Below are 72,089 nucleotides of genomic sequence, written 5' to 3'. Positions count from 1 at the left end.
ATAATCACTCGTGCCGAACTATAATGCCCAGTGGGTATATTCGGCTGTAATTTCTTTATTGTATAGTGTAGGATTATTCTTCGTTTCTATATTTTTTATTGTATAGTGTATGTTTTTTAGAGGCGATAGTATAGAGTAGGATATTTCTTGAATATGCTATATCGTTGAAATGGGGGCCAACACGCCCAAACATTTCCTGGACGCCATACAAATGAACAAACATGTGCAGTCAAAGCGGGCCTTAATTGGGCTGGGCAAAATAATATTAAGTGGATCCCAAATGGGCCCACCGTAACAATGGCTCTTAGCAGGCCGTCAACAGGCCTAAAGCTCGATAGGGCCGTATAAATGGAAATGGCTTGCGGGCCTTTAGCAGGCCGAAATAAATGTCAATTTTGTCTCCACCCTTTTACTTTACGGGCCAGTAAGAGGCCGAAAGTGTTATGGGCCAAAGGAGGACAATTTGCAAACTAGGCTTTTAACAGGCCGAAAGTCGCGTTGGGCTGAAATGATGCACGTAAAGTTGAAGGCCCAACTGTTGTGTGGGCCCTTAACAGGCCAAGAGACAAAATGGGCTAAGAGTTGTTCCATTTACGGAATGGGCCGAGGACAGGCCTAAAGTCACAGCGAGCTAGAATTGGCCCAACTCCAGAATGGGCCGAGAAAAGACCGAAAGATGTTCCGGGCCGTTAACGGGCTGGAACTGATGATGGGCTGCTAACAGGCCGAAAGAAGCTCGGGCCGCAATTGGGCCCAAAAACGTAGCGGGCCGTTAACGGGCTTAAACTGACGATGGGCTGGAAATTGCCGAATCTAGAATGGGCCTTTGATGGGCCGATTCTATGTAACTTGTATGGGCCGTACTTGTAAATGGGCCTTACTCAAGTAGGCCGCTAATGGGCCGGCCCGCTTATTTTGACAAGCCCGTCCTTTTCACCGGAATGGGGCTCTGTTGGGCCATGCCACGTGTCGACGTATCATAGGCGCCTCCTGTCCAATGAGTGGATGACATCTGTCCGAACGTTGAGCCGACACGTGTTTCCTCCGGCCAATGAGAATTTTACACATCGAAAATTCCCATTGGTCCGGGCTGTTAACGGGTTATTGGATCCAAAACCGGACCAGATAGCTTAACGGCGTCCCTTTACGGTGGATGCCACGTGTCGGTCACCCTTGACGAAAGCACTATATGACACGCGATTTATCGTCATGGAAGTGGACACTTCCGTGGTGATAATTTTCGTAATGTCATGGAACACTTCTACGACAGCACAGGTATGACTATCTTGATTCTGTCATAAATTTGTCATGGATGTACATGCATGACAGAAAACGTGACCTACTGTGACAAACACGTATCATCACGAAAGTGTATTTTTTTGTAGTGATGGTGAGGTAGCAACCAAGTCCAATGGATATTCATGTAAATCTTGAAGAGGAGCGGGTTCACCTTAAGTCCGGTAGGTCCACTTGGGGCTTGAGGTGCTATGAAGGTGTACATGGAGATGGCTGTGGGATGCTCCGCATCAGATTCGTTCCAAGATTAACGTGCGGTTCCCAAGACTATTAAGGAGCTGTACACCTTGGTGGACAAGTGTGCTTGGATGGAGGAAGGAAGGAAACTACCCGGGGAAGAGGATTGCGTCAATATCGACTCAGAGGATGACGACAAATCCACCAGTCGGAAGAAGAGCAAGAAGTGCAGCAACAGGCGCAAGGATAAGGCAGCAATGACTGCCGAAGGATCATGCACACCTAGTACCGGCAAGAAGGCTAAAGCGGAAAGTCCTGGCAAGGAGGCTGCCGTGTGCGCTGACTGTCGGGAGACTGCGGCTGCCGAGAAGGCCGAGAAAGGCGATGGACCATACTGCAAAATTTATCATACCAAGGGACATGATCTTTAAGAGTGTCATCAGGTTGAGCAGCTTGTTAAGAAGCAGAGGGCAGAATATGAGAAGCGTGATAAGGAAAAAGTCAGAATACCGATGGTAGTAAGGGCCAAGGTGGTGAAGGAAATCGCCCCGGCAAACCCTTCTGGAACCAAGGAAAACCCACCAGGGGTCGAGAGAAGGAAACTTGCGATGATGAGAGTGATGGAGGGGATGAAGAGGAAACTAGCGAGCAGGAGTTCCAGAAGGCCACTGATGCCCTGTGCATTGACGGGGGTGCATCCCTGCACTCCTCTCACCGCCAACTCTAACGGTGGGCACATGAGGTCAATGTCGTGGAACCAATGGCAGAGGCTCGGAAGCCGCTCAAATGGTCACTCACGCCCATCATCTTTGACATGGAGGACCATACCGACCACACCACTGCGGTATGATGTTTGCCATTGTTGGTCTCTCCAACAATTCGCAACCTCAAGGTCACAAAGATGTTGGTGGACGGCGTGGCCAGGTTGAATCTGATTTCCCCAAAGGTCATCAGCACACTTCAGATAGCAGAAGAAGAGCTAAAGGTCACCGGTGTCGGATGTGGGGTTCGGGCAAACCCTTAAGGTTCAAACTCTGGGATGTGCGCGAAATCTTTCCCTCCTACCGATCTACGCCCTAGCTCGCTAAGATCTCGCGGACGAACTCGACGAACTCGCAACACAGAAAGACACGAGATTTATACTGGTTCGGGCCACCGTTGTGGTGTAATACCATACTCCAGTGTGGTGGTGGTGGATTGCCTCTGGGGCTGATGATGAACAGTACAAAGGAAGAACAACCTCCTGAGGTTGAGGTGTTCTTGTGCTTGTGTAGTTGAGGATGATCTGAATCGGTTCGAGATCAGTTGCCCCCACTGTGGTGGCTAGTCCTATTTATAGAGGCCCTGGTCCTCTTCCCAAATATCGAGCGGGAAGGGAGCGAACAAAGGCTGGCCAATTTGAAGGGGGACAGCTAGTACAAGCTATCCTGACAAAAGCGGTCTTCGCCTGCGAAAAGCTCTGGTGGTGACGCCGTCTTGGGCTCCACGATGACCTCCGTCTTGCCGTCCTTCTGGTCTTGGTCTCGTTGCACCGATATAGCAACCTTTGCCTGATGCCTCAGTACTCTTCGCGTGCGCTGGCCTCCTTAGCACCAAAGAGGAAATAAGGACGCTGCGCACGCTGGCGCCTGCCTGGCGCCCTCCTGGTGCCGTTCATCATAGCTCACGTCACAAGAGCCTCGTGAGGTTTGCCCCGCCTTGATATCTCCGCTCCTCGTGAGCCTGCCTGGCTAGGCCACTCCAGAGGAGGTCTTGTGTCGTCCGCCTCGCAAGGCTTGGACCCTCGCGACGGTCTTGGATGCCTTGTTGATGAAGATGGGCCGTACGGCCTGCTGTCTTAGCCACGCTGTGGGCCGGAGGCAGGCAAGTCTGAGGACCCCCGTTCCCAGAACGCCGACAACCGGCACATTTCAAGGAGTTAATCCCGGCAGGAGTCATCCTAAGGGAAACATCACGTTGCCAGTGACATTTGGAGGGAAGCTGAACTATCGGACCGAGAAGATTGTGTTCGATGTGGTCGACCTCCCCCTGCCGTACAATGGGATCCTTGGACGCCCAGCCCTGGCTAAATTCACGGCGGCATCCCACTATCCCTACAACACCTTGAAGATGCCCGGGCCGGTAGGAGTCATTTCCATCCCGCCAGATGAGAAGGACACAATCATTTGTGTGGACAAGATGTACCGGGACGCAGTCGCGGCAGAGGCAGCGGCAGCAACAGTTCTTGCCAAGGAGGTCGGAGGAAAGAAGAAGGATAGCAGGGACGCTGGCAAGGAATCCGGGAAGCGTACCTCTACAGAGTGCGCTGCGTGTTGATGACTTGCCGGAGAGTTCTAGCAGCAAAAGATCCAAGGTTGCTGCACCACAAGTAAAGAATGTCCCGGTAGGGCTGGTTGGCGTTGACGGTACCTTCACTATCAGCGCCGCCCTTGATGACAAATAGGAAAGCGCGCCCGTTGCCTTCCTGCGGGAGAATATCAATGTGTTTGCCTGGCAACCATCTGATATCCCTGGTGCTCCCAGGGAGGTAATCGAGCACCACCTAGCTGTCTGCCCACACGCCCGACTTGTCAAGCAGAAAGTCCGGAAGCAGGCCTTGGAGAGGCAGTAGTTTAGTGCAAAGGAGATTAAGAAGCTTGAGGCAGCTGGTTTGGTCAGAGGAGTGCTGCATCCAACATGGTTAGCAAATCCAGTGGTTGTTCGCAAGGCTAACGGGAAATGGAGGCTTTGCATAGATTTCACAGATCTCAACAAGGCTTGCCCGAAGGACCCATTTCCCTTGACGCGCATCGATCTGATTGTGGATTCCACTTCAGGTTGTGATTCGCTCTCCTTTCTAGATGCATACTCTGGGTATCATCAAATCTTCATGTCCAAGGAAGACGAAGAGAAGACCTCCTTCATCACCCCATGTGGTACGTACTATTTTATCTGCATGGCATTCGAATTAAAGAGTGATGGGTCTACTTTTGGAAGGGCAGTCCAGATTGGTTTTGAGCCAAAGTTGCATAGAAACATGAGGCTTATATGGATAATATTGTGGTCAAAACCAAGGACAGAGCAACCCTCATCCAGGACTTGGAGGAGCCGTTTGCCAATTTGCGCAAGATCAACTAGAAGCTCAACCCGGAGAAGTGTGTGTTTGGCGTTCCCTCCGGTAAGCTACTTGGGTTCTTTGTATCCCATCGAGGGATCGAGGCCAACCCACAGAAGATCAAAGATATCGAGCAGATCCAGGCGCTAAGGACAGTCAAGGATGTGAGGCGTCTGACAGGGTGCGTTGCCACTGTAAGCAGATTCATTTCAAAGTCTGCTGAGCGCGCCCTACCGTTCTTCAAAATCCTGAAGAAGGCAGGACCCATGAAGTGGACCCCGGAAGCAGATGCAGCTTTGCAAGAGTTGAAGGCCTACTTATCCTCTGTGCCAACCTTGGTTGCCCCTAAACCCCAAGAGTCATTGCTGCTATATTTGGTGGCAACCAATCAAGTGGTTAGTGTGGCCTTGGTGGCACAGCGGGAAGTGGAAGAAGCGGAAAGTGAGCAAGGACCAGCAAACCTAGATAAGGATCAGGACAGAAATAAGCACGGCAGCGAGGGCGACCCCAAGGACGCAGCAAAGAAGAAAGTGGTGCAGCGCCCAGTGTACTTCGTAAGTTCCCTGCTGCAAGGAGCTAGATCAAGGTACTCTCGTGTGCAATAATTGATCTTTGGTCTCATCATAGCCTCAAGGAAACTGCACCACTACTTCCAAGCCCATGAAGGAGAACTGAGCCTACCGGGCAAAAAATAAAGGGACCATCCCCCGCCAATCTCTTTTCTCCAAAGGCCACTACGACCATCCTGGCTGAAGCAATGTTCAAGTCCGGAGATGGGAGCACCTGAGTTTCAAAGAGTGGTGAGGTTTTCTCATGCACAAGTTTCAGCTCATAGAACACTTATGGAAAAGAGTTAAAACTTATCTGTTTGGCTTGCCTGAGATCGTAGCGTTGGTCCATCTTCCTAACTCCCTGTAGAGGCCAAGCCCACGGCAGGAACTTGCAGCCTTATGCAGATGGGAATGATGCAAGATGCGATCCTATCTATATGCATATGCAATGTTCATGAAATGCAACTCTGTCGGGGGCCCCGTAATGCCCTTTCTTGTCCCTTTCCTCCTAGGCACGGCGGCAGAAGGCGAAGGGGGCAAAAGGAGCGCCTGGGCGGACAACCAGCCTGGCCCTGTCGGGCTCCAGGAGAGGTAGCCTGGCGGGGATGGGAAGACGCCGACGAACGCGTTGATGGAGCGCATGGCGAAGGCGACCCGTCAACCGCCACCACCAGGGCCAGCAGGACTCAGCAAGGCTAACGGAGCCGCAACCCATGAGGAAGGTTGCCGGGGCCCAGCTGGAAGGCTGCCGAAAGAAGCTGGGAAGCACCATCCCCACCTGTGCATCCAACTCCCCGGTGTCGGTGCAACAAACCCTGGGCAAGATCGAAGCACCAGCCAAGTTAGAGTTCAAAGGACCAAGAGATTCGAAGGACCAACATGCAAATCAGAAGGATCAAGATCAAGCCAAACAAGTAGAACATCACCAAGAGAAAAGCCTCCCTTGCTGGGCAGGCGAGCCCGGCAAGGGGCAAGGTCACCCCCAGAAGCAGGCGACCAAAGCGCCCCGGCAGGGCCTGCCGGGGCTCACGGAGGCAAAACCACCTCACCAACCACTCCATCATGACCCACATCGTCGATCAGTGTGGTGTCAAGCTGCAAAGTTACTGAGTGGCAGTCATTCACCACATGGCTGCCTCTCCTTACAGGGAAAACCACAGACGAGACCCGTCCTGCGACCTGTCAAGCAAACAGGTGCGGAGCTGGCAAGATAGTCGGGCAACCAGCGATGTGACACTAAGTTGTGCATTTAATGCGCCCTATCAGCCTGCAGAGTTAGGTATGATAGCACTGTTTGCTATCATATCAGTGCATAGTGACTACTTTGCCATTATGGTGACCCCTTGATCTATAAAAGGAGGCCTGTGGCAACTGTAGAAAGGGTTAGAAGGTTGGATAACTCACACCCCCATACGCGCGTAGTCGCTACTGCCCCAAGGCAAACCCTGCCGGGCAAGTGAACTATGCTCACCACCACCTTTTCCACCATCAATCCATCAAAGCAGGAGTAGGGTTTCACTACTGTAGGATGCTGCTAACGCGACACTATGATCAGGGACCTTTCAACGAAACTATGTGTGATGCCATAATCGCAAATAGTGGTGTAAAAAACCGTCAAAAACGTGTAAAACATTTGCGATGGAGGATGCATCAAACACGGTTTAGATTTTAGTTGCGTGTGCGATGCAAGGCATACGGTTCAGCTCAATTAACTGTTTGTGATGAGGAGGAACAAAAGAAACGAGCAGCCAGATGAAGGTGTGTGCGATGTACAGCATGCGGTTCATTCGGATGAACTGTTTGTGATTAGGAAACACGAAAGAAACGGTCAGCTAGATCAAGGTGTGTGCGATATACGGCATGCGGTTCACTCGGATGACCTGTTTGCGTTGAGACATGAGAACAGAAACGGTTCAACTGAAGAAGATGTGTGTGATACGTGACAAACAAGTCTGTAATCAGAAATGTGTGCGAAGACCAATAACAACATAGGCGATTACTGCTAACAAGCTATGTGTGTTGTGAGCAAACGATAGCTGGTATACAATTGTGATTGATTGATGAAAACATCACCGACGGGTTCCATTGTTTGGTCCGTGTGCGTTGTGATTTTCTTTGTCCACACAACATCTATGCTGTGTCTATAGAGCATCAACATATATACTTAAAAAGACAGCATTGCATAACCAAATTAAGCATACAATTACACAAGTGACTACACACATAACATTTCCACACACCAAAGTAAGCATTTACATGCATACTAAAGTAGGAGAAACGAGGATCTAATCATCTACTTATTGTTGTGACGACGCTTGCCATTGCTCTGCTTTCGGTTGGATGCCTGGCCATTTTGGGGAAGGAGGCACTTCCTCATGTCAACGATCCTCCTGTACATGTCGTAGCTCGTATACGCCTCCTTGGCCACGTACACGACGTGAGCTTTGTCGAGTTTCTCCATCCAGTCCGAGTGCCAGGCACGCTTGCCCTTGTTGCACGAATCCTTCATGTCTCTGTAGTAGGGGTCGATGATGGCCTCGGCGAGGTGAACTAGTGAGTCCTTCTGATGCTCCTTGCTGCCCCAGATCTTGTATTGGCCCTGGCTGTCGACAAGATTCTGGCAGGCGATGCCCGAATTCTCGAGCGCCTTTACATCGTTGGTGATGTCCACCGTAGCGAACATGTAGTAGGGGTTGTTGACAAACCTGGCGAAACGCTCGCAAGGCCTTGTGGCCAGGCAGTAGTGGTACCGAGGACGTGGTGGCGCACGCACATCTGGGTGACGGTGACCTTGGGACGAGACCTGACACGAGCGTGGGTGTACTCGAGGTCGAACCCGACCACCTTGTACTTCTCCTCGGCAAGCAACAGCTCCATGATGTGGACGGAGTGCTTCACCCAGACCGGGTCGTTGGTGTACACCACCGAGAGGTATGAACCTTCTATGGGTGTCCAACACGGCACGCATGGTGAACTGCTGCTCATCGTCGGCAACCGCTCAAAGCGCCATTGGAGCTGCGCAGGATACCCTCTAAGAATTTCTCGTGGTGGGTGTACTTCTTGCAATGTTGGGGCGTGATCGAAAGGTTGAAGAGACAGAAGGGTTAAATGTCCGCTGTAATAAATGGGGGCCGGCCGGCCAGTAATCAATACGTCTTGTCACGGCGTTCATAGCGGAGGATTCCAATGCACGCTTGACAACACCGCACCGCACGCGTGGGCTCGAAGAGGCACCAAATGTATCATCGGTGAGCCTATTCCCGCTCTACCGTGTTGTTTACCATGCAAGCTTCCCGCCCGGCTAGTTTGGCCAAGCGTCAACTAGAAGAGGGACAAATCCTAGGCATTTATTGGCAAAAAGCTTTGTAAAAATAAAGTGTGTGGAATGACTTCGGTCATAAGTTTCCTCGTGGGTGATGAGGTCAAAGTTACGCAGAAGGGTGATGATGGACACTCGAGTGCGATAATTAATTCTGCGCTCTACAGTGCACACGGTGGAAGAAACCAATTGTGTGCAATAATGTCGAAGGTCGCAGTTGAGTTAGCTATACAGTTCGTGTGCTGTGAGATCGACAAGGTAAACAGATTCGAGAATGGTTAATAAAATCTAAGACCATTGCATATTAAGGTCAAAATAGTACTAGCAATATACGAGTCTGATACGATGCCATTTCAATGATTGTACCACAAAAGCTCGAAATGTTACAAGGTTACAATTCCAGAGTTATATGGCTCAAATTCGAAGATTACAAGGTTCAAACTAATATTAGAAATGAAATTCAGCTCATCAGCTGCAAAAGCTCGCACTGATCCGCTGAACATGGATATCAAAGAGGTTCAAACTAATATCACCGCTTCTAAGTCTGGTTTCGAAACCTCACAATTTTTGCAAAGGAGTCAGCCACTGAGAAGTCATGTATGGGGTTGACACGGTGACTACTATCATCTGAAGTTCCAAAATGAAATTCAGCGTTTTTGGAGCCTACTCCATTCTGGCGCAAGCGCCGATCAACAAACCATTAATTTTTGCGAAATAAATGTAGGGCAAACCTCATTTCCTTCAGCACCCTTGCTCTTAGAACAAAGAACCTGGCGAATAGAATCCCCGGTAAGGTCCCTCGGTAGGAGTTCAAATTAATTTCTGAGAGATGCAGATCTAGGCATTCGACGTGATTGTTATATTGTATCACATTATCCACCACTGGGCCTAATCTTATCTGCAAAAGAAGAAAATGTGTTAGTGCCTACATGCAGTTTTGAACATTACTACAGGCCTATTTGGTTTGCAGGATTTGTAAAATGCACTAACATGCCATCTTCGATCTGACATGATTAACATGGGCATTTGATTACATTCTAGAAAAATGTAGCCTTCTTCACAAGAGGTTGGAGTGGATGAAAAGTTCCCTAAGAAAACTAGTACAGATGAATCCTTAGGAGAAATGCTTATTGATTGTAACCATATGGATCAAGCAACCAATATGGGGGGTGGAACATGTATGTACTGAAATCCTCCAAAAGAATCCTTCATAAGTCGTAGTACATTGTCATTGTAAACTTGGAAAAATGTGTCACAAATTGAACTCCCTTATTGTTAACATTTAACAGGAAAGGAACATCACATCGATATATAGCTTCTCCAGGCATGGAAAGCATCTCAGTAAACTGACAACTTGCTCCAGGTTGGGGCCGATAGATTCTAGTGCCAAGACCTTCACTGTGCGCAGTTTTGGGGTCAAGCTTGTCGGAATCATTTTCTGAATGACAGACGAACAAACATCTTGAAAATTAGAAATAATGTTAATTTGTTGAAGGAGAGGTAGAAGGCGGCTGTTGTACCTGAATGGGTGTGGATCCAATAACAAGTTTGGAGTATTTGTGAGACGAGTAGCCCACCACTGTCAATTTTGGCGCAGAAATGTCATTGATTCTTGTTGGACATTCTTGATCAACTACAAGTAATCTCTCAAGTGCAGGTGTGTCCTCCAGGACCATACCATGGCACACATCTTGTGATGTCTTCCTGCCGCACCAGCAATACACATAAATAGTCCGGAGAGTCATGGAGGTGATGTGGAAGGTACTCAACCCATTGATCGCCTGAAGAAAAAGGTACTCGAGTGCAGTACAGCCATGGAGCAGGCGCTCCATGTCACCATTTGAGAGGCAGACGGCGACGAGCTCAAGGTGCTTCAGTCGTGGTAGAATAAGAGCGGGCCCGTCATTAAGGGGGGATGGCAGTTCCTGAACTTGGCGACATGCAGTGTGGGCACGAGGCGGAGTGCGGACGTTGGCAGCGCCCGCATATGCCCATCATCAAAAGTGAGCTCCTCGAGCTGATCTAGGGCGGGGATCGGAACCAGTCATCAAGCTTGGCTCGGTCCTTGCCGTTGGAACGGAACTTGCCCATTCTAAGGCCTTTGGTTGGGCCAAGGTGACTGCCGAGGATCTTGGAGAATGCATCCAAGCTTTTGCGATAGCCATGGCGGAGCTCGTGGGTGTCGTTGAGGTCGAGCGGGCTGGAGTTCCATAGGGGGCGCCACCGTCGGGAAAGGACGGCTGTCCGTGCCCCATATTTGATTGGGAGGAGGGAGATGGTGACTATCAACCTATCATCGGGGAGGCTGCTGATGAAGTCTAGGCCTGCTGGAGTCGCTTGCGGTTCTAGCTCGCCCCGCCTTTGCTTGTTGGCAGCCCCGTTCTCCACCTCTGGAGTCTCCTTGTCAGCGGCGCTTTCTGATAGAAATGGGAGTACATGGAATATTTAGTTAAAAGAGGGCAATAAAAAAGTGTATTGGTAACTAGAAGTTATTAGGTAGGAATATAGTAAGAAAAGGGAATAACAATTGGTTGCTTAAATACTACACAATTCATTTGACATTGCTGGGTAAGTCAAAATGCAGATAGTTGAAAAGAAAACTTACTTCAAACAAAGTCTGGACGGATGATTTTGTCGGGGAAGTTAGCATATATCTCATGACCAGGCCCTTTTATGTGCAGGGCAATTTTAGTGCCAGCTTTCAGTACATAAAACATAGAAATTTCTTTCCAAAAGCCAGTGCCAAAATAGGAGTCACCACGTTCATCAAGTCTTACAGTAGCAATGATTGTAAATCCATGGTTCTGTGTAGTATGACATCCGTGCAGCCTTGATCTATGTAAAGGGAAAAATTGTGCACTACATAATCTGTTGCATAGCATGGAATGTGCTGCAGAAAATGGTAGGATTGTTAAAGAAACTATGGTAATATGCAAATATGGGCCCAAATTGAAAGAACTGTACAGCAGTTGAAATCGAAGGACAAAAATCTATAATTAAACATATAGGGTAAACATGATGTCATGGAAATATGAGAGTACTCGAAAGAACAATACATGATTAATTTGCCTAATATAGAAAGAAGAGGGGGAAAATCCCCTTTCACGTATAATGTGCATGTGGCACCTTTTATCCAAATGTAGCAACATTTAGAATATGTTCAGGAAAGTAGGTCATGCCAACCGATTTAGGGTGAGATTGAACATACCGCGCGCGTCCTCAAGTTATTTGGTACGGTGAGACGGAACCTCTAGTGGAGGTCGCAAAGTCCTGAAGTGTCGGTGCACTGTACATTCTATGAATGAAAGAAAACCCTCAAATCAGCTCGAATAAAATGAATTCACGGTGATTTCCGCCGGGTGATTAAAGGAGGCAGATGAACTGGGATAAGAGATGAGATAATATCTCATTAAATTAGTTACCTTATCGTCCATGAGAAAGAACCCTCAGTACGGCAGATTCCCCAACCGAGCGGAGCTGGGTCGACCGCGAGTAGCGTCGAGAAAGTCGATGGCGATAGGCGGCGGCAAGCAGAAGTGGCGTAATGTGGTGGGCTTTGCCAGCAGCCTGGCGGCGGCGGCAAGCGTCGTGCTAAGTGGTTACCGCCGCGATAGGCGGTGCCATGGCATAGACGCGGAGGAGCTTGTGTAGGTGTGAATGGGGAAAGTACCGGAGGGGGTGGTGGGCGGGGTGAGGGTTTTTGTGACGTGGGGATGGTGAGGGTTTTCTTTTTTCTTTTTTGAATTGGGTGGTGAAGGTTTTCTGTCCCACAAAGAATTTTGGGGGCGACGGTTTGCTAGAGCGAACCGTGTGTGATTGATGCAACAGGCAAAATGAAAGTCATTGCACACGGTTCCAATTTTGGGAATCATGTGTGATTGACGTCCTACCTCCGTCCTGGTTTATTGGTCCCCCTTTGTGATTTTTACCAAATATTTAACATACTCAGACATAGATAATAAGCGTACATGTACATAAGCATAGTTCAACCATAAGTATATAGTTCAACCATCATTAAGCATACTGAAGGGTACATAGTTTGATCCATCCCACATCTCATCTCACATGTCGGAACGATCCTGAAGCTTCTCCAGGTACTCGGCGTACACGCCGTGCGCCACCCTGCGAGAATACTTCTGCTTGAAGGAGCCAACAGCCCATCCTCTTGCATGCGCTAGAACACTTAGATACGCGTCATGAAGCGTCTGGTTGCAAAATGGGCATCCATAGCCGCCGTTCCAGGTCCTAATACGCCGGTTATGCATTCCCGCATAAAGCTCCCTCAGGATTTGTCTCTTATACCTTCTCTGGCCATCTTCATCCTCGCTGTCCACATCGTCAGACAGCACCTATACAAATAGTAAAACAAATTTGGCATCAAATCAATGATTACATGTCTTGAACTAGGATTAGGAATTTATGGCTAATTATTTATACATATCCAGAGATTATGGTTTGATTTTTAAGCACAGTCTTCTATGTACAGAACAATCTTGAAGAAAATAATGGCACAAACATATGTAGGTCATTCAAAATCAATTCCCAAGTCCTGGCTAGGAATTATTAGCATCAACACTAACCCTAAGTCGGATTACTAGCAGAAATCATTTGCACAGATGAAACAACTAATCACTTAACTTGTACCATTCAAACAATCAATACACTACACGGATCTAACGAAACTTACTCAGATTTCATGGAATGGGAGAACATAACCATAGGATTTCTATTCCAAAAAGGGGGAGGTAGGAGTAACCAGAGAAACCATATGATCTATTTGACACATAAATGGGTATACATGACTGACCAGTTGTCCATCATCGTCTGAGTCATCGCCGGAGTGGTCGTCCGAGACATTGCTGGGGTCGTCACTAGAGTCGGTGTGGAACTCCGCCTCCGGCTGTGGAAGCTCGAAACCGTCGATGACGTCAGGGTGCAGTGATAACTCACCGGCGGTGACGGCAACCTCTGTCTCCATCTCCAGGCCGTGCTCCGGTGCTTTAGCAGCCCCGGCGTCGCCACTCCCTCCGATGGGGCGCTTCAGTGGCATCCTCATACATTGACGGCTTTGAGGACTAAGAGCGGCGTCGAGGATGCAAGCAGAGAGAGAGAGGATTGTGTGTGTGTGGCGAGAATGGGGCGTGCGCCGCTCGGGAGCACCATTAATATGGAGTATTTGGAGTTGTGGGAGAGAGGCGGGCGGCGGTCAAACTGATGGCTCACCTCCCGGTGAGCCTGCGCACCCGACAGTTGGCATTCCTACCAAAGTTTCACACAGCTACTCGCACGCCTCCCAATTACACTGCAACGAGCACGCCTCCGTCAATTCACACACCTGCACGCATGCCTCCCCGTCTGCCTGCGCGGCGGACTGCTCGCATGCGTCCCGTCAACTCACGCCTACCCGCACGGCACATAGGTCGCGTGGCGGCACGTATATTGTCTTTCTATTTGGATGATTAATGCAGCCACTTTATTGCTTAACTGAAGCATGGCACGTATCCATTGTTGGTCTAACACTCACGGTTCGAATAAATAATCTGTTTGGGATATTGGTTCCTAATTATTAATAATCTCCCATTTGTAATTAGATAAAGATTACATCAAAACTGGTTTCAAATTTGACTCCAAAAAGTACAATGCCACTTTGTATTGGTGTCCATATGACAACACGATAAGTTTCATGAACTGTAAATAAGTTTTGGATGTACTAGAATTTAAAAATCAAGATTCTCAATGTTTGAAATTTGTTGCACAGGGAGTAAACATGCAGCCAGTGAGACACATGTGTTTTTGCAATCCATTTAGGTGCACTGTCACGTGTGCACGTAGCTCAAATTTGATTTTTGCACATTACACCCGTAGAAAAACAATCAGTTAATGTACTAAAATGTCTTAATGATCTCTATGTTTTTTTTGAAATTAAAACATCCCTCCTTTGGTAACATATGTTCACCGCGGGATAATTAATTTAACATGGATCGTAGTTGTGGTGGATTCGCGGTGTGTGTGTAGGTGTGTGCATCTGGGGGTGGCGGGTGGCTCGCAGTATACTACGAGTTGTAAGCCACCGTGTGGGTTGGACGTTTTTTTAGGCAGACCGGTGCCACATCAGAGTCGTGAAATTGTTATTTAAAACATTACAGAACCCTTTCACACATACATGTTTTGGCCACATGCAGTCGATGCTTGTCCTCCACGACACTCGATACTCGCGCGTGACGCTTTCTGTGGGCCCGCGAGGTTGTCGTCCATCACTTTGACGAACAGCTGGCAGTGAGGTTAATTTGACCAGCAAGGTAGAATCTTTTTTGTTTGTGTTATGGTGGTATATAGTACGCGTTGAAGAGGTGGGAGGGGACTAGCATATATACTATATGTACGGGTCCGTGAACAACTACACCTCACTTAGTGTCGGGACTTTTTGGTTTCCGAGGCACGTGCCACATCAAAATTTTGAAATTGGCTATTCAAACATCACATAACACATTTTTGGGCCACATGCATGCACGCGGTGCTTATCATAGCTAGGACACTCACGTGTGACGCTTCCATCTGTGGGCCCACGAGGCCATCATCGATGCATGCATGCATCACTTTAACCTACATCGGGAGAGGTTAATTAATTTCACCGTCGATGAGGATTCTTTTGGGTTGTACATATATTACGGCAGGAGCATATAGTATGCAGTGAATAGGTGGGAAGGGGACCATCATATGTAGTACGCTTCATGAAACCTCGCTCTGTGTGGGTGCATGGTTTACGGTTTTTGAGGCATGTGGCACATCAAAGTTGCATTTTGGGTATTCAACATATATATGTTTGGCCCACATGCAAAGCGGTGGTGGTTGTCCTCTCGCACCCACTTAAGCGGTTATCAGCGATATCGATGCTTTCCATCTGTGGGCCCGCTTGGTCCATCTCTACTTTTTGCTTGACAACAAGAGAGATTAATTTAACTTAGGAGGGGATTATTATTTTTGCTCTGGGATGACATGCATGATACAGTTTGAGCACACACACACATGCATGTGTACGCATAAATCCCTCCCATCGAGTCGAAGTGGCTAGTACAATGACACATCATGAACCGATCTCGCTCTGTGTGGGGAGCTAGTGTATGATTTTTGATGCACACGCCACATCAATGTTGTGAAATGGTATTCAAACATGCATGCACGCATCACCTCCATACATATGGATGTAGTGGTTTCCTTCGAACGGTACGCTCCCTCGCGTGGTTATCGGCGGCAAGCCTATATATTCGTGGGTCCGCGTGGACATCCATGAGCACCTTGACCAACAACACGATAGGTTACCATGGCGGATTCTTCATTTGGTTCGTGTTATCGTAGTATAGGTCATGGTGAGATTCAGACCTTAAGTTTGAGCGCATATACTATGCATCGTCCACCTAACCCTCACTCAGTGTGGGGATTTCTAGTTCAAAATCACGATGCCACATCAAAGTTGTTCCATTGTTACTCAAAAACAAACCTCTCCATACATATGTTTGGGCCACATGCATGCAGTGGTTGTCTTTGGGACTAGCTACTTGCATGATTATTTGCGAGCTAGCCCATCTCCAGGGTCGCATGGACGGCCTTCACTTTGACCAACAACAAGAGAGAGGTTGTATGACCAAGGTGGATTATTCTTGGTCCATTTTACGATCCATCTTGGTGAGATATGCCTCTCTGTCCCGCCGACTGAAAGTGTGTGGGGGGTTGCTATTTCGCACTTTGCTAGGTGAACCTCGGTTGGGGGGCAATGCATTCATAGCTTAGGATTCCCTTCGTGGTGACATGAGGGGGCTGCTAGCTACTCTGCACTTTTCTAGGTGAACCTCGGTTGGGGGCATGCATTCATAGCTTAGGATTCCCTTCATGCCGACACGAGGGAGGGGGGCTGCTAGCTACTTCTCACTTCGCTAGGTGAACCTCGGTTGGGGGGGGCATGCATTCATAGCTTAGGATTCCCTTCGTGCCAACACGAGGGAGGGGGCTGCTAGCTACTTCGCACTTTGCTAGGTGAACCTCGGTTGGGGGGCATGCATTCATAGCTTAGGATTCCCTTCGTGCCGACACGAGGGAGGAGGGGGGCTGCTAGCTACTTCGCACTTTGCTAGGTGAACCTCGGTTGGGGGGAGGCGGCATGCATTCATAGCTTAGGATTCCCTTCGTGCCAACACGAGGGGGGGTGGGGGCAAGCAATACCGTGCACTTTGCGAGAGAGGTGCCACATCGAAGTTGCATTTGGTATTTGAAAATCAAACCACCCTTTCATACATAAATTTGGTCCACATGCAAGTGTGTTCATGTTCTGACCCTCTCCCGCGTCATTTTTTCACCAAATTTATGAACATTAGACAAGTCCGATGACGCAACAGACACGATTCACTCAAACTAATCGTGTGCCACGCGGGTGCCCCTGTTACACACACATCCGCACAGTACATTGGGCTCCACGAGGCTCCCCCTCCCAAAAATATCTGCCCGCCTCGAGGGTTTTTCTGTTTCATAACACACGGTTGTTATCTCCGGACCATGTGCGATGTTTCTTGTTCCCAATCCCGCCTGCATCCCTAGAAAATATTTGCCCGCCTCGACGATTTTTCTGTTTCATAACACACGGTTGTTATCTTTGGACCGTGTGCGCTGCACTATCATCAAAATTTTCAATAGCCCGGCATTTCACTCCCGCGTTTGACTCCCTCGTAGTAAAATTTTCAGTACCCGCATCATTTCCTCAAACACCCCCCTCCACACACACACACACACACAGACACACCAAAACCTCCTCTGGCGTGCGCACACACACACACTCCCCCTCCCTCGCTCGAAACCCTAGAAAGGTTCCCGCCGCCGCTGCCACCACCGCAAGGCCTCCATTGTCAACATCTGCCAGTTTGCCCATGCAGCTTACCCACCGATCTCCATACCCAGGCCGCAGTGAGTTTCTTAGATGACGCCTGCCAAACGCCCCCTTTCCCACAGATCCCCATCCCCCACTCCAGAGCGTCGCAGCCTAAGCCCGGCTATGCTTCCCGTGGAGCTCGAGAGCGACTGGCCCAAAAGAGGTGTATAGCGGTCTCTTCGCCCGACATCGCCGAGGAAGCTGGTATACAATTGTGAATGATTGATGAAAACATCACCGACGGGTTCCATTGTTTGGTCCGTGTGCGTTGTGATTTTCTTTGTCCGCACAACATCTATGCTCTGTCTATAGAGCATCAACATATATACTTAAAAAGACAGCATTGCATAACCAAATTAAGCATACAATTACACAAGTGACTACACACATAACATTTCCACACACCAAAGTAAGCATTTACATGCATACTAAAGTAGGAGAAACGAGGATCTAATCATCTACTTATTGTTGTGACGACGCTTGCCATTGCTCTGCTTTCGGTTGGATGCCTGGCCGTTTTGGGGAAGGAGGCACTTCCTCATGTCAACGATCCTCCTGTACATGTCCTAGCTCGTATACGCCTGCTTGGCCACGTACACGACGTGAGCTTTGTCGAGTTTCTCCATCCAGTCCGAGTGCCAGGCACGCTTGCCCTTGTTGCATGAATCCTTCATGTCTCTGTAGTAGGGGTCGATGATGGCCTCGGCGAGGTGAACTAGTGAGTCCTTCTCATGCTCCTTGCTGCCCTAGATCTTGTATTGGCCCTGGATGTCGACAAGATTCTGGCAGGCGATGCCCGAATTCTCGAGCGCCTTTACATCGTTGGTGATGTCCACCGTAGCGAACATGTAGTAGGGGTTGTTGACAAACCTGGCGAAACGCTCGCAAGGCCTTGTGGCCAGGCAGTAGTGGTACCGAGGACGTGGTGGCGCACGCACATCTGGGTGACGGTGACCTTGGGACGAGACCTGACACGAGCGTGGGTGTACTCGAGGTCGAACCCGACCACCTTGTACTTCTCCTCGGCAAGCAACAGCTCCATGATGTGGACGGAGTGCTTCACCCAGACCGGGTCATTGGTGTACACCATCGAGAGGTCCATGAACCTTCTGTGGGTGTCCAACACGGCACGCATGGTGAACTGCTGCTCATCGTCGGCAGCCGCTCAGAGCGCCATTGGAGCCGCGCAGGATACCCTCTAAGAATTTCTTGTGGTGGGTGTGCTTCTTGCAATGTTGGGGCGTGATCGAAAGGTTGAAGAGACAGAAGGGTTAAATGTCCGCTGTAATAAATGGGGGCCGGCCGGCCAGTAATCATCACGTCTTGTCACGGCGTTCATAGCGGAGGATTCCAATGCACGCTTGACAACACCGCACCGCACGCGTGGGCTCGAAGAGGCACCAAATGTATCATCGGTGAGCCTATTCCCGCGCTACCGTGCTGTTTACCATGCAAGCTTCCCGCCCGGCTAGTTTGGCCAAGCGTCAGCTAGAAGAGGGACAAATCCTGGGCATTTATTGGGAAAAAGCTTTGTAAAAATAAAGTGTGTGGAATGACTTCGGTCATAAGTTTCCTCGTGGGTGATGAGGTCAAAGTTACGCAGAAGGGTGATGATGGACACTCGAGTGCGATAATTAATTCTGCGCTCTACAGTGCACACGGTGGAAGAAACCAATTGTGTGCAATAATGTCGAAGGTCGCAGTCGAGTTAGCTATACAGTTCGTGTGCTGTGAGATCGACAAGGTAAACAGATTCGAGAATGGTTAATAAAATCTAAGACCATTGCATATTAAGGTCAAAATAGTACTAGCAATATACGAGTCTGATACGATGCCATTTCAATGATTGTACCACAAAAGCTCGAAATGTTACAAGGTTCCAATTCCAGAGTTATATGGCTCAAATTCGAAGATTACAAGGTTCAAACTAATATTAGAAATGAAATTCAGCTCATCAGCTGCAAAAGCTCGCACTGATCCGCTGAACATGGATATCAAAGAGGTTCAAACTAATATCACCGCTTCTAAGTCTGGTTGTGAAACCTCACAATTTTTGCAAAGGGGTCAGCCACTGAGAAGTCATGTATGGGGTTGACACGGTGACTACTATCATCTGAAGTTCCAAAATGAAATTCAGCATTTTTGGAGCCTACTCCATTCTGGCGCAAGCGCCGATCAACAAACCATTAATTTTTGCGAAATAAATGTAGGGCAAACCTCATTTCCTTCAGCACCCTTGCTCTTAGAACAAAGAACCTGGCAAATAGAATCCCCGGTAAGGTCCCTCGGTAGGAGTTCAAATTAATTTCTGAGAGATGCAGATCTAGGCATTCGACGTGATTGTTATATTGTATCACATTATCCACCACTGGGCCTAATCTTATCTGCAAAAGAAGAAAATGTGTTAGTGCCTACATGCAGTTTTGAACATTACTACAGGCCTATTTGGTTTGCAGGATTTGTAAAATGCACTAACATGCCATCTTTGATCTGACATGATTAACATGGGCATTTGATTACATTCTAGAAAAATGTAGCCTTCTTCACAAGAGGTTGGAGTGGATGAAAAGTTCCCTAAGAAAACTAGTACAGATGAATCCTTAGGAGAAATGCTTATTGATTGTAACCATATGGATCAAGCAACCAATATGGGGGGTGGAACATGTATGTACTGAAATCCTCCAAAAGAATCCTTCAGAAGTCGTAGTACATTGTCATTGTAAACTTGGAAAAATGTGTCACAAATTGAACTCCCTTATTGTTAACATTTAACAGGAAAGGAACATCACATCGATATAGCTTCTCCAGGCATGGAAAGCATCTTAGTAAACTGACAACTTGCTCCAGGTTGGGGCCGATAGATTCTAGTGCCAAGACCTTCACTGTGCGCAGTTTTGGGGTCAAGCTTGTCGGAATCATTTTCTGAATGACAGACGAACAAACATCTTGAAAATTAGAAATAATGTTAATTTGTTGAAGGAGAGGTAGAAGGCGGCTGTTGTACCTGAATGGGTGTGGATCCAATAACAAGTTTGGAGTATTTGTGAGACGAGTAGCCCACCACTGTCAATTTTGGCGCAGAAATGTCATTGATTCTTGTTGGACATTCTTGATCAACTACAAGTAATCTCTCAAGTGCAGGTGTGTCCTCAATGACCATACCATGGTACACATCTTGTGATCTCTTCCTGCCGCACCAGCAATACACATAAATAGTCCGGAGAGTCATGGAGGTGATGTGGAAGGTACTCAACCCATTATTCGCCTGAAGAAAAAGGTACTCGAGTGCAGTACAGCCATGGAGCAGGCGCTCCATGTCACCATTTGAGAGGCAGACGGCGACGAGCTCAAGGTGCTTCAGTCGTGGTAGAATAAGAGCGGGCCCGTCATTAAGGGGGGATGGCAGTTCCTGAACTTGGCGACACGCAGTGTGGGCACGAGGCGGAGTGCGGACGTTGGCAGCGCCCGCATATGCCCATCATCAAAAGTGAGCTCCTCGAGCTGATCTAGGGCGGGGATCGGAACCAGTCATCAAGCTTGGCTCGGTCCTTGCCGTTGGAACGGAACTTGCCCATTCTAAGGCCTTTGGTTGGGCCAAGGTGACTGCCGAGGATCTTGGAGAATGCATCCAAGCTTTTGCGATAGCCATGGCAGAGCTCGTGGGTGTCGTTGAGGTCGAGCGGGCTGGAGTTCCATAGGGGGCGCCACCGTCGGGAAAGGACGGCTGTCCGTGCCCCATATTTGATTGGGAGGAGGGAGATGATGACTATCAACCTATCATCGGGGAGGCTGCTGATGAAGTCTAGGCCTGCTGGAGTCGCTTGCGGTTCTAGCTCGCCCCGCCTTTGCTTGTTGGCAGCCCCGTTCTCCACCTCTGGAGTCTCCTTGTCAGCGGCGCTTTCTGATAGAAATGGGAGTACATGGAATATTTAGTTAAAAGAGGGCAATAAAAAAGTGTATTGGTAACTAGAAGTTATTAGGTAGGAATATAGTAAGAAAAGGGAATAACAATTGGTTGCTTAAATACTACACAATTCATTTGACATTGCTGGGTAAGTCAAAATGCAGATAGTTGAAAAGAAAACTTACTTCAAACAAAGTCTGGACGGATGATTTTGTCGGGGAAGTTAGCATATATCTCATGACCAGGCCCTTTTATGTGCAGGGCAATTTTAGTGCCAGCTTTCAGTACATAAAACATAGAAATTTCTTTCCAAAAGCCAGTGCCAAAATAGGAGTCACCACGTTCATCAAGTCTTACAGTAGCAATGATTGTAAATCCATGGTTCTGTGTAGTATGACATCCGTGCAGCCTTGATCTATGTAAAGGGAAAAATTGTGCACTACATAATCTGTTGCATAGCATGGGATGTGCTGCAGAAAATGGTAGGATTGTTAAAGAAAATATGGTAATATGCAAATATGGGCCCAAATTGAAACAACTGTACAGCAGTTGAAATCGAAGGACAAAAATCTATAATTAAACAGATAGGGTAAACATGATGTCATGGAAATATGAGAGTACTCGAAAGAACAATACATGATTAATTTGCCTAATATAGAAAGAAGAGGGGGAAAATCCCCTTTCACGTATAATGTGCATGTGGCACCTTTTATCCAAATGTAGCAACATTTAGAATATGTTCAGGAAAGTAGGTCATGCCAACCGATTTAGGGTGATATTGAACATACCGCGCGCGTCCTCAAGTTATTTGGTACGGTGAGACGGAACCTCTAGTGGAGGTCGCAAAGTCCTGAAGTGTCGGTGCACTGTACATTCTATGAATGAAAGAAAACCCTCAAATCAGCTCGAATAAAATGAATTCACGGTGATTTCCGCCGGGTGATTAAAGGAGGCAGATGAACTGGGATAAGAGATGAGATAATATCTCATTAAATTAGTTACCTTATCGTCCATGAGAAAGAACCCTCAGTACGGCAGATTCCCCAACCGAGCGGAGCTGGGTCGACCGCGAGTAGCGTCGAGAAAGTCGATGGCGATAGGCGGCAGCAAGCGGAAGTGGCGTAATGCGGTGGGCTTTGCCGGCAGCCTGGCGGCGGCGGCAAGCGTCGAGCTAAGTGGTTACCGCCGCGATAGGCGGTGCCATGGCATAGACGCGGAGGAGCTTGTGTAGGTGTGAATGGGGAAAGTACCGGAGGGGGTGGTGGGCGAGGTGAGGGTTTTTGTGACGTGGGGATGGTGAGGGTTTTCTTTTTTCTTTTTTTGAATTGGGTGGTGAAGGTTTTCTGTCCCACAAAGAATTTTGGGGGCGACGGTTTGCTAGAGCGAACCGTGTGTGATTGATGCAACAGGCAAAATGAAAGTCATTGCACACGGTTCCAATTTTGGGAACCGTGTGTGATTGACGTCCTACCTCCGTCCTGGTTTATTGGTCCCCCTTTGTGATTTTTACCAAATATTTAACATACTCAGACATAGATAATAAGCGTACATGTACATAAGCATAGTTCAACCATAAGTATATAGTTCAACCATCATTAAGCATACTGAAGGGTACATAGTTTGATCCATCCCACATCTCATCTCACATGTCGGAACGATCCTGAAGCTTCTCCAGGTACTCGGCGTACACGCCGTGCGCCACCCTGCGAGAATACTTCTGCTTGAAGGAGCCAACAGCCCGTCCTCTTGCATGCGCCAGAACACTTAGATACGCGTCATGAAGCGTCTGGTTGCAAAATGGGCATCCATAGCCGCCGTTCCTGGTCCTAATACGCCGGTTATGCATTCCCGCATAAAGCTCCCTCAGGATTTGTCTCTTATACCTTCTCTGGCCATCTTCATCCTCGCTGTCCACATCGTCAGACAGCACCTATACAAATAGTAAAACAAATTTGGCATCAAATCAATGATTACATGTCGTGACCTAGGATTAGGAATTTATGGCTATTTATTTATACATATCCAGAGATTATGGTTTGATTTTTAAGCACAGTCTTCTATGTACAGAACAATCTTGAAGAAAATAATGGCACAAACATATGTAGGTCATTCAAAATCAATTCTCAAGTCCTGGCTAGGAATTATTAGCATCAACACTAACCCTAAGTCGGATTACTAGCAGAAATCATTTGCACAGATGAAACAACTAATCACTTAACTTGTACCATTCAAACAATCAATACACTACACGGATCTAACGAAACTTACTCAGATTTCATGGAATGGGAGAACATAACCATAGGATTTCTATTCCAAAAAGGGGGAGGCAGGAGTAACCAGAGAAACCATATGATCTATTTGACACATAAATGGGTATACATGACTAACCAGTTGTCCATCGTCGTCTGAGTCGTCGCCGGAGTGGTCGTCCGAGACGTTGCTGGGGTCGTCACTAGAGTCGGTGTGGAACTCCGCCTCCGGCTGTGGAAGCTCGACACCGTCGACGACGTCAGGGTGCAGTGATAACTCACCGGCGGTGACGGCAACCTCTTTCTCCATCTCCAGGCCGTGCTCCAGTGCTTTAGCAGCCCCGGCGTCGCCACTCCCTCCGATGGGGCGCTTCGGTGGCATCCTCATACATTGACGGCTTTGAGGACTAAGAGCGGCGTCGAGGATGCAAGCAGAGAGAGAGAGGATTGTGTGTGTGTGGCGAGAATTGGGGGTGCGCCGCTCGGGAGCACCATTAATATGGAGTAGTTGGAGTTGTGGGAGAGAGGCGGGCGGCGGTCAAACCGATGGCTCGCCTCCCGGTGAGCCTGCGCACCCGACTGTTGGCATTCCTACCAAAGTTTCACACAGCTACTCGCACGCCTCCCAATTACACTGCAGCGAGCATGCCTCCGTCAATTCACACACCTGCACGCATGCCTCCCCGTCTGCCTGCGCGGCGGACTGCTCGCATGCGTCCCGTCAACTCACGCCTACCCGCACGGCACACAGGTCGCGTGGCGGCACGTATATTGTCTTTCTATTTGGATGATTAATGCAGCCACTTTATTGCTTAACTGAAGCATGGCACGTATCCATTGTTGGTCTAACACTCACGGTTCGAATAAATAATCCGTTTGGGATATTGGTTCCTAATTATTAATAATCTCCCATTTGTAATTAGATAAAGATTACATCAAAACTGGTTTCAAATTTGACCCCAAAAAGTACAATGCCACTTTGTATTGGTGTCCATATGACAACACGATAAGTTTCATGAACTTTAAATAAGTTTTGGATGTACTAGAATTTAAAAATCAAGATTCTCAATGTTTGAAATTTGTTGCATGGGGAGTAAACATGCAGCCAGTGAGACACGTGTGTTTTTGCAATCCATTTAGGTGCACTGTCACGTGTGCACGTAGCTCAAATTTGATTTTTGCACATTACACCCGTAGAAAAACAATCAGTTAATGTACTAAAATGTCTTAATGATCTCTATGTTTTTTTTGAAATTAAAACATCCCTCCTTTGGTAACATATGTTCACCGCGGGATAATTAATTTAACATGCGGTGTGTGTGTAGGTGTGTGCATCTGGGGGTGGCGGGTGGCTCGCAGTATACTACGAGTTGTAAGCCACCGTGTGGGTTGGACGTTTTTTTAGGCAGACCGGTGCCACATCAGAGTCGTGAAATTGTTATTTAAAACATTACAGAACCCTTTCACACATACATGTTTTGGCCACATGCAGTCGATGGTTGTCCGCCACGACACTCGATACTCGCGCGTGACGCTTTCTGTGGGCCCGCGAGGTTGTCGTCCATCACTTTGACGAACAGCTGGCAGTGAGGTTAATTTGACCAGCAAGGTAGAATCTTTTTTGTTTGTGTTATGGTGGTATATAGTACGCGTTGAAGAGGTGGGAGGGGACTAGCATATATACTATATGTACGGGTCCGTGAACAACTACACCTCACTCAGTGTCGGGACTTTTTGGTTTCCGAGGCACGTGCCACATCAAAATTTTGAAATTGGCTATTCAAACATCCCATAACACATTTTTGGGCCACATGCATGCACGTGGTGCTTATCATAGCTAGGACACTCACGTGTGACGCTTCCATCTGTGGGCCCACGAGGCCATCATCGATGCATGCATGCATCACTTTCACCTACATCGGGAGAGGTTAGTTAATTTCACCGTCGATAAGGATTCTTTTGGGTTGTACATATATTACGGCAGGAGCATATAGTATGCGGTGAAGAGGTGGGAAGGGGACCATCATATGTAGTACGCTTCATGAAACCTCGCTCTGTGTGGGTGCATGGTTTACGGTTTTTGAGGCATGTGGCACATCAAAGTTGCATTTTGGGTATTCAACATATATATGTTTGGCCCACATGCAAAGCGGTGGTGGTTGTCCTCTCGCACCCACTTAAGCGGTTATCAGCGATATCGATGCTTTCCATCTGTGGGCCCGCTTGGTCCATCTCTACTTTTTGCTTGACAACGAGAGAGATTAATTTAACTTAGGAGGGGATTATTATTTTTGCTCTGGGATGACATGCATGATACAGTTTGAGCACACACACACATGCATGTGTACGCATAAATCCCTCCCATCGAGTCGAAGTGGCTAGTACAATGACACATCATGAACCGATCTCGCTCTGTGTGGGGAGCTAGTGTATGATTTTTGATACACACGCCACATCAATGTTGTGAAATGGTATTCAAACATGCATGCACGCATCACCTCCATACATATGCATGTAGTGGTTTCCTTCGAACGGTACGCTCCCTCGCTTGGTTATCGGCGGCAAGCCTATATATTCGTGGGCCCGCGTGGACATCCATGAGCACCTTGACCAACAACACGATAGGTTACCATGGCGGATTCTTCATTTGGTTTGTGTTATCGTAGTATAGGTCATGGTGAGATTCAGACCTTAAGTTTGAGCGCATATACTATGCATCGTCAACCTAACCCTCACTCAGTGTGGGGATTTCTAGTTCAAAATCACGATGCCACATCAAAGTTGTTCCATTGTTACTCAAAAACACACCTCTCCATACATATGTTTGGGCCACATGCATGCAGTGGTTGTCTTCGGGACTAGCTACTTGCGTGATTATTGGCGAGCTAGCCCATCTCCAGGGTCGCATGGACGGCCTTCACTTTGACCAACAACAAGAGAGAGGTTGTATGACCAAGGTGGATTATTCTTGGTCCATTTTACGATCCATCTTGGTGAGATATGCCTCTCTGGCCCGCCGACTGAAAGTGTGTGGGGGGGTTGCTATTTCGCACTTTGCTAGGTGAACCTCGGTTGGGGGGTAATGCATTCATAGCTTAGGATTCCCTTCGTGGTGACATGAGGGGGCTGCTAGCTACTCCGCACTTTTCTAGGTGAACCTCGGTTGGGGGCATGCATTCATAGCTTAGGATTCCCTTCATGCCGACACGAGGGAGGGGGGCTGCTAGCTACTTCTCACTTCGCTAGGTGAACCTCGGTTTGGGGGGGCATGCATTCATAGCTTAGGATTCCCTTCGTGCCAACACGAGGGAGGGGCTGCTAGCAACTTCGCACTTTGCTAGGTGAACCTCGGTTGGGGGGGCATGCATTCATAGCTTAGGATTCCCTTCGTGCCGACACGAGGGAGGAGGGGGGCTGCTAGCTACTTCACACTTTGCTAGGTGAACCTCGGTTGGGGGGAGGCGGCATGCATTCATAGCTTAGGATTCCCTTCGTGCCAACACGAGGGGGGGTGGGGGCAAGCAATACCGTGCACTTTGCGAGAGAGGTGCCACATCGAAGTTGCATTTGGTATTTGAAAATCAAACCACCCTTTCATACATAAATTTGGTCCACATGCAAGTGTGTTCATGTTCTGACCCTCTCCCGCGTCATTTTTCACCAAATTTATGAACATTAGACAAGTCCGATGACGCAACAGACACGATTCACTCAAACTAATCGTGTGCCACGCGGGTGCCCCTGTTACACACACATCCGCACAGTACATTGGGCTCCACGAGGCTCCCCCTCTCAAAAATATCTGCCCGCCTCGAGGGTTTTTCTGTTTCATAACACACGGTTGTTATCTCCGGACCATGTGCGATGTTTCTTGTTCCCAATCACGCCTGCATCCCTAGAAAATATCTGCCCGCCTCGAGGGTTTTTCTGTTTCATAACACACGGTTGTTATCTTCGGACCGTGTGCGCTGCACTATCATCAAAATTTTCAATAGCCCGGTATTTCACTCCCGCGTTTGACTCCCTCGTAGTAAAATTTTCAGTACCCGCATCATTTCCTCAAACACCCCCCCTCCACACACACACACACACACACACACAGACACACCAAAACCTCCTCTGGTGTGCGCACACACACACACACTCCCCCTCCCTCGCTCGAAACCCTAGAAAGGTTCCCGCCGCCGCTGCCACCGCCGCAAGGCCTCCATTGTCAACATCTGCCGGTTTTCCCATGCAGCTTACCCACCGATCTCCATACCCAGGCCGCCGTGAGTTTCTTAGATGACGCCTGCCAAACGCCCCCTTTCCCACAGATCCCCATCCCCCACTCCAGAGCGTCACAGCCTAAGCCCGGCTATGCTTCCCGTGGAGCTCGAGAGCGACTGGCCCAAAAGAGGTGTATAGCGGTCTCTTCGCCCGACGTCGCCGAGGAAGCTGATGACCATTACTGGCGGCAGGCACTCAAGCAGCGTTCTAGAGTATGCGGGCATTTCTCGGCCGCCGGCTACAACATCGAGGTCATCGATAACGACGGCCTGAGGCGGGCTATGTCACGGGTTAAGTGGCCCACCCCCAACCCCTCGGGTTTAACCGCCCTCAATATCATCCATGGCCCCACCGCTGATCTCCTCTAGCTCGATGTCAACAATTTGCCATTCTACATCGCCATCGAGCCCCTTTTGTCATTTCTGAAGGACACATTCTGCGATGCTGGCTTGGGATCCACAGCTTCCAAGTCGGACCTCAGCGACGGCGCCCACGAGGAGGGCACCCTGTCTGGCTCTTCCAAGGGGAAAGAGCACATCTGCTCTTCCAAGGGGAAAGCCCCCGTGCTCTTCCAAGGGGAAGGAGCCCATCTCCGACAACATGGAGCGCATCCAGGGTCCGTGCTCTTCCCACGGGAACGAGCCCATCTATGACTAGTGAGGAAACCCATGATTTGTTTTGTCGTGCCTCTTCACATGGGGAAACCCATGATTTGTTTTGTTGAGTCCCTTTTCTAGTGTAGCGAGAATATGTCCAGTTTTAATTGCTATATATGGTTGTTTGCAGTATGCCTTGTTTATTTCAGTTGTTCACAATGTGATGCTCTATATGTGCAATTATTTACTATGCAGTACATTTCATCAATCCGGTTTTAAACATACCGATAGGAATGCATATATTTGCTTGATGTTAAGCCTGTTATAGCTAGCATATGCCTCTTTTAAAGTTTTTTGATTGTTCGGTTGTTTGTAGTTAGCATATGTCCAGTTTCAAATGCTATATTTGGTTGTTCGTAGTATGCCTTGTTTATTCCAGTTATTCACAGCGTGTTGTTCTATATGTGCAAGTATGAACTGTGTAGTTCAATTTCATCAGTACCAGTTTCAACAATACCACTATGAATGACTACATTTGGTTGCTGCATCTTGTAGTTAACACGCCTTTCCATTTTTATTTAACAATAACCAGTGTACTTAGACCGGGACAATACCAGTTTGAATGACTATGTTTGCTTGTTGTTAAATGTTAGGCCTGTTGCAGTTAGCACGCCTTTCCACTTGTTTTGCTTTACTAGCATGCTTAAACTTGCACACTCAAGCTATCTTTTGGAGATTATTTTGTCTGCCATGGATAATTTTTGTTGATGTTTAGCCTGTTGTGCTTAACATGCTTCTCGATGTACCTACACGGGACAATTATGGGAACGACTGTTGTTTTCCATCGAGGTTAGTTTCATCCCATGGCTTATATCTGCTCACTGTTTAGGATGTCGGTAGCTGGTACCATATAGGCCGGCGACTGTTAAGGGACTAATCGATGAATCGGACTTTTAACTGAATATATCTGCAACCCATTAATCGTTAGGTTAACTAGGGCAATATGTACTATATCTGAGGCTACATAGCAACATGCACTGTACTTAATGTCTAAATATGCAATCCTAGGCTACATAGCAACAAGCAAGAGTGTTACATTAATGTTCTAATGATGTCTAGATATACGCAGAAGAACAGCACCAGCAACAACAACAAAAACAACAACAACAACAACAACACAAACCTGTTTGGACACTCAACTTAGCTAGTGGTTAGAGTTAGTTTCTAGCTCATGACTAACCCTGAACTAACTCCATCCAAAGAGTTGTTTGGATGGCAGGGTTAGATTGACAATAAATGCACTAGGAGAACTAGCTCCAATTAGCACCTCTTGGGTTGGATAGTTTTTTTGCGTGGGTTATAGATGCAACTAGCTCAAACTAGCCCTCATGTTTAAATATACTTTAGGGCTATTTGAGCCCGAACTAGCTCAAACTAACTGTAAACCATGGATACAACAACAGTTAATCAGCCGATAATTTGTAAGAATGCACTAAAGTCCTTCCGACCCATAATATAAGATGTTAATTCATCTAATATGTGAGTATATTGGATGTTATAAGATACTCCCTCCGTTCCTAAATATTTGTCTTTTTAGAGATTTCAAATGGACTACCACATACGGATGTATATAGACATATTATAAAAGAGTGTTGTACTACATCATTGTGCAATTGTTATTTAGCTTCTAATATTAACTTGGTGCTTTTAGGTACATATGTCATTGGTAAAGATCTGCGCTTCGACCCTTTCTGCGTATGGGGCAATGAGATATCGATGAACCAGCATCAAGTGAGGAAGCTGATAAAGATTGTTTGTAAAATGGGTCCAAAGATGGCAATTAAACTATTTTTTCACACTTTATCCAAGACAACTGCGAACTGCAGGATGGTAAGTAAGAACTCTGCAGCCTTCTTTTTACTGCCCATAATGAGTTGTGTTCGGTGACAATGTCTGAATCTTGTTTGTTTGCAGTGGTTGCCAAAGCAGTTTACTCAAGATTACCTCTCAAACTACATGGTTGGTGGGCATGCAAAGGTTAAAGTATTTCTACCAGAACACGATGATTATCTAGATGTTGACCGTGAAGGATGGGCGGTCGAACATCACAAGGGGTTGGACTAGAGTCGTGCGTGCCTTCTACATGGAGGAGGGCACAATATGGGCATTCCGCTTCACCTTGTTCAGCAACCAGAATATATTTCGCCTCTTTCTTTACCGTCTTTAATAGTACAAGTATACAACTGTGGTTCATCATTCTTTATTTGGTTCTTATGTAATTCTTGAACATATGTACCTATGAATCGAATAATGCATTGGTTGTTTGAACCTGATGGATATGAATAAAGTTGTAGCATACATTCAAATTCAAATTCAAATCCGGTACAATTTGAAATAGCAGCAGTTAAATTACGGTGAAATTACGCTCTCCAGGTTGTTTCGGCACACACGGTTGGTAAAACACAAATATTTGCGATATACACCATAATCCGAGATGGTTCACAGAGAGGAAACGTGTGCAAGCATGCACACAGTTGCCATTTGCAAAGCGTGTGCGATGTCACACAATATCACAAACGGTGCGGGCAAACTAAACACTTGTGTTAGTTGCCTTATCGTACATGATTCGCAACCATGAACTGTTTCTGATGAAGTATGCATCATAAACGTCGCACCACAGAATAGCATGTGTGATAGTTGTCGTGTACGACGATGTTACAATGGTCCGACGTTTCGTAATCCTGTCCGACACTCGTACGACGATTAGCTAATCTTCTTAACGGTGAACCGTTTATGATGGGTCGCGCATCATAAATGTTGTATAATAGTGAGCCATTTTTGATGGGCCGCGCATCGTAAACGTAGCACCACAGAATACTGACTGCGATGGCAATGCGAGCAGAAATGAGTAGGAGTATTGTAGGTTCCCTATCCCCGACGGTTTCTGGGTCTTGTGGGAAGGACCCCCTATTGCCCACACTCACTTGGCGACGGTTCCAAATGCCGTCACGGAAAGGGGTCAAAAACCGTTTGTTTAGCACCGACACGCACCAGTGTTTTATGCCTCGCGGCGGCCCGAACCTAGGTAAATTGCTCGTGTGATCCCTGCTCGTCTGCTCTTTGTGCAACGCTTCGCCCCCTGCCGAACCAGCAAGGGGCATCTTGGTCCCATAGGTGGCCGTGGTTTCCCGCGACACCTTTGGCGCGCCAGGTAGGGGGCTCGCTTGTGCGAATCTGAAGGCGTGCGCAGCGCGTCGACTTCATCTCCATCTTCGTCTTCAATGACACCGTCGACCATGGTGCCCAAGAAGAAACCCGGTCCTCTGGCTCATCCATCCACCTCGAAGGCTCCGCCACCCACGGCCTCTAACGCTGCAGGGAGTGCGGGGGCACACGAGTTCACGGACGCTGCTGGGGATGTGGTCGGAGCAGGTGGCACCGTCACCACTTCCCCCGCAGCCGAAGCAGGGGTAGGAGGCACCGGAGGAGAGCAGCATCGGCAACACCTCGACAACCACACTCCCCAAGGTACGGGCAAGGGGGTTACTCCATCTATGCCCCTCTCTCCCGACGACGGGCACAACCATAGCAACAGCGCCCGGACCGGGGCGAACCGCCGCCCTTCGGCTGCCCCTGCCACAGTTGCGGTCGCAGCGCGTGCACCTCCCTCGGGACGGGCCGACCAAGCCGCTGCGCCTGACAGAGCCACTGGCCCTCGAGCACCTTCACCACACCACCTCCAGGTGGTCGCCCCGCTGCGAAAATGGGGCACAGTACTACCTCTACTGGCACCGTCAAGAGCCGCGGGACGGTATGATTGACTTCATCGACATCCATGCCAAGTACAGCCTCAAAGGCCATGGCGCGAGCTCAGCTGCTGCTGAGGTTTCCGCCAGTGGCCTAGCAGATGGACGAATGGCGTGCCACCATCCAAAGCCTGCTCATTTTCGCTGAAGCTGGGGGCTCACGGCGAGCTGGCCTGCCAGGACCTCCCCAAGCAACAGCAAGAGCTCATGTTGCTGACCGCACAGAAGGGGCAATCCCCATGGTGTAGCCCCCACCACGGCAGCCAGCGCGAGCGCAACAGAATCAAGATCACAACGACGTCTCGATGGCCTCTTATGATCCTCGAGTACTGATACGTCCATTTTGCATCATGCTTTTATATCGTTATTTACTGCATTATGGGCTGTTATTACACCTTATGTCACAATACTTATGCCTATTCTCTCTTATTTTACAAGGTTTACATGAAGAGGGAGAATGCCGGCAGCTGGAATTCTGGGCTGGAAAAGGAGTAAATATTATAGGCATATTCTGCACAACTCCAAAAGTCCTGAAACTCCATGGAAGTTATTCTTGGAAATAATAAAAAATACTGGATGAAGAAAATACCAGAGGGGGGCCACACCCTGGCCACGAGGGTGGGAGGCGCGCCATACCCCCATGGGCGTGCCCCCTGCCTCGTGGGCCCCCTGGTGGCCCTCCGGTGCCAATCTTTTGCTATATGAAGTCTTTCGTCCGAGAAAAAAAATCATAAGCATGCTTTCGGGAAGAAACTCCGCCGCCACGAGGCGGAACCTTGGCGGAACCAATCTAGGGCTCCGGCAGAGCTGTTCTGCCAGGGAAACTTCCCTCCGGGAGGGGGAAATCATCGCCATCGTCATCACCAACGCTCCTCTCATCGGGAGGGGCCCAATCTCCATCAACATCTTCACCAGCACCATCTCCTCTCAAACCCTAGTTCATCTCTTGTATCCAATCTTTGTCCCAAAGCCTCAGATTGGTACATGTAGGTTGCTAATAGTGTTGATTACTCCTTGTAGTTCATGCTAGTTGGTTTATTTGGTGGAAGATCATATGTTCAGATCCATTATGCATATTCATACCCCTCTGATTATGAACATGAATATGCTTTGTGAGTAGTTACGTTTGTTCCTGAGGACATGGGAGAATTCTTGCTATTAGTAGTCATGTGAATTTGGTATTCGTTCGATATTTTGATGAGATGTATGTTGTCTCTCCTCTAGTGGTGTTATGTGAACGTCGACTACATGACACTTCACCATTGTTTGGGCCTAGAGGAAGGCATTGGGAAGTAATAAGTAGATGATGGGTTGCTAGAGTGACAGAAGCTTAAACCCTAGTTTATGTGTTGCTTCGTAAGGTGCTGATTTGGATCCATATGTTTCATGCTATGGTTAGGTTTACCTTAATACTTCTTTTGTAGTTGCGGATGCTTGCAATAGGAGTTAATCATAAGTGGGATGCTTGTCCAAGTAAGGGTAGCACCCAATCACCGGTCCACCCACATATCAAATTATCAAAGTACCGAACGCGAATCATATGAACGTGATGAAAACTAGCTTGACGATAATTCCCATGTGTCCTCTAGAGCGCTTTTCTCTATATAAGAGTTTGTCCAGGCTTGTCCTTTGATAGAAAAAGGATTGGGCCATCTTGCTGCACTTTATTTACACTTGTTACTTGTTACCTGTTACAAATTACCTTATCACAAAACTATCTGTTACCTATAATTTCAGTGCTTACAGAGAATAACTTGCTGAAAACCGCTTATCATTTCCTTCTGCTCCTCGTTGGGTTCGACACTCTTACTTATCGAAAGGACTATGATAGATCCCCGATACATGTGGGTCATCAAGACTCTTTTCTGGTGCCGTTGCTGGGGAGTGAAGCGCCTTTGGTACGTGGAATTTGGTAAGGAAAAATTTATATAGTGTGCTGAAATTTACTGTCACTTGTTACTATGGAAAGTAATACTTTGAGGGGCTTGTTCGGGGTATCTTCACCCTGACCGGTAGAGCAAATAGTTGCTCCTCAACCTACTGAACATATTGAAATTTTTTACTTTGAAATTCCTTCGGGTATGATAGAGAAACTGCTAGCTAAGGAGATGGAACATTGCATCCCGATTTACTCTTAATCTATGTGGATGAAGTTTGTGGATTATTTAAGCTTGCAGGTATGCCCAATGATGTTATTAAGAAGAAGGTCTTCCCTTTATCTTTGAAGGGAGATGCATTGACATGGTATAGGCTATGTGATGATATGGGATCATGGGACTATAAGCGATTGAAATTGGAATTTCATCAGAAGTTTTATCCTATGCATCTTGTTCATCGTGATCGTAATTATATATATAATTTTTGGCCTCGCGAAGGAGAAAGCATCGCTCAAGCTTGGGGGAGGCTTAAGTCTATGTTATATTCATTCCCCAATCATGAGCTCTCAAGAGAAATGATTATTCAAAAAATTTATGCTCGGCTTTCTGACAACAATCGCTCCATAATCGATACTTCTTGTACTAGTTCTTTTATGATGAAGACTATTGAATTCAAATGGAATTTATTGGAAAGAATTAAACGCAACTCTGAAGATTGAGATCTCGACGAAGGTAGGGAGTCAGGTATAACACCTAAGTTTGATTGTGTTAAATCTTTTATGGATACCGATGTTTTCCGTAAATTTAGCACTAAATATGGACTCGACTCTGAGATCGTAGCTTCTTTTTGTGAATCTTTTATGAAGTGGTTTAAATATCATCCTCCCATATAAGTAAAAGTAGTTGAACCTATTAAAGTTGAAGAAAAGGCTATCATTTATAATGATCCTATTGTTCCTACTCCTTATGTTGAAAGACCACCTTTCCCTGTTAGGATAAAGGATCATGCTAAAGCTTCAACTGTGGTTCGTAAAAGCAATATTAGAACCTATACACCTCCTGAGCAAGTTAAAAAACCTAATATTGCTATGGTTAAAGATCTCTTGGCTGATAATATTGATGGGCATGTTATTTATTTCTGTGAGGAAACTGCTAGAATTGCTAAACCTGGTGCTAAAGATAAACATAGACCTATGGTAGGCATGCCTGTTATTTTTGTGAAAATAGGAGATCATTGTTATCATGGCCTGTGTGATATGTGTGCTAGTGCTAGTGCAATACCTATTTCTTTATACAAAGAAATTATGCATGATATTGCACCCGCTGAGTTAGAAGATATTGATGTTACCATTAAACTTGCCAATAGAGATACTATTTCACCGATTAGGATTGTTAGAGATGTAGAAGTCTTGTGTGAAAAAACTAAATATCCTGCTGATTTTCTTGTTCTTGGTTCCCAGAAGATAGTTTTTGTCCCATTATATTTGGTAGACCCTTCTTGAACACTGTCAATGCTAAGATAGTCTGCGAAAAGGATGTTGTTACTATTGGTTTGGATGATATGTCTCATGAGTTTAATTTTTCTAAATTTCGTAGACAACCCCGTGATGAGGAATTGCCTAGTAAGGATGAAATTATTGGTCTTGCTTCTATTGCCGTGACTCCTAATGATCCTTTAGAACAATATTTGCTAGACCATGAAAATGATATGTTTATGAATGAAAGAAGGGAAATAGATGAAGTATTCTTTAAACAGGGACCTATTATGAAACACAACTTTCCTGTTGAAATCCTAGGGGTCCTCCTCCACCCAAGGGTGATCCTGTCTTTGAGCTTAAACCATTACATGACACTCTTAAATATGCTTATCTTGATGAAAAGAAGATATATCCTGTTATTATTAGTGCTAACCTTTCAGAGAAGGAGGAAGAAAAATTATTGAAAACTCTGAAGAAGCACCGTGCTGCTATTGGATATACTCTTGATGATCTTAAGGGCTTTAGTCCCACTCTATGTCAACACAAAATAAATTTGGAGAAAGATGCCAAACCGGTTATTGATCATCAACGACGGTTAAATCCTAAGATGAAAGAAGTGGTAAGAAAGGAAATATTAAAGCTCCTTGAGGTAGGTATAATTTATCCCGTTGCTGATAGTCAGTGGGTAAGTCTTGTTCATTGTGTCCCTAAGAAGGGAGGTATTACCGTCGGTCCTAATGATAAAGATGAATTGATTCCGCAAAGAATTATTACAGGTTATAGGATGGTAATTGATTTCCGTAAATTATATAAAGCTACTAAAAAAGATCATTAACCCTTGCCATTCATTGATCAAATGCTAGAAAGATTATCCAAACATACACATTTTTGCTTTCTAGATGGTTACTCTGGTTTCTCTCAAATACCTGTGTCAGCTGATGATCAAGCAAAGACCACTTTTACTTGCCCTTTCGGTACTTTTGCTTATAGACGTATGCCTTTTGGTTTATGTAATGCACCTGCTACCTTTCAAAGATGCATGATCGCTATATTCTCTGATTTTTGTGAAAAGATTTGTGAGGTTTTCATGGACGATTTCTCCATTTATGGATCCTCTTTTGATGATTGCTTGAGCAACCTTGATCGAGTTTTGCAGAGATGTGAAGACACTAACCTTGTCTTGAATTGGGAGAAGTGCCATTTTATGGTTAATGAAGGTATTGTCTTGGGGCATAAAATTTCTGAAAGAGGTATTGAAGTTGATAAAGCTAAAGTTGATGCTATTGAAAAGATGCCGTGTCCCAAGGACATCAAAGGTGTAAGAAGTTTCCTTGGTCATGCCGGTTTTTATAGGAGGTTCATTAAGGACTTATCAAAAATTTCTCGGCCTCTGACTAATCTATTACAAAAAGAGATTCCTTTTGTCTTTGATGATGATTGTGTAGAAGCATTTGAAATACTTAAGAAAGCATTAATTTCTGCACCTATTGTTCAGCCTCCTGATTGGAATTTACCCTTTGAAATTATGTGTGATGCTAGTGATTATGCTGTAGGTGTTGTCCTAGGACAAAGAGTTGATAAGAAATTAAATGTTATTTAATATGCTAGTAAAACTCTAGACAGTGCCTAGAGAAATTATGCTACTACTGAAAAGGAATTCTTAGCAGTTGTTTTTGCTTGTGATAAGTTCAGACCATATATTGTTGATTCTAAAGTAACTATTCACACTGATCATGCTGCTATTAAATATCTTATGGCAAAGAAAGATGCTAAACCTAGACTTATTAGATGTGTTCTTCTACTACGAGAATTTGATTTGCATATTATTGATAGAAAGGGAGCTGAGAACCCCGTTGCAGACAACTTGTCTAGGTTAGAAAATGTTCCTGATGAACAATTAAATGTCATAAATGCTTCTCGTACTGCTCCATGGTATGCTGATTATGCTAATTACATTGTCGCTAAATTTATACCACCTAGTTTCACATACCAGCAAAAGAAAAAGTTTTTCTATGATTTAAGACATTACTTCTAGGCTGACCCACATCTTTATAAAGAAGGAGTAGATGGTGTTATTAGACGTTGTATACCTGAGCATGAATAGGAACATATCCTACGCAAGTGTCACTCTGAAGCTTATGGAGGACACCACGCTGGAGACAGAACTGCGCATAAGGTATTGCAATCCGGTTTTTATTGGCCTACTCTCTTCAAGGATGCCCGTAAGTTTGTCTTATCTTCTGACGAATGTCAAAGAATTGGTAATATTAGTAGACGTCAGGAAATGCCTATGAATTATTCACTTGTTATTGAACCATTCTATTTTTGTTGCTTTGATTATATGGGACTGTTTCCTTCCTCTAATGGGTATACACATATTTTAGTTGGTGTTGATTACATTACTAACTGGGTAGAAGCTATTCCAACTAGTAGTGCTGATCATAACACTTCTATTAAGATGCTTAAAGAAGTTATTTTTCCGAGGTTTGGAGTCCCTAGATATTTAATGACTGATGGTGGTTCACATTTTATTCATGGTGCTTTTCGTAAAATGCTTGCTAAGTATGATGTTAATCATAGAATTGCATCCCCATATCACCCACAGTCTAGTGGACAAGTAGAATTGAGTAACAGAGAGCTCAAATTAATTTTGCAATAGACTGTTAATAGATCTAGAAAGAATTGGTCCAAGAAACTTGATGATGCATTATGGGACTATAGAACTGCATATAAAAATCCTTCTGTTTTCAGTAAGCTTGCGACACCTAAACCTGCTTCTGCTATTAATTCTGATATGTCGCATATTATTGATGATGCCACTTCTGCTATGCATGATACTTATGATGAAGCTACTTCTATGCTTGATACTACTGTGCCACTTGGTGAATTTCTTGATGAACAACTTGCTAGGGCTAGAGAGAATGAAATTATTGAAATTGATAATATTGATGAAAGTGATGATGAAGACTCTCCCAATAAATATGAATTGCATGTTGTGCCTGAGGGCTATGTTATGGATGAAGAAACTGCTAGAGACTTTCTTGCTTGCAATGATAGAAGTGATCTTAAGAAATTTAGCTAAGCTTAAACAAAAAACTCTGAATGCTAGAATGAAATATGATCCTGCTTATGCTACTTCACCTATCTTTGTTACTGATAAGGATTATGAATTCTCTGTTGATCCTGATATAATTACTTTGGTTGAATCTGATCCTTTTTATGGCTATGAATCTGAAACTGTTGTGGCACATCTTACTAAATTAAATGATGTAGCCACCCTGTTCACTAATGATGAGAAATCTCGCTACTATTATATCCTTAAGATATTTCCGTTCTCATTAAAGGGTGATGCTAAGATATGGTTTAATTCTCTTGATCCTGGTTGTGTGCGTGGTCCCCAGGATATGATTTATTACTTCTCTGCTACATATTTCCCCGCTCATAAGAAACAAGCTGCTTTAAGGGAAATATATAATTTTGTGCAAATTGAAGAAGAGAGTCTCCCACAAGCTGGGGGGAGGCTTCTCCAATTACTTAATGCTTTGCCTGATCATCCTCTCAAGAAAAATGAAATACTTGATATCTTTTATAATGGACTAACCGATGCTTCCAGAGACCACCTAGATAGTTGTGCTAGTTCTGTTTTCAGGGAAAGAACACCAGATGAAGCTGAAATTCTATTCAATAATATGTTGACCAATGAAAATAATTGGACACTTCCTAAGCCAACTCCTGAGCCTATTCCTAAACCAACTCCGAGGAAAAGGGGTGTTCTATTTCTCAGTCCTGAAGATATGCAAGAGGCAAAGAAATCTATGAAAGAAAAAGGTATTAAAGCTGAAGATGTTAAGAATTTACCTCCTATTGAAGAAATACATGGTCTTAATTTACCGCCTGTTGAAGAAATACAAGGTCTTAATTCATCACCTATTGAAGAAACACATGGTCTTGATGACCCGACACAGGTAGTAAAGGTAAATTCTCTCTATAGATATGATAAAGCTGAAATCCCTCCTACTAAGTTTGCTAGCCAATGTTTGGATGAGTTTGATACCTTTATGGTTAAGAAAGAAGATTTTAATGCTTATTTTGGTAGACAATTAAAACAAAATGCTTATATGATTGAACACTTGGGTGATTATATGTCTAGAGTTAAAGGTGAACTTAAACTCATTAGTAAACATGCTTCTATGGTTACCACTCAAGTAGAACAAGTACTTCAAGCTCAGAACGATTTGCTCAATGAATTGAATAATAAGAATAATGACTATGCTGTTAAAGTGGCTACTAGAACTGGTAAGATGACTCAGGAACCTTTGTATCCCGTAGGCCATCCTAAGAGAATTGAGTAAGATTCTTAGAGAAATAATATAGATGCACCTAGTCCTTCTAAAAAGAAGAAAAAGAAAAATGATAGGACTTTACATACTTCTAGTGAACCTATTGCTGAACCACCTGAGAATCCAAATGATATTTCTATTTCTGATGTCGAAACACAATCTGGTAATGAAGATGAACCTAGTGAAAATGTTAATGATGATGTTCATGTTGATGCTCAACCTAGCAATGATAATGATGTAGAAATTGAACCTGCTGTTGATCTTGATAACCCACAATCAAAGAATCAACGTTATGATAAGAGAGACTTTGTTGCTAGGAAACACGGTAAAGAAAGAGAACCATGGGTTCAGAAACCCATGCCTTTTCCTCCCAAACCATCCAAGAAAAAGGATGATGAGGATTTTGAGCGCTTTGCTGAAATGATTAGATCTATCTTTTTCGTATGCGATTAACAGATATTCTCAAAATGAATCCTTATGCTAAGTACATGAAAGAAATTGTTACAAATAAAAGAAAGATACCGGAAGCTGAAATTTCCACCATGCTTGCTAATTATACTTTTAAGGGTGGAATACCAAAGAAACACGGAGATCCAGGAGTACCCACTATACCATGCTCCATTAAAAGAAATTATGCCAGAACTGCTTTATGTGATCTTGGAGCCGGTGTTAGTGTTATGCCTCTCTCTTTATACCATAGACTTGACTTGAATAAGTTGACACCTACTGAAATATCTTTGCAAATGGCTGATAAATCAACTGCTATACCTGTCGGTATGTGTGAGGATGTTCCTGTTGTGGTTGCAAACGTTACTATTTTAACGGACTTTGTTATTCTGGATATTCCCGAGGACGATAGTATGTCTATTATTCTTGGAAGACCCTTTTTGAATACTGCAGGGGCTGTTATTGATTGCAACAAAGGCAATCTCACTTTTTATGTTAATGGCAATGAGCATACGGTACACTTTCCGAGGAAACAACCTCAAGTCCACGGTATCAAGTCTATTGGGAAAATTCCATTGATTATCTTTGGAGGCTTTGAATTTCCTCTTCCTACTGTCAAAAAGAGATATCATATTCTTATTATTGGGGATGTGCATATCCCCGTTGAGGTAACATAGTGTTATTCAAAATTTCTCCGGTTTCATGTTATTCGAAATGAGTTTATTAACAAGACCTGATCAACCTTGTTAGTTGATTCCTTTTGAGGAGCATGAGATGGATGAAGTTAGAAGGCACAACCTTCTGTACCCGTCTTTTACTTTCTGTTATTTAGTTGAAATAAAGTAAAATTAGTATTTTTCTGTCTGTTTTCTGAATTATCCGTGCAATATAAAATTACCCCGAAAATACAAGTTCTCCAAATGCCCTGCCAATTTAATATGATTTTTTCTGGAATATTTGAGAATATTTGGTACTGAGAACACAACAGGGGGAGCAAGCACCTGGGCACGAGGGTCCAAGGCGCGCCCACCCCCCTGGGCGCGCCCCCTGCCTCGTGGGCACACGGTGGCTCCCCTCCACTTATTCCTGCACCCACACACTTCTTCTTCCTCCCAAAAAAAATCACCAACCAGCTCACGCATGAGTTCTAGCTCATTTTGCTGCGATTTTCGATCTCCTTGCTCAAAGCACCTCTCACAAAACTGCTTTGGGGGATTGTTCCTTGGTATGTGACTCCTCCATTGGTCCAATTAGTTTTTGTTCTAGTGCTTTATTCAATGCAAATTTGTGCTGCCTAGGTGACCATGTTCTTGAGCTTGCATGTCAAATTTATATGGTTCCTAGTAGTTCTAATGCATGATATAGGCCCTAGTTACTTGTAGGAGTAGTTGCTATCAAATTTTGTTGAGCTTGGTTCACTTTTATTTGAAGTTACTAAAAATTTCAGAAATTTTTCAGAGGAAGAAATATGTTTAGGAAAATGTACCAAGGTGGTTCTCCAAGGAAGCAAGGACCCATGCTTGCAATGCGCGATGCTGATGGTGAACCACCAAGGGACGCTCCAGTGCGGCCTTGTGTTTGGCCTTCAGAGGACTTCATGGATCAAGCAGGAATCAAGGAAGAATTTAATGCATATTTGCATAACGCTGATCTTGTGAGCTTCGTGGCAGACAAGTGCCGTCAGTACCACTATCTCACTAGTTCCTTTGTGAGGAGGTTTGAATTTTCATCTTCACGCAAATCTCAAACTGTCCTGTTTGATCTTTATGAAAATTATTATACTATGGACTTAGAGGATTTTACCACTGCTTGCAAACTTCCACAATGGGGTAGTGCTAGTGAACCTCGCAAATATGAATTTAGAGATTTTCTTGCTAGTATAACTGTGGGGGACTCTAGAGACATAGCACAAGCTACCATAGGGAGCATTCATTTTCCTGCTATACATTATTTTGCTCTCTTCATAGGTAGGTGCATAAATGGTAAGGATGAAGCATGTCACATGTGTGTCCTTGACCTCAGTGTTCTCAGGAGTGCTGTGTTAGAAGATAAAAATTATAATTTGAGAGCCATTGTTGCACATTGGTTGCATAATAATAGATTTAATGGAGATTTCTTTGGTGGAATTTATGCAACCCGTTTAGCTAATTTTCTTGGTGTAACTGTACGTGAGGATGATATTGAGTTGCCTCCTGCTTATTTAGATTATGAGGCTATGGTTCATCATCAGTTTGTTGAGAGGAACGATCAGTTCCTCCAGTACCGACTAATCTTTTACAGACGACGCACCTATCACGTCGCTCTCCCTACTTCTACTTTCTTTTACTTTCAGGCAAAGGGGAGATATTTCATAACCAGAGATGAGGCGGATGAGTATAAGAGGAGGGCTGAGATAGCCCGCCTCGAAGCTGCAGCCCACATTGCAATGACTGTTGCATCTTAGTACGACCCCAACTACAACTTTGAATATCCGCGAGGCCATCCGTGGCAATAGACCAACTTAGGCCAAAAGCCTAAGCTTGGGGGAGTACGGATCTCTCACCGACATTACATTTATGTCCACACACTCATTGTTAGATGTCGGTGGTCATACTTTTTCACTGTAATATCCATGCTAGTTTATTTTCCTTTTTGATAAATCTTAAGAAAACAAAAAAAACTAGTAGTAGCTTTTAGCTAGTTTACTTTTCTTGATGTAGTAGTACTAACTAAAAGAAAACCCAAAAAGATTTCATGTTCTTCTTTTGCTTGTTGGGAGCTTTCCTGTGTAAATAGTTCTATTTCTTTTCTTTTCTTTGGGGGTCGATAGGAGAAGACCATGATGAAATTGTTGAAGTGGCTCTTATATGCATTATTGTTGATTTAACCAAGAGTCCATATTGCCTTGTCTTCTCTTGTTTATTGAGTGCTCGCAGATTCCAGCTTAGTCCAATGCACGTGCACTATTATTATTCACATCGTTCGGTCGTGCAAGTGAAAGGCAATAATGACGATATATGATGGACTGATTGAGATGAGAGAAGCTGGTATGAACTCGACCTCTCTTGTGTTTGTAAATATGATTAGTTCATCGTTCCTGATTCAGCCTATTATGAATAAACATGTTTGCAATGACAATTAGAGATTATAGTTGCTTATGCCATGCTTAATTAGCTAGGAGCTTATAATGGTTTACCTTGCGTGCTAACATGCTATTAAAATGGTTGTGATGTGGTATGATAGGGTGGTATCCTCCTTTGAATGATTTAAGTGACTTGACTTGGCACATGTTCACGCATGTAGTTGAAACAAATCAACATAGCCTTCACGATATTTACGTTCATGGTGGATTATATCCTACTCATGCTTGCACTCAATGTTTATTAATTTTCATGCATGTTCATGACTGTTGTCACTCTCTAGTTGGTCGCTTCCCAGTCTTTTTCTAGCCTTCACTTGTACTAAGCGGGAATACTGCTTATGCATCCAATCCCTTAAACCCCAAAGTTATGCCATATGAGTCCACCATACCTTCCTATATGCGGTATCTACCTGCCATTCCAAGTAAATTTGTATGTGCCAAACTCTAAACCTTCAAATGAAATTCTATTTTGTACGCTCGAATAGCTCATGTATCAACTAGGGTTGTCCGTATCTTCCATGCTAGGTGGGTTATTCTCAAGAGGAGTGGACTTCGCTCCTCACTCACGAGAAAATGGCTGGTCACCGGGATGCCCAGTCCCATGCTTTATGCAAATCAAATCAAATTAATTGCAAACAAAACTCCCCTGGGACTCTTGTTAGTTGGAGGCACTCGTTGTTTCGAGCAAGCCATGCATTGATGCTTGTTGGTGGAGGGGGAGTATAAACTTTACCATTCTGTTTGGGAACCGCTTATAATGTGTGTAGCATGGAAGATATCGCCATCTATCGGTTGTTATGTTGACAATGAAAGTATGCCACTCAAAATATTATTTATCTCTATTTTAAAACCGAGCTCTGGCACCTCTACAAATCCCTGCTTCCCTCTGCGAAGGGCCTATCTTTTTACTTTTATGTTGAGTCATCACCCTCTTATTAAAAAGCACCAGCTGGAGAGCACCCCTATCATTTGCCTCCATTACTATTAATTTATATTGGGTATGACTATGACTGGATCTCTTTTACCATGAATTACAGTGTTTAGTCAGTCCTTGATCTTTAAAGGTGCTCTGCATTTATGTTTTGCGGTCTCAGAAAGGGCTAGCGAGATACCATCTTGTTATATCATATTATGATTGTTTTGAGAAAGTGTTGTCATCCGAGATTTATTATTATTGCTCGCTAGTTGATTATGCCATTGACATGAGTAAACATGAGACCTAAGAGTTATTGTGAATATGGTTAGTTCATAATCTTTGCTGAAAACTTGAATGCTGGCTTTACATATTTACAACAACAAGAGCAAACAGAGTTTGTAAAAGTTTTTCTTTATCACTTTCAGTTTATCAACTGAATTGCTTGAGGACAAGCAAAGGTTTAAGCTTGGGGGAGTTGATATGTCTCCGTCGTATCTACTTTTCCAAACACTTTTGCCCTTGTTTTGGACTCTAACTTGCATGGTTTGAATGGAACTAACCCGGACTGACGCTATTTTCAGCAGAAGTGCCATGGTGTTATTTATGTGCAGAAACAAAAGTTCTCGGAATGACATGAAACTTCACGGAGATTATTTTTGGAAATAATAAAAAATATTGGCGAAAGAATCAAGGCCAGGGGCCCAAACCCTTTCCCCTTTGTGTAAACCACTTTTCACGTAGTAGATTTGTTTTCTTTTTTTAACCATTTTGCCATGTATAATAAAATTTCTTTCATGTAGCTACCAATCTTCATAATCACGTCAACAAACGACCACACGATATTCATAATCACATCAACAATCAACCATACAGAATTAATTATTCAATCGGCGTGAGCAACCCAAAATGGCCAGCAATATTATTAATGTGTAATGCCAAAGCATATATAGTTTCGGAATCTAGCTGTTCAGTTCAGGTGTATACAATTAGAACTTCTAATAAAAGTTTACAGAGGCAACCTGGAAAAATAGTGTGAAAGCTACTACATCCAGACAACATTAAAATTCTCCAGGAGACAATCTTCATGCCACTGGCCTTTCCAGTCACCAGGGCGTAGCAACCAGCAATGTACATCCCACCTTATATATCATCCAATGCTTCACCTTCACATTGTTCGAAATAATTAAAAATATTGGCGAAAGAATCAAGGCCAGGGGCCCACACCCTTTTCCACGAGGGTGAGGGGCGCGCCTGCCCCCCTGGGCGCGCCCCCTGCCTCGTGGGCCCCCTGGAGCTCCACCGACCTCAACTCCAACTCCATATATTCGTGTTCGGGGAGAAAAAAATCAGGGAGAAAGATTCATCGCGTTTTACGATACTGAGCTGCCGCCAAGCCCTAAACTCTCTTGGGAGGGCTGATCTGGAGTCCGTCCGGGGCTCCGGAGAGGGGAATCCGTCACCGTCGTCATCATCAACCATCCTCCATCACCAATTTCATGAAGCTCACCGTCGTGCGTGAGTAATTCCATCGCAGGCTTGCTGGACGGTGATGGGTTGGATGAGATTTATCATGTAATCGAGTTAGTTTTGTTAGGGTTTGATCCCTAGTATCCACTATGTTCTGAGATTGATGTTGCTATGACTTTGCTATGCTTAATGCTTGTCACTAGGGCCTGAGTGCCATGATTTCAGATCTGGACCTATGATGTTTTCATGAATATATGTGAGTTCTTGATCCTATCTTGCAAGTCTATGGTAACCTACTATCTGTTATGATCCGGCAACCCCGAAGTGACAATAATCGGGACCACTCCCGGTGATGACCGTAGTTTGAGGAGTTCATGTATTCACTATGTGTTAATGCTTTGGTCCGGTACTCTATTAAAAGGAGGCCTTAATATCCCTTAGTTTCTATTAGGACCCTGCTGCCACGGGAGGGTAGGAAAAAAGATGTCATGCAAGTTCTTTTCCATAAGCACGTATGACTATATTCGGAATACATGCCTACATTACATTGATGAATTGGAGCTAGTTCTGTGTCACCCTATGTTATGATTGTTACATGATGAACCGCATCCGGCATAATTCTCCATCACCGATCCAATGCCTACGAGCTTTTCACATATTGTTCTTCGCTTATTTACTTTTCCGTTGCTACTGTTACAATTACTACAAAACCCAAAAATATTACTTTTGCTATCGTTACCGTTACTTCCATACTACTTTGCTACTAAATACTTTGCTGCAGATACTAAGTTATCCAGGTGTGGTTGGATTGACAACTCAACTGCTAATACTTGAGAATATTCTTTGGCTCCCCTTGTGTCGAATCAATAAATTTGGGTTGAATACTCTACCCTCGAAAACTGTTGCGATCCCCTATACTTGTGGGTTATCACACGGGCGCTAAGACCAAGCTCCACCTCCAAGGCGAGCCCCGGTGACCACGGCCGGCTGTCGCGCCTTCACTCCTGAGCTGCATAGAGTCGCCTGGCCGGGCAAGTTCAAGCCAGATCTGCCTCCTCGCTACGACGGCACCCCCGACCCCGCGGAGTTCTTGCAGCTCTACGAGCTGAGCATCGAGGCGGCCAACGGCGACGAGAAAGTCATGGCGAACTGGTTCCCCATGGCTCTCAAGGATGGCGCCCGCTCCTGGCTCCTGAATCTTCCGCCAGGCTCGATCTCCTCCTGGGATGAGATGCGCAACCGTTTTGTTGCCAACTTCCAGGGCACGCGCGACCGCCCGCCGGCCGTGGGTGACCCGCGCCGCGTCAGCAACAACCAGGAGAGACCCTCCAGAAGTACATTCAGCGCTTCAACAACGTCCGCCTCAAGATCCCCAAGGTGACGGACGAGGACATCATCTGCGCGTTCTCTGATGGCGTCCGCGACATCAAGATGAAGGAGGAGCTCGCTATCCACGAGGAGTTGTGCACGTCTCTGGAGTTGTTCAACCTGGCGACCAAGTGCGCCAGAGCTTAGGAGGGGTGCCTCTCCCTCCTCGAGCTCCCGGCTGCGGACCCGGAGGAGAAGAAAGCCAAGGCCAATGACGTGAAGCGCAAGGGAGTAACAGTGCTCGCGGCGGAACCAGACACCAAGCGCGGCAGAGACCTGCCCGAATCATCCAAGAGCAGCCGACCGTTCCGCACCTTCCATAACCTGCATACCCACAACACCATCGACTGTAAGAGCTCAGAGCCATTCGAGAAGGACGCTTCGGTCGACGCCCCGAGCGCAGTGACCAGGGCTACGACTGAGGAGGAGGACGTGGTGGCGGACGCTGGGACGACCGTGGCCCGCGCCAGGAGTGGCGCGACCGGCCTCGTGAGGACTGTCGGTGTCAAAACCGGCGGATCTCGGGTAGGGGGTCCCGAACTGTGCGTCTAAGGCGGATGGTAATAGGAGGCGGGGGACACGATGTTTACCCAGGTTTGGGCCCTCTCGATGGAGGTAATACCCTACTTCCTGCTTGATTGATCTTGATGATATGAGTATTACAAGAGTTGATCTACCACGAGATCATAGATGCTAAACCATAGAAGCTAGCCTATGGTATGATTGTTGTTGTCCTACGGACTAAACTCTCTCGTTTATATAGACACCGGAGGGGCTAGGGTTACACAGAGTCGGTTACAAGGGAGGAGATCTACATATCCGTATTGCCAAGCTTGCCTTCCACGCCAAGGAGAGTCCCATCCGGACACGGGACGAAGTCTTCAATCTTGTATCTTCATAGTCCAATAGTCCGGCTAAAGTATATAGTCCGGCTATCCGAGGACCCCTAATCCAGGACTCCCTCAGTAGCCCCTGAACCAGGCTTCAATGACGATGAGTCCGGCGCACAGATTGTCTTCGGCATTGCAAGGCGGGTTCTTCCTCCAAATACTCCATAGAAGATCTTCAACACAAGGATAGTGTCCGGCTCTGCAAAACAAATTCCACATACCACCGTAGAGAGAATAATATTTCCACAAATCTAATCTGCTGACAACTTTTCATAACGTGACATCACACCACGGCCTGGTCATTATTCAAACCGTTTTTCTCAACCAGCTACTGCACAAATTGCGAGGCGGTTTTCTTGGCACGTCTTGTCGAAGCAGAGATCGTGTCCCCTTATCACGGGATTCTCATCAATATGGGTGTGGGTAACCCAACCGCGCCATCAATTACGGTGCTTGGGGAATAAGCGAATTTACCAGGCAAGTGGGGAGGCGTATAGTTTCTTCCGCCCTTATAAAGGGACAAGGATTCCTCTTTTTCACCCACACCTTCTTCTTCCTTGCTCATCCATTCTTGCGCACTCGAGCTCCAGCACCCAAGTTCGTATTTTCTTCTCAAACTATTCCAAGCATGTCCGGAGCAGGAGGGAAGTGGATGGTCTCGTCCCTTACGGAGGAGAACATCACAAAGCTACGGGGAGCAGGATATCTGGCCGCGGATATCGCACACCGGCTGCCAGATGCGGGGCAGATCGTCCCTACTCCCGAACCTTATGAGAGGGTGGTTTTTCTTACCCACTTCGTCCGCGGACTGGGATTTCCCCTCCACCCGTTTGTCCGCAGGCTCATGTTTTAGTACGGGCTGGATTTTCATGATCTGGCCCCCAATTTCATCCTCAACATCTCGGCGTTTATCGTCGTGTGTGAGGCCTTCCTCCGCATCAAGCCCCACTTCGGCCTGTGGCTGAAGACCTTCAATGTTAAACTGAAGGTGGTGGTCGGCCAGCAAGCGGAGTGCGGAGGCGCCATGGTGGGCAAAATGCCTAACGTCACCTGGCTCGAAGGCTCCTATGTGGAGACCATAAAGGGGTGGCAATCGGGGTGGATCTACATCACCGAGCCGCGCGACACCAACTGGGTGTCGGCCCCCAAATTTCGACCCGGAATCCCCACGCAGCTCACCTCCTGGAAAGAGAAGGGCCTATCCTGGGGTTCATCGATGGAGGTGACCGGACTCCAGAAATGCATCAGAAACATGATGAGCAAGAAAATCAAGCTCGTCAATGTGGTCCAGGTCATGCTCTTCCGCCGGATCCTCCCATGTCAATGACGGGCATTCAATTTGTGGGAGTTCGACCCGGCCGAGCACCAGACGCTACAAGAGCTCTTCGACACGACGCACAAGGGCGTCTGGAAGGTGCTGTTCAAGGGCGCCGAGGTACCTCATCCCCTTACCGAGGACCGCGGACTCAGCGCAAAGTGCCCTGCCAATCCGATAAGTCTTTTATATCTCATAAGGTGTTCATTTTCCCCAGCTTTTACCATGCGTGCGATCTAAACCTCCACGCCATTTCACAGGACTGGGTAGCGACAGCGGAGCTGATCGATTGTCTAGCCCCCCTGCCCGAAGATCCAGTAGATGCTCTCTTAACGGAGATGCTGGTTCCGGCGCCTTACGAGGTGCCGGCGAAGAAGGCCAAGAAGAAGGCTACGGGGACCAGGAAGGGTCTTCGGCCCAAGGTTATATCAGACTCATCCTCCGAAAACACTGAGGCGCACTCCTCCCCCGAAGACGAGGAGGAGGAAGAAGAAAGTTCTCCTCCTCCTGCCGGGGGAGACAAGAAAAGGAAGGCCGCCCCATCCGGGGAGGCCGAAGTGTCCAAGAAGGGAAGGACCCTCCTCCCGGACTACTCCACGACGGCCGCCTATAGCAACGACGAGTGGTTGCCCAGGGACAAGCCCCTGGTGAAGTCGTAAGTATCTGGATACCATAATAATTCTTGGTACGTCTTATTGTACCGTTTCTTATCATGCTGCCAGTGATTATGCAGCCCCTCCCGAGCCCGCATCGACGTATCTTCGTCGGATGATTCTTTGGGCCCGTCGGACCTGAACAACGATTCACTTCCGACCGCCTCCTCCCCTCGCCCTATGGACAATGTCGAGGTGTTGTCTCAAAGGGCATCGAACCAAGGGGAGGTAGTCCTGGAGGCGCCTCAAGGCGGCATTCCGGACACTAGGCGTAAGGGGAGCAAGACTCCCATGGGCTCCGATGACGGGGGCAGCAAATTCGGCCCCCAGCCGAATACTGCGCAGGAACCTCCAGTGGTTCCAGACTCTGCCAGGCGACCCCCCGCTAAGAGGGGCAAGCCGCCTATGCCGATGGCCTCTGTCCATCCAGAGGCATCGGACAATTTGCTGGAAGTGCTTCGCGGCGCTTCCATCGACGAAGAGCACCGCACTATCATGAGTGCGGTGATCGAGAAGGTTCAGTCCGCCAAAAGCAGACTGACTGAAGCCTGTGCCAGCCTCCTAACAGGTTTTCAGGTAAGTAATCAAATTATAAGAAAATGTTACAGCATAGACAGTAGCCCCTGATACTCTATTAGGCGTTCGCGAAGAAAGGCCGAATAGAGGATCAAATAATAACCGCAGGAGTCTAATCGGAATATGTCTATGTGCATATGCAGGCTTCACTGGTGGTTGCTGCCGCACGTACTGCGGAGGTCGCCGCACTAAAGCAGGACCTTGAGCGGTCCAAAGAAAAGCTCAGCCTTACCAAGAGGCAGCTCGAAGAGAACGAAGGTAAGTGGTACCCCGTCTGTAAATTGATAAAGAGAAACGTGGCTTTGGAATGATAGGATCGTCAAGAATTTTGCTAGGGGCCATGACCGAAGTGGCGGCCCTGAAGAAGGCGCTATCGAAGGCCGAAGACAAAGCGGCCAAGGAGCGCACCGAGCGCGAGAAACAAGAGGCCTGGGTTGGCGAGGTGCAGCAAGAGCTCCAGGTTCTCGCCAAAAAACACGAGTCCTTGGAGCTTGACTCTAAGACGCAAGAGTCCGAGCTTGCGAAGGCCCTCGAAAGCGCACAACATGCCAAGGCCGAAGCCCAAAAGGCCCTCCATGAAATTGAGGCGGTTGAGAAGATAGCAGCGGGTAAGGCATTCATTATGCAAAGCAAGCATGTGAAGGAAACTTTCCTTTTACTTACCCGAGTTCGGAGCTCTCCAAGAGCGTTCGCAGATCTTCCCCGCAGTGTGTCGGACGCCGTGGAGTTCTACCAGGCTGAGGAGGGGAGCTCGACGCAGAAGTTGTTCTGGTCTCAGTATACTGGGACCGAACACCCAATGCCCTTGAGCGACCAGCTGACGCAACTGGTCGAGCTCCACAAGGCGGCCGAACAGGCCATGAAGGGTCTTATAGTCCGGATGTGGCCTGGCGAGCCCTTGCCTGATAGCTATTTCGGTCTGGTGAGGCGGCTTGTGAATGCCTGCCCATGGCTCGAAGTCATAAAGCGGTCTGTCTGCATCGAGGGTGCGCGCAGGGCTTTTGCCCGGGCGAAGGTGCACTGGGCGAAGCTGGACGCCGTAAAGCTGGTGAGGGAGGGGCCGCCGAAGGGCAAGGAGCATCGCCACCCCGAAATGTATTATGACAGTGTCCTGAAGGGTTCTCGCCTTGTGGCGGAGGAATGTGCCAGGAATGTAATATTCGAATGAATGTACTCATGTGATCCTGTAAGATGAAACGAGTTCATTTGCACTATACCACGCTTGTTAATTTAAAATATTACCTTATGTACGACCGTTTATGAAATCTGAGACTTGGCCAGTCGTCGGCTTCTGCCCCCATGTAACTAATACTGGGGTGTTCGGGATAAACCTAAGCACTCTTTATCCCAATTTTGGGTCCTTCGAAGGAGGTGTTCAGCACAGCGAACCAGGCAATCAGACTATAAAGCTTTATCACTCTCACTTAGCCATAGAAGTCTACAATTTTAAATTTTGGCGAAGCCCCTAGTATTCGGAGGGCCGAATTTGGGGCGCTATATATGCCTAAGTCGGGCAAGGCCGACTCCTCGCCCGAAGCGGAAAAGACTTTAAGGACTTGAGACCTCTCGAACAGCTACCAGCTCTTGCCTCATCATGACAGTCAGTTTTCGGCTTTCTCTACTGAGGTGCTCGTCCGGAAGAACCGGGACACAATCACAGTAGTTCTGCCAGCGCTACCTTAGCCGATATTGCGGAACATAAGGTACCAAAACATGGGAGCCGGGCAAACCCAACTATTGACCCAAGGCATGATTCGGAGGTGATGCATATAATGCTATAAGTTCGGGGTGCCGCACTGTCGAAAGCGTTTGGACTTCTCACGCCGTATTATGGGGTATACTGAAGCCCCTGGTGTACTAGTCGTACCAGAATGTACGGGTGCAATCTGTCGTAAATAGGCAGACAAGGAAAAGAAAAAGAACAGGAGAATGCAATAATAGGCTAATGCTATGCATTATTATTAAATAGTACGCCGAAGCGTACGGATACAAGTAGTGTAATAAGCAAAAAAATAGGACTATTTGACATGTCCTATCCAAGGGCAAGCTGCGTTTGGGATGTAAAACAAGTATATCGGTCGTTATCAGAGACCACCTGAGGATTCCCTTGTACGTTAGACCGTCTTGCTTCCTTGGTATTCCCTTACCGCCATGAGTTCGACGATTAGACTGCCAGAAAGGGCTTCCACAGAATAAGGTCCTGAAAGAGAGAAAAATGATAAAGGTAGATAGCCCTGGGGCGGTTGAGCCGCACTGTGGGACATGCCGTAGTGGTGCCTCTGCATATGCCCATGGTATCTTGAATGCGTAATTATGTACATGTGGCTCGAATTTCGCCACTTGACTGGGACTAGGACGGAGGCCGAATTGCTAGTCGAGCTCAAAACGTGCCTGTCGATCCGCTTGCGGGGTACTCCGGACTCGCTTGAAGGTGTCCGGGGTCTTTTTCGCCGAATTGGCGGTTTGCCTAATAAGGCTGCTTTGCGCTTCTGCTGCGAGGGCCGCAGTGTGCTCCTCCGTTGTCACGACCGGTTTTCCAATAAAAATATTTATTGAGAAACCGATCCCTTTTACGGACCAGTAGAGAAGAATCCTTCTCACTGGTAGACAATTTCTTGATCACAGAAGAAAAACCAGGAGTACTAAATATAATACAAGGTTGAGCGGAGACTGCTCAACAATTTATTACAAGCACGCCGATATTACACATAAAGGCGGATAGGGTGGCTTAACTACTGACTCACAATAAAAGCGGTGGTGGATATGTCACAGTGAAGTGGGTGACATGACTCCTGCATCTAACAGCTCATCGAACGTCAGAGTAAGGCTCGAGGATTCTTATTGAGGGTGGCGGAAGTGTATATATTACAAGTGACCAATATCCAGGATCGGACGGGACTGACTGGGACTCCTCTAGGCGTCGGACTCACTATCAAACTCTTCATCCATGAGATCGCCTTCGTCAACATCTGGCCAAATCAACAAGTCAGGTGAGTACTATGAAAGTACTCGCAAGACAGTTCGGACATAAGATATAACAAATGTAAACATGATGCATATGAACAGATTAATAGAGCGTACTCAGACAATGAGATAGCAATGCATGGGAAATAAAAGGCAAGTCGGGCGGTAGTCCTCCCGAAATCCCAATGTAGTACTGAAGGCCAATCGAGTGTCTGAATGACTCCTCGAAAGGATACAAATGAAATAACAATCCCGCAGTCGGGCGTCAAGGCCACACCACATAAAGGGCTTATAATGGAATATAAATGACAGTGCGTGCCACAGTCGGACGTCTGAGCGACATCACGTAAAGGGCTTATATCAAAAGTAAATAACGGGCGTGCCACAGTCGGACGTCTGAGCGACATCACATAAAGGGCTTATATTGAAAGTAAATGACAAGAGTGCCACAGTGGGACGTCTGAGCGACATCACATAAAGGGCTTATATTGAAAGTAAATGACAAGAGTGCCACAGTCGGACGTCTGAGCGACATCACATAAAGGGCTTATATTTCATAACTTAATATTTCAGTAGCTCATGAATTTAAATCATTTCAAGGGGATATTCAGGTATGAAATAATAAACCGGTTAGTCCATCCACAGGAATAACATTCAACAGAGTTTACCACTCAAGCTTGTTTACCGGGGATTTCCACGGAAACTGACACGGGGACCGACATGAATGTGGATATGTTGGCCACGGTCCTTGACCATGGACATGATGACTCGGAAGGATTTGACTCTGCAGAGTTTGTACTATTTAACCACAGCCAACGAATTTCATTAGTCACAAGGGACTAGTTCCGTTTACGGTGTTTTATGAGAAACACATCTAACCAGTACACACCCATTTAACATTCCGATGCCAGGAATCACCCTCGGCAACGTTCAAGAAAAACTTTGAGACGGGGAGGCTACAACCTCGCGTAGCATGGGATCAAATTTATACCGCGCGCTCTAAGGGGTGCCCCCCTCTCGGTCCCAACCGGAAACACCCATGCCCCCTAACTGGATGACTGGCTTTAATCCAGGGCCATGGAACCCTCATCCCGGCCCCTCTATTTGATGTGTACAAGGAAAGAGGTTAGCAACATACTAAACCGTACTCTTTGCAGAAAACATGTGGCAGCACGAAAGGGGAAGAACGGTAACGTGGCTCAGTCCACGTTAACGTCGGAGTTTACCGGATGACGTAAGACTTGCATGCTACAACAATACCATCTTTCTACCTTTCATGTCACCACATGATCAGGTCATCTCTCATCAAATATCACAGTAACTTCGAAACACATGGTTAGTTGCCTTGCATGCAACGTAATACTCACCGATGCTCACATGCCATGCACAAACCATTCAAGCAACATGCAAAACACCTATCATATCAAAGGTTCAAACATGCTTGCCTGGTTCGGAGAAGTCGGAGTCTAGCTCGGCGAAGTTCGCGGCTCCGTCACCTCCTCCGGAACCTACGGTATAACGAAACCGTATACTAACGTGAAAATCGTTGCGTGCATAAAAATTGTTCCAAATTTTTTCCAAATAAATACTATAAAAAACTAGACAAAAATATAAGACTGACAGAAAAAGAATCAATCAAAAAGCATCTTTTATTTAAAAGATATAAGGGTTTTAGTCCAAGGACTAATCTATGATGAAACAGAAAAGATCCAGGGACTTGTTTGAGAAAACAGAAAACGGTTCGGTATGAAATACGCCAGCCCAGAGAGAAAACACGTTTTGCCCGAAGGCGCTTTCAGAAAACGGTTCGAAGGGGAAAAGAAGAGAGGCTGGTGGGGGGGTCCCACCCGTCAGGTTCAAAACTCCCAACGGAGCTCGCCGGCGCTCGAAGGCTGCGGTGGTCGCCGGCGTTGAACCACGGGGAGGCAGAGTGATCGGAGGGTACCTACAGGTTCAGGGTGTTCTTCCGCATCGGTGGGTGGTGGACTTGGCCGTCGGAGAGCACCACGTCGACGGCGACACTATCTCCGGCGGACGGCGGTTCGGGCGATGTTGGAATGCTCCAGTGGGTGCTGCAAGCTTCAAATTGATGCGCGGGTCAGAGATGTGGATGTACTAGGAGGCTACTGGCAAGAGCTGAGGGGTAGGGGTGCATGCACGGGAGTGAATCGCGCTTGATCCCGAAGCGGGTCGAGGCGGCCGGAGTTGGGGAAGAAGACTCCCTCGGGGCTCTCCCAGTGGCTTGGCGTGGTACTGGTGGTGTGTATAGGTGGTGCGGGTTCGAGTTCGAGCTCGGGGCCTCCTTTTATAGGCGATCCGAGGGGATGGCCGTGAACGGGATAGCTCCGGCGAGCAATTACGGCGAGGCAGAGGTTGGGTAGGGGGTTTAGGTGGCTAGGCACCATCAGGGAGGATCACTGGCGCCGTTTCTCTGCTCAAACCTCGGTCGGGCTTGCGTAATGCACTGGCCCTCGACGGAACGGCCGTACGGGCACGGCGGCGGCAGGGAGCGCGCTCCGCGCCTACCAGTTCACGACGACGGACCTGCGGCGTGCACGGGTGAGTGGATGGCCACGCGGTGGCCTCTGGTGGCTTGGGCGGCGCTGGACGGCGCCGTCCAACGCTGCGCCTCTCTGGCAGCCGCAAAGGGCGCTGCTGCCGTCGCTCACGGGGTGGCGCACCTCCTCCTGCTCGTCGCAGACGCCCGCAAGCTTCCAGGCGATCGTGCGGCGCAGGGAAAGAAGGAGGCACAGGGCGCACGGCGCCACCGTGGCTACTGGCGAGATCGAGAAGGGGTTCTGAAGAAAACGACATCGGCCACTGAAACTGTATCTCTGAACTCCTGAACTTTGACAGTAACAGTGCCCTTCAGGTGTTCGACGAAATGATTTGGCCTGAAGAAAAAAAATTTGGAGCTGGGACTAGGTGAGGTGACCTCTCAATGCATCCAGAGGCTGCCTGAATTTTCTCAGATTTTTAGGAGGAGAAAACAAATGGATTTCATCAAATTTGTTAAATATGGTCCAAACTTGCAGCAAGCACAATTTGAAATTGTTGAACTGGAGACCAGTGGATCATCATGGATCTTGGTTGAGGGCTCTAAGGACTAGCCAGGGAAAATGGTTTGGAGGCAAAACTCAAAGGAGAAAAGGTAGTTCCTTTGTAAATCTCCAAGAGCCAAAGTAGAAGGCAGAAAATATTTTTGATAAGAAATAAATGGAAGGAAAATCATGGGGAAGTTCAACTTGCTGGATTTGAAGTATATCTTGATACAAAGATGGGAGATGGCTTTTGGGAGGGGATTTCCACTCATGTCATGGCAAGAGGAGTTTCTGAAAGGGAAAAGGATCACTCCAAATGCCATAGGCTATTTTAAAAAGATTTTCAAAAACTTTCCCCAAATGAAAAACATTTGTGATGAGTCCACATAAGATGGAAAAACCTCTAAGACCAAAAATCAAGTCTTGGGTGAATCCAAACAAAATACTTGTCATAAAATAAAATCTTTGAGAGGGAGAGTTCTTTAGAAGAAAATTTTAAATACCCTCCTTCAAATCAAATAAAGATTTTGATAAAACCAAAATAAAAATTTTGGGTGTCACAACACCTACCCCCTTAGGAAAAATCTCGTCCCCGAGATTTCAACTGATCCTCAAATAGATGTGGGTACTCTGCCTGAAGAAAATCTTCCCTTTCCCATGTAGCTTCATCCTCGGTGTGATTGCTCCACTGAACCTTGAAAAATTTAGTTGTTTTCTGACGAGTCCTGCTTTCAGACTCTTCCAATATCTTTACTGGCCGCTCTCTGTAGGTGAGGTCTGGTTGCACATCAATGCTCTCATGAGATACATGCTTCTCCGGTTGCTCACACATTTCCTCAACTGTGAGACGTGGAACACGTCGTGGACGTCTGACAGCTCTTTGGGTAGGTCTAGCTGGTAGGCTACTGTGCCTCTTCGTGCAACTATACAGAAGGGTCCAATAAATCTCGGGGCTAGCTTCCCTTTAATTTTGAACCGTTCCAGGCCCCTCATAGGAGACACTCGTAGGTATACATATTCACCGGGTTCAAAGCTGACCTCATGATGTTTTTGATCGTAATAGCTCTTTTGTCGGCTTTGAGCTGTCTTGAGTCTGTCCCTGATCTGTTTAACTTTCTCCTCGGCTTCCTTGAGCATGTCTGGGCCGAAGATACGACTGTCACCTGTCTCTGACCAATTTAGTGGGGTACGACACCTCCGTCCGTACAATGCTTCAAAAGGTGCCATTTGTAAGCTGGCTTGGTAACTGTTGTTGTATGCGAACTCGGCATACGACAAACTTTCTTCCCAACTGGATCCATAGGTGAGCACACAGGCTCTCAGCATGTCCTCTAGGATTTGGTTCACGCGTTCAGTTTGTCCATCAGTCTGGGGGTGGTATGCTGTACTGAATGCTAGTTGAGTGCCCAGAGCTTGTTGTAAGTGATCCTAGAATTTAGAGACAAATTGAGTGCCTCGGTCGGATATTATAGTCTTTGGGACTCCATGCAGGCAAACTATACGGGAGAGATAAAGCTTAGCAAGCCTTTGAGTGGAGTAGGTCGTCTTCACGGGAATGAAATGTGCTACCTTGGTTAGCCTATCTGTGATGACCCATATGGCATCATTTCCGCGTTGCGATCGAGGTAGTCCGACGATGAAGTCCATCCCAATTTCATCCCATTTCCACTCAGGTATCCTGTTTGGCTGTAGTAGCCCTGCTGGCTTTTGATGCTCGGCTTTAATGCGCTGACATGAATCGCAACAAGCAATGAATGCGGCTATATCCCTTTTCATACCATGCCACCAAAATCTTTCCTGAATGTCTTTGTACATTTTGGTTCCTCCAGGGTGGATCGAATATGGGGCGGTGTGGCTTTCGGTTAGGATTTGTTGCTTGAGTTCCTCAATGTTTGGTACGCAAAGTCTGTCCCCATACCATAATATTCCCTCATTGTCTGTGACGAACTCTGAAGCCTTGCCAAGGCTCATTTTTCTCTTTATACCTTCGATGCTGGGATGTCCCTGCTGAGCCTTCTTAATTTGTTCCTTTAGGGTGGGATGTATCTCCAGATTTGATACGTTGCCCTCAGAGACTAACACCATGTTGAGTCTAGCGAACTCCTGCTGAAACTCAGGCCTCAAGTTCTGTGGACTGTCGTTGCCCGGGCTGGGGTTCCGACTAAGAGCATCTGCCACTACATTTGCTTTCCCTGGATGGTAGTGAATGCCGACATCATAGTCCTTGACCAATTCCAACCAGCGTCGTTGTCGTAAATTTAGCTCTGGTTGCGTGAAAATATATTTAAGGCTCTTATGGTCCGTATATATTTCACAACGATTTCCCAACAGAAAGTGCCTCCACTCTTTGAGTGCATGGATGACTGCTGCTAGCTCCAAGTCATGAGTAGGATAATTTTCCTCATGCTTCCGTAGTAGCCTGGAAGCATACGCGACAACTTTGCCATCCTGCATCAATACACACCCGAGGCCCTTCCGGGATGCGTCACAATACACTTCAAAACTCTTGTGTATGTCTGGCACAATCAAAACCGGTGTTGTTGTTAGTTTCTTTTTGAGTTCTTGGAAGCTTTTCTCGCACGCTTCCGTCCATACAAATTTCTTGTCTTTCTTGAGCAACTGTGTCATTGGTTTTGCCACAGTGGAGAATCCTTCAATAAATCTTCGGTAATATCCAGCCATTCCTAGGAAACTCCGTACATCAGTTACGTTGGCTGGTGGTTTCCAGTCAAGTATGGCTTTGACTTTTTCTGGGTCTACGGCCACGCCTTCTTGGGTCAATATATGGCCTAGAAAACCAACTTGTCTTAGCCAAAATTCACACTTGCTAAATTTGGCGTACAATTGATGTTTCCTTAATTCTCCCAATACAATTCTGAGATGTTCAACATGTTCTTCTGGTGTCCTTGAGTATACCAGAATATCATCAATGAACACCACAACAAATTTGTCCATAAATTTCATAAACACTTTGTTCATGAGGTGGACGAAATATGCGGGGGCATTCGTCAGTCCAAACGGCATTACTGTGAACTCATATAATCCGTATCTGGAGGTGAATGCTGTCTTAGGGATATCTTCTGTCCGTACTTTTAATTGATGATATCCCGATCTTAAATCAATTTTTGAGAACACCTTGGCTTGTGCGAGCTGGTCAAACAAATCATTTATCCGTGGCATCGGATATTTGTTTTTGATGGTGACCATATTGAGAGCTCGATAGTCTATACACAATCTCAGTGTCCCATCCTTTTTCTTGGTGAATAATACTGGCGAACCCCAAGGTGAGGAGCTAGCTCGAATAGATCCTTTGTCCAGTAATTCCTTTATTTGCTTCTTCAATTCTACCAACTCTGAGGGTGCCATTCTATAAGGTTTCTTATAGATGGGGGTGGTGCCAGGTGCTAGTTCAATGCTGAACTCTATCTCTCGGTCTGGTGGCATGCCTGGTAGTTCTTCGGGAAATACTTCGGGAAACTCGCACACCACTGGAACTTTTCTCAATTCTGAAATGTCCACTTTGTTCAACTTTGGTTGTCGTGACCGTGGTCTCTCTTGAGCTGTAACCATTATTGTCTTGCCATGATGGTGAGTGAGGATTACAGTCCGATTGAAACAGTCAATAAATCCCTTGTTGGTGGTCAACCAGTCCATCCCTAGGATAACATCCAGTCCTTTATTTTCCAACACGGTGAGATTAGCCTGAAACCTTAGTCCTTCGAATTCAATAATCACTCCTTGGCAGTAACTCTGAGTGATCTGCTTATTCCCGGGGGACTTGATGATCATAGATTTTTCCAAAGGAAGTATCGGAAAACCATGTTGTAAAACAAAACTCTTCGAAATGAACGAGTGAGAAGCTCCAGAATCAAACAAAACCGTGGCAGGTATTGTGTTGACAGGGAACGTACCGAGTACGATGTCTGGGGCATTCTGTGCTTCTTCCTTGGTCACATGGTTCAGGTGACCCTTCCTGTGATTGTTGTTGGGATTGAAATTGTTACGCTTGGGAGCTGGATTGTTCCCACCATTGTTCGGCTTGGGGGCCGAGTTCCTCGGCTTTGGGCACTGCTCGGCATAGTGACCTTCCTCTCCACAAGCATAGCAAGTGACCGCTGGGCGGTATGTAAAGTCCTTGTCCCTTGAATGAAACTGTCTGCTTGGCCTTAGAGCAGTAGTCGTGGATTTTCTCGCTTCATTCCTCTGAACATCAGTCTTGCTCCGGTTGTTGCGAGCAAGAGTTGTCTTGTCCCTTTTTCTCTTACGAATATCCTCCAGACTGCGGCGCTCATTCTCCAAAGTAATGGCCTTGTCAACCAGAGTTTTGAAATCTGGGAAAGTGTGTACGACTAGTTGGCATTTTAGTGCTGGCGCCAGGCCGTCCAAATTTTTTTCCATCCTTTTGTTCTCAGTCATATGCTCATCGTAGGCATAACGAGATAGCTGGGTAAACTGACTGTTGTATTCCGTCATTGTCATGCCTCTCTGCTTGAGATCATCGAACTCCCTTTTCTTGATTTTTATGATGCTCCTGGGGATGTGTGCCCCACGAAAGTCTTCCTTAAACTCTTCCCAGGTGATGTTATGTTTACTGGGGTGCATGTGTAGGAAATTTTCCCACCATGCGGCAGCTGCTCCAGTGAGGTAGTGAGGTGCATAAAGCACCTTCTCATGATCTGAACATTGAGCAATAATCAATTTTCTTTCGATGTCTCGAAGCCAATCATCGGTTTCAAGTGGCCTATCAGTGTGAGCGAATGTTGGAGGGCGTGTCTTCTGCAGTTCAGACAACTTGGAGTGCGGTTGGTATGGCTCATGGTGGTTTCCCATATTGATGACGTGATTCATCATTTCTTGGTGTTGCTGTTGGCTTTGTTCGAAAAGGCGGCATACTTGAGATAAGGCTGCCTCGCTGTCCTGTTTACTAGACTGCCCCTGTGTGAAGTTGTTGCTTGTCTGTGTTCCATAAACTTCTTCGGGTGGATTTGGCATGGAACCAGTCCACGGACGAGACATTTTCCACTCTGGGGTATTATTTTGCAAAACTCATGAGAAGAACTGTGTGGCAGAAGGAAAATTTTGCAAGGCAATTTTTTTTAAAAAGACCTCAAGATTTTTCAAGAAAAAATTTGATTGCGCACGGAGAAGGACTGCTCAGCACATACTTTACACGCGATACGCAAACATACGATACATCACTCAAGATGTGCGTACACACTCCTGACATGTTATTTAGGCTAGCACACTCCTCATGGATCCTACATGAAGCGCACACAACTACTACAAGCTTATGTACATATAAAACATATCATACAAGCAGACACATTGCGCGGCTACTAGGCGCACTCAGTCGGAGATGGTGAAGATGTCCTTCTGCCTGCCGAGGGTAAGACCCAGCGGTGCAGGGGACTCAACCTCCACCTCCTCCCTAATAGGCTCCAGGCGCGTAGCACTGCGCTGAGGAGATGGCGCGGGTGCGACAGGCGGTGGTGTGGGTGCGGTAGGCGGTGCAGCTCTGACTGGAGTAGGAGCAATGACCTGGTCGAACTCCTCAGTGGTAGGCAGATGACGAGCAGTGGCCAAAATGGCAGGTGAATAGGATGCTGAGGACGAGACGAACCTTAGTGGCGGTGCCATGTGGAGAAGCTCCCTCCTGTTGGCAGAACAGCCCCGAACTAAGTCCATGCGGGCAGCCACAAGATCGTCCACGAGGTTGTCGAAAGCTGCCTCCAGAGCTTTGAGATACTCAACAAGCATCTCGATAGCTTCATCTCGCTCTCCCCTATGGCAGGCGAATGCATAGTGACAAGTATATGGCACATGGCATGGGAGGTAGTGGTAGCGACGAGTCTTCATTGAAGGAAGAATATCCCGAAGGCGAGCTATCGCCTCACGGGCGGCCATCTGCATGGCATGCCTCTCCGTAGGCATGGCCCTCCCCACAAAACGGAAGTGGCGAGACGCAGAACGTCCTCCCTTGAATTGCACCATGGCCTGGTGCATAGACACGTCGTCACCGAGCTTGTGCTGGTAAAACGTGAACTCCGGACGAGTCGCTGGCCCGATCGTGAGCTTGGTGATGGAGACGAGGAGTTTGACAAACCCCTCGGGCACATTAGTGAACACCCGAGTCTCGCAGTCGCTGCCAGCCATCTACAGAAGTAGGCAAAAATTCTGAGTAGTCAAATCATAAATTTATGATGACAAACAGAAAATAGCTACATTTGCATAATGCGGAAAAAGCACTAAAGACGCTAATAACCGAATAGCGATCGCACCTAGTGGCTTCCTACAGTCAGCCTGGCTCTGATACCAAGCTTGTCATGACTGGTTTTCCAATAAAAATATTTATTGAGAAACCGATCCCTTTTACAGACCAGTAGAGAAGAATCCTTCTCACTGGTAGACAATTTCTTGATCACAGAAGAAAAACCAGGAGTACTAAATATAATACAAGGTTGAGCGGAGACTGCTCAACAATTTATTACAAGCACGCCGATATTACACATAAAGGCGGATAGGGTGGCTTAACTACTGACTCACAATAAAAGCGGTGGTGGATATGTCACAGTGAAGTGGGTGACATGACTCCTGCATCTAACAGCTCATCGAACGTCGGAGTGAGGCTCGAGGATTCTTATTGAGGGTGGCGGAAGCGTATATATTACAAGTGACCAATATCCAGGATCGCACGGGACTGACTGGGACTCCTCTAGGCGTCGGACTCACTATCAAACTCTTCATCCATGAGATCACCTTCGTCAACATCTGGCCAAATCAACAAGCCATGTGAGTACTATGAAAGTACTCGCAAGACAGTTCGGACATAAGATATAACAAATGTAAACATGATGCATATGAACAGATTAATAGAGCGTACTCAGACAATGAGATAGCAATGCATGGGAAATAAAAGGGAAGTCGGGCGGTAGTCCTCCCGAAATCCCAATGTAGTACTGAAGGCCAATCGAGTGTCTGAATGACTCCTCGAAAGGATACAAATGAAATAACAATGCCGCAGTCGGGTGTGAAGGCCACACCACATAAAGGGCTTATAATGGAATATAAATAACAGTGCGTGCCACAGTCGGACGTCTGAGCGACATCACGTAAAGGGCTTATATCAAAAGTAAATAACGTGCGTGCCACAGTCAGACGTCTGAGCGACATCACATAAAGGGCTTATATTGAAAGTAAATGACAAGAGTGCCACAGTGGGACGTCTGAGCGACATCACATAAAGGGCTTATATTGAAAGTAAATGACAAGAGTGCCACAGTCGGACGTCTGAGCGACATCACATAAAGGGCTTATATTTCATAACTTAATATTTCAGTAGCTCATGAATTTAAATCATTTCAAGGGGATATTCAGGTACGAAATAATAAACCGGTTAGTCCATCCATAGGAATAACATTCAACAGAGTTTACCACTCAAGCTTGTTTACCGGGGATTTCCACGGAAACTGACACGGGGACCGACATGAATGTGGATATGTTGGCCACGGTCCTTGACCATGGACACGATGACTCGGAAGGATTTGACTCTGCAGAGTTTGTACTATTTAACCACAGCCAACGGATTTCAATAGTCACAAGGGACTAGTTCCGTTTACGGTGTTTTAGGAGAAACACATCTAACCAGTACACACCCATTCAACATTCCGATGCCAGGAATCACCCTCGGCAACGTTCAAGAAAAACTTTGAGACGGGGAGGCTACAACCTCGCGTAGCATGGGATCAAATTTATACCGCGCGCTCTAAGGGGTGCCCCCCTCTCGGTCCCAACCGGAAACACCCATGCCCCCTGACCGGATGACTGGCTTTAATCCAGGGCCATGGAACCCTCATCCCGGCCCCTCTATTTTATGTGTACAAGGAAAGAGGTTAGCCACTTACTAAAACGTACTCTTTGCAGAAAACATGTGGCAGCACGAAAGGGGAAGAACGGTAACGTCGCTCAGTCCACGTTAACGTCGGAGTTTACCGGATGATGTAAGACTGGCATGCTACAACAATACCATCTTACTACCTTTCATGTCACCACATGATCAGGTCATCTCTCATCAAAGATCACAGTAACTTTGAAACACACGGTTAGTTGCGTTGCATGCAACGTAATACTCACCGATGCTCACATGCCATGCACAAACCATTCAAGCAACATGCAAAACACCTATCATATCAAAGGTTCAAACATGCTTGCCTGGTTCAGAGAAGTCGGAGTCTAGCTCGGCGAAGTTCGCGGCTCCGTCACCTCCTCCGGAACCTACAGTATAACGAAACCGTATACTAACGTGAAAATCGTTGCGTGCATAAAAATTGTTCCAAAATTTTTCCAAATAACAACTATAAAAAACTAGACAAAAATATAAGACTGACAGAAAAAGAATCAATCAAAAAGCATCTTTTATTTAAAAGATATAAGGGTTTTAGTCCAAGGACTAATCTGTGATGAAACAGAAAAGATCCAGGGACTTGTTTGAGAAAACAGAAAACGGTTCGGTATGAAATACGCCAGCCCAGAGAGAAAACACGTTTTGCCCGAAGGCGCTTTCAGAAAACGGTTCGAAGGGGAAAAGAAGAGAGGCTGGCGGGGGGGTCCCACCCGTCAGGTTCAAAACTCCCAACGGAGCTCGCCAGCGCCCGAAGGCTGCGGTGGTCGCCGGCGTTGAACCACGGGGAGGCAGAGTGATCGGAGGGTACCTACAGGTTCAAGGTGTTCTTCCGCGTCAGTGGGTGTTGGAATGCTCCGGTGGGTGCTGCAAGCTTCAAATTGATGCGCGGGTCAGAGATGTGGATGTACTAGGAGGCTACTGGCAAGAGCTGAGGGGTAGGGGTGCACGCACGGGAGTGAATCGCGCTGGATCCCGAAGCGGGTCGAGGCGGCCGGAGTTGGGGAAGAAGACTCCCTCGGGGCTCTCCCAGTGGCTTGGCGTGGTACTGGTGGTGTGTAGAGGTGGTGCGGGTTCGAGTTCGAGCTCGGGGCCTCCTTTTATAGGCGATCCGGGGGGGTGGCCGTGAACGGGATAGCTCTGGCGAGCAATTACGGCGAGGCAGAGGTTTGGCAGGGGGTTTAGGTGGCTAGGCACCATCAGGGAGGATCACTGGCGCCGTTTCTCTGCTCAAACCTCGGTCGGGCTTGCGTAATGCACTGGCCCTCGACGGAACGGCCGTACGGGCACGGCGGCGGCAGGGAGCGCACTCCGCGCCTACCAGTTCACGACGACGGACCTGCGGCGTGCACGGGTGAGTGGATGGCCACGCGGTGGCCTCTGGTGGCTTGGGCGGCGCTGGACGGCGCCGTCCAATGTTGCGCCTCTCTGGCAGCCGCAAAGGGCGTTGCTGCCGTCGCTCACGGGGTGGCGCACCTCCCCCTGCTCGTCGCCGACGCCCGCAAGCTTCCAGGCGATCGTGCAGCGCAGGGATAAGAAGGAGGCACAGGGCGCACGGCGCCACCGTGGCTACTGGCGAGATCGAGAATGGGTTCTGAAGAAAACGACATCGGCCACTGAAACTGTATCTCTGAACTTCTGAACTTTGACAGTAACAGTGCCCTTCAGGTGTTCGACGAAATGATTTGGCATGAAGAAAAAACTTTCTGGAGCTGGGACTAGGTGAGGTGACCTCTCAATGCATCCAGAGGCTGCCTGAATTTTCTCAGATTTTTAGAAGGAGAAAACAAATGGATTTCATCAAATTTGGCAAATATGGTCCAAACTTGCAGCAAGCACAATTTGAAAATTTTGAACTGGAGACCAGTGGATCATCATGGATCTTGATTGAGGGCTCTAAGGACTAGCCAGGGAAAATGGTTTGGAGGCAAAACTCAAAGGAGAAAAGGTAGTTCCTTTGTAAATCTCCAAGAGCCAAAGTAGAAGGCAGAAAATATTTTTGATAAGAAATAAATGGAAGGAAAATAATGGGGAAGTTCAACTTGCTGGATTTGAAGTATATCTTGATACAAAGATGGGAGATGGCTTTTGGGAGGGGATTTCCACTCATGTCATGGCAAGAGGAGTTTCTGAAAGGGAAAAGGATCACTCCAAATGCCATAGGCTATTTTAAAAAGATTTTCAAAAACTTTCCCCAAATGAAAAACATTTGTGATGAGTCCACATAAGATGGAAAAACCTCCAAGACGAAAAATCAAATCTTGGGTGAATCCAAACAAAATACTTGTCATAAAAGAAAATCTTTGAGAGGGAGAGTTCTTTAGAAGAAAAATTTAAATACCATCCTTCAAATCAAATAAAGATTTTGATAAAACCAAAATAAAATTTTTGGGTGTCACATCCGTGCGGAGCGAGCGCTCTGTGTTTCCACTGACTGTTATTACCCCACGAGGTCCTGGCATTTTGAGCTTGAGGTATGCATAATGCGGTACCGCATTGAATCTTGCAAATGCGGTTCGCCCGAGCAGTGCGTGATAGCCACTGCGGAACGGGACGATATTGAAGATTAACTCCTCGCTTCGGAAGTTGTCCGGAGATCCGAAGACCACTTCCAGTGTGATTGAGCCCGTGCAATGGGCTTCTACACCTGGGATGACGCCTTTAAAGGTGGTTTTAGTGGGTTTGATCCTCGAGGGGTCTATACCCATTTTATGCACTGTATCTTGATAAAGCAGGTTCAGGCTGCTGCCGCTGTCCATAAGGACTCGAGTGAGGTGAAATCCGTCAATGATGGGGTCGAGGACCAATGCGGCAGATCCGCCATGACGGATACTAGTGGGGTGGTCCCTGCGATCGAAGGTGATCGGACAAGAGGACCATGGGTTGAACTTTGGGACGACTGGCTCCATCGCATAGACGTCCCTTAGTGCACGCTTCCGTTCCCTCTTGGGAATGTGGCTTGCGTATATCATGTTCACCGTTTTCACTTATGGAGGGAACCTCTTCTGTCCTCCCATGTTTGGCGGCCGGGGCTCCTCCTCGTCGTCGCTATGCAGCCCCTTATCCTTGTTTTCGGCATTCAACTTGCCAGCCTGCTTGAACACCCAGTATTCTCTGTTGGTGTGATTGGCTGGCTTATCGGGGGTGCCGTGAATTTGACACGAGCAATCGAGTATGCGGTCCAAACTGGACAGGCCCGGAGTACTTCTTTTGAATGGCTTTTTCCGCGGACCGGATTTAGAGCCACTGAATCCGGCATTGACTGCCGTGTCTTCGGCATTATCGCCGTTGTTGCGGCGCTTGTGTCTGTTACGACGTAGTCTGCCGTTAGTGTCTTTGGTATCTGAAGTGCCAGGATTCCTTGATGTGTTGTTGCTGCGAGCCAGCCAGCTATCCTCGCCCGCGCAAAAGCGGGTCATGAGTGTCGTGAGGGCTACCATAGACTTCGGCTTCTCCTGGCCGAGGTGCCGGGCGAGCCACTCGTCACGGATGTTATGCTTAAATGCCGCTAAGGCTTCTGCATCCGGACAGTCGACAATTCGGTTTTTCTTAGTTAGGAACCTGGTCCAGAATTTCCTGGCCGATTCCCGTGGCTGCTGAATTATATGGCTCAAGTCATCAACATCTCGTGGCCTCACATAAGTGCCCTGGAAGTTGTCAAGGAATGCATCTTTCAAATCCTCCCAACTGCCAATGGAGTCTGCTGGCAAGCTATTCAGCCAATGCCGAGCTGGTCCTTTGAGTTTTAGTGGGAGGTACTTGATGGCATGTAGATCATCACCGCGAGCCATGTGGATGTGGAGGAGGAAATCCTCGATCCATACCGCGTGATCTGTTGTACCGTCATATGATTCAATGTTTACGGGTTTAAAACCCTCTAGGAATTCATGATCCATTACTTCATCAGTGAAGCATAGGGGGTGTGCGGCGCCTCTGTGCCGGGCTATATCACGGCGCAGTTCGTACAAGTCTTGTCTGCTGTATTCGGCCCGACCGGATTTGCTTTTAGTATATCCGGCGTGACGGTCATCGTCCCGCGTTGGGGCGCGCCCCCGTGATCCGTAGATCGATCTTGCATGTTTTGCTTTGTTTTCCAATACGTCTCGCAGGTCCCGCGTGTTGCCCCGAGCCTTGGTATTTTTGTTTGAGTGGTGGCGGGGTGCAGGCTGGACTTCGGCCTGGTATGCCTCTTTGTCTCGGCCACGGGGTGGCCGCTCAGCCGCACCATATGCTGGATATGTAGGTTTCAATGCTTCCTCCTCGAGTTGGGGTAGCAACCTGCGCTTTGGATAATACTTGGTTGGGCGTTCGAGTTCGTATTTCTCGGCCGCAAGGACTTCAGTCCATCTGCCCGCTAGCAGATCCTGATCAGCTCGAAGTTGTTGTTGCTTTTTCTTTAGGCTGTTTGCTGTTGCTATAAGCCGGCGCTTGAAGCGCTCCTGTTCGACGGGATCCTCAGGCACGATAAATTCGTCTTCGCCGAGGCTCACCTCGTCTTCGGAGAGAGGCATATTACTGTCATCCTCCGATTCTCCGTCTGCTGCATGTTCCAGAGGGCTAGCTTGTTCATCCTCTCGCTCTAGGTCTGGCTGGAGGGGATTGTCATCGTCTTCGGCACTATCCGGAGCGTTATTGTCTCTTGTGCCGGTATCACTGCTTTTGCTATGGCGGGACTTAGAGCGGCGCCGCTGACGTCGGTGCTTGGATTGCTTCTTGGGGGATTATCCTCCGCTGTCTTATCGCCATCGCCTTCTTTGGGGGTGTCCACCATGTATATGTCATATGATGAGGTGGCAGTCCAGCGCCCTGTGGGCGGTGGTTCTTGTTCGTCTCCTGCATCGTCGTCCATACCGTCGATGTCTTCGGAGCCGAAGTCGAGCATGTCGGTTAAGTCGTCGACAGTGGCTACTAAGTGGGTGGTGGGTGGGGAGCGAATTTCTTCGTCGTCCGCATCCCAATCTAGCCGGACATAGTTCGGCCAAGGATCTCCTGACATGGAGAGCGACCTTAATGAATTTACCACATCGCCAAAAGGCGAGTGCTGAAAGATATCCACGGAGGTAAACTCCATGATCGGTGCCCAATCGGATTCGATAGGCACGGAGGCAAGCGGCTCGGAGCCCGTGGCCGGGGACGAATCCAATGGTTCGGCAACACGGCTCTCGTAGGAGGTGAAGGCAGTATTCGGGTCTATCGCAACTGAGAGTGCGGACTCTGTGGCGGGGTTTATCCACCCGTCCTCATATGGCGCAATTTATTCCGGATTGAGGGCCAGAGTAGTTGCAGGTGTGATCTCCTGAACACTGTCCGACGGCGGAGTTAAGTCATGCTCGTCGTGATTGTGCGGCACACCTGACATGGGCTCGAATCCGTCGAAGATAAAGTCTCCGCGGATGTCGGCAGTATAGTTCAAGTTTCCAAACCTGACCTGATGGCCATGGGCGTAGCTCTCGATCTGCTCCAGATGGCCAAGCAAGTTGGCCCGCAGTGCGAAGCCGCCAAATACGAAGATCTGTCCGGGGAGGAAAGCCTCACCCTGGGTCGCATCATTGCCGATGATCGAAGGAGCCATCAAGCCTTACGGTGACGGCACAGTGGAACTCTCAATGAAAGCACCAATGTCGGTGTCAAAACCGGCGGATCTCAGGTAGGGGGTCCCGAACTGTGTGTCTAAGGCGGATGGTAACAGGAGGCGTGGGACACGATGTTTACCGAGGTTCGGGCCCTCTCGATGGAGGTAATACCCTACTTCCTGCTTGATTGATCTTGATGATATGAGTATTACAAGAGTTGGTCTACCACGAGATCGTAGAGGCTAAACCCTAGAAGCTAGCCTATGGTATGATTGCTGTTGTCCTACGGACTAAACCCTCCGATTTATATAGACATCGGAGGGGGCTAGGGTTACATAGAGTCGGTTACAAGGGAGGAGATCTACATATCCGTATTTCCAAGCTTGCCTTCCACGCCAAGGAGAGTCCCATCCGGACACCGGACGAAGTCTTCAATCTTGTATCTTCATAGTCCAATAGTCCGGCTAAAGTATATAGTCCAGCTGCCCGAGGACCCCCTAATCCAGGACTCCCTCAAGGACCGCTGGCAGGATCAGCCTCGCAAGGGCGCCTGGAGGGACCAGCCCCGTGAGGATCGTCCTCAGGGCAACGCCGGACTCTCTCCACTACCGCCACCGCCAAGAAGGAATGACGACCACCATCAAGACGAGGGGGCTGGGGGCTTCCACGAGCCGCGCGCTATCGCTTGCATCTTGGGTGGAGCTCAAGCCCCAGCCTCACAACGTATCTTCAAACAATTTGCTCGCGAAGTGAATGCAGTCCTCCCCAAGCTCAAGGCCACACGCCCGCTCAGGTGGTCCAAGTGCACCATCACCTTCAGTTCGGCAGATCAGCTCAAGTGTGCGGCTACTGCAGGTGCCCTCCCGATGCTCTGCTCCCCAGTCATCACCAACATGCAAGTCACCAAGACCCTCATCGACGGTGGTGCAGGGCTCAACATCCTGTCCGTCGACACGTTCGACAACCTCCAAGTTCAATATGACCAGCTTCAGCCCACCAAGCCTTTCTTAGGAGTGGCCGACGGTTCCACCACACCGATAGGGCAGGTCCGCCTCCATGTCACCTTTGGAGAACGCAACAACTACCGCACCGAGCTCATCGACTTTGACGTCGCCTACATCCGCCTGCCATATAATGCGATCCTCGAGTACCCAGCCCTGGCCAAGTTCATGGCGGTGACCCATCACGGCTACACTGTCCTCAAGATGCCGGGAAGCGGCGGAATCATCACGGTCCCATGCGATGAAAGGGGATCTGAGCAAGGCAAAGAGAAGCCATGAAGGCAAGCACTGTCTGCGCCAGCCTCTTGTCAAGTCTGGCAGTTGCCGAGGCAGCGTGGGGAAGCGGAGTCGCCCACGTCCAATCAACCGCCACGCGTCGACCAAGGCCGCAGGCTATTGGGGCCCGCGGCGCTCCGTACTTGACCTTTGGCTTCGCCTCGAAGCCAAGCCCGAGCGCGCCTTGGGCCCGGGGGCTACTGTCGGCGTGCTGGGAATGGGGGTCCCCAGACTTGCCTGCCTACGGGCCGCAGTGTGGCTTTGCTAGCAGGCCCGTATGGCCCACCTTCACCAACAAGGCATTCAAGACCCTCGTGAGGGGCCAAGCCTTGCGAGGTGGATGACGCAAGACCTCCTCGGGAGCAGCCTCGCCAGGCAGGCTCGCGAGGGGCAGGGAGATCAAGGCAAGGCAAACCTCGCGAGGTTCACGTGACGTGAGCCATGATGATCGACACCAGGTGGGCAATAGGCGGGCGCCAGCGCGCGCAGCGTCCTTGTTTCCTCTTTGGTGCTAAGGGGGCAAGCGCAGGCGCGGAGTACCGAGGCATCAAGCAAAGGTTTGCACATTGGTGCAACGAGACCAAGACCAGCAGGACGGCAAGACGGAGGTCACCATGGAGCCCAAGGCGGCGTCACAACCAGAGCCTTTTGCAGGCGAAGACTGCTTTTGTCAGGATAAGCTGTACTAGCTGTCCCCTTTCAAATTGGCCA

This window comes from Aegilops tauschii, chromosome 6 (genome assembly GCF_002575655.3).
Source record: "Aegilops tauschii subsp. strangulata cultivar AL8/78 chromosome 6, Aet v6.0, whole genome shotgun sequence".
In the NCBI taxonomy this organism is placed as follows: domain Eukaryota; kingdom Viridiplantae; phylum Streptophyta; class Magnoliopsida; order Poales; family Poaceae; genus Aegilops; species Aegilops tauschii.
The sequence above is the reverse complement of the archived record's forward strand: the minus strand, read 5'-3'. Positions refer to the sequence as shown.